The sequence below is a fragment of the Scyliorhinus canicula genome, chromosome 10 (assembly GCF_902713615.1).
Source record: "Scyliorhinus canicula chromosome 10, sScyCan1.1, whole genome shotgun sequence".
Lineage (NCBI taxonomy): Eukaryota > Metazoa > Chordata > Chondrichthyes > Carcharhiniformes > Scyliorhinidae > Scyliorhinus > Scyliorhinus canicula.
This window is the reverse complement of record NC_052155.1, coordinates 185,601,887-185,673,975: the sequence shown is the minus strand read 5'-3', so window position 1 is coordinate 185,673,975 and position 72,089 is coordinate 185,601,887.

Here is a 72,089-nt window from a genome sequence, read left to right as displayed (position 1 = left end):
GGATATGGCGTATGCCGTTCATCTTCATGAACCTCGCAAACTCCTCACTTGTGAACGGAGTGCCGTTGTCCGTGACCAGCACCTCAGGGAGGCCGTGCGTACTGAAAGAAAAACGCATCTTCTCCATTGTTGCGCAGGTCGTTGTGCCTCCCAACGCACCTCTAGCCATTTAGACAGGGGGTCGATTAACAGAAGGAACATGGATCCTCGAAAAGAGCCGGCGAAATCCGCATGCAAGCACGCCCAAGGCCGCCCTGGCCATTCCCAGTGATGTAGGGGCGCGGCCGGCGGAAGCTTCTGATGCTCCTGGCAAATGGAGCAGTTTTGGGCCACCTTCTCAATGTCGGTGTCGAGGCCTGGCCACCAGACATAACTCCGGGCCAACATTTTCATTTTGGGGCGGCACGGTGGCACAGTGATTAGCATTGCTGCCTACGGCGCTGAGGACCCGGGTTCGATTCCCGGCCCTGGGTCACTGTCTGTGAGGAGTTTGCACATTCTCCCCGTGTCTGCGTGGGTTTCACCCCCACAACCCAAAGATGTGCAGGGTAGGTGGATTGGCCACGTTAAATTGCCCCTTAATTGGAAAAAATGAATTGGATATTCTAAATTTAAAAAAAAAAAAACATTTTCATTTTGGTCACACCTGGATGCCCATTGTGCAAGTCTCTCAGTAACAGCTCCTGTCCTTTTTCCGGGACAATCACTCGCGTCCCCCACAAAAGGATGCCGTCTTCCACGCTGAATTCCGACAACTTGGAGGAAAATGCCCGCAACTCCCCTGGGAGCTGTCTATGCTGCCCACCATACAGGACTATGTGCCGAACCTTTGACAGGACTGGCCCCGTCTGGGTCCACTCACGGATCTGTGATGCCGTGACAGGCAAGGTGTCCATAAAGTTTAGGGTTACAACCACCGCACCGGTCGTGGGGGTCGACATGGGGCCGGTCGATAAGGCAATCGGCTCAGTGCGTCAGCATTCCCTATCTGGGTTCCTGGTTTGTGCCCCAGAGAACTCGTATGCAGCGAGAAACAAAGCCCAGCGCTGGATCCGTGCGGAAGCAGTGGGCGGTATTGGCTTATCCTCTCGGAAAAGTCCCAGCAGAGGCTGATGATCAGTCACGATAGTGAAGTGGCGGCCATACACATACTGGTGGAACCGTTTCACCGCAAAGACCACTGCCAGGCCCTCCTCGATCTGCGCGTACTTCCTTTCCGCTGCAGTCAATGTGCGGGAGGCGAAAGCTATCGGCCACTCGGCCCCGTTCTCCATCTTGTGGGACAGGACGGCCCCAATACCATACGGGGATGCATCACATGTGACGAGCAAAGGCTTTCCAGGATCATAGTGGGTTAGTAACCCAGACAACGACAATTGTTGTTTTACCCGCCGGAAAGCGGTTTCTTGCGGCTGACCCCAAACCCAGGTGTGATTCTTCTTTAGCAGAAGGTGCAACGGGGCCAGCGTAGTTGGCAGATTGGGGAGGAACGTTCCACAATAGTTTACGAGGCCGAGAAACGAACGAAGATGCGAAGTGTCAGTCGGGGCGGGGACCTGTTGAATCGCGCGCACCTTCTCTGCGACGGGGTGCAAACCATCGCGGTCCACCCGATAACCCAGGTAGACTACTTCCTTCGCCTGAAAGACGCACTTTGTGCGACGTAAACGGACTCCAGCCTCCGAAAAGCGTCTAAGGACAGCCTCCAAATTTTCCAAATGTTCCTGCTCCGACGTTCCTGTGATCAAAACGTCATCTAAGTAGACAGCAACACGCGGTAAACCTCTCAAAATGCCCTCCATAACGCGTTGAAAAATAGCGCAGGCAGAGGATACTCCAAAGGGCAAACGTGTATATTCATACAGGCCCCGGTGTGTATTAATCGTTACATATGGCCGGGAGGCAGGGTCCAGCTCCAACTATAGGTAGGCTTGACTCATATCTAATTTTGTGAACGAGAGTCCGCCTGCAAGCTTCGCGTAGAGATCCTCTATGCGAGGCATTGGGTATCGGTCGAGTCGGGAAGCCATATTCACTGTAAGTTTATAGTTACCGCACAAGCGCACTGTGGCATCTGGCTTCATTACAGGTACAATTGGTGCTGCCCAGTCAGTGAAACGGACGGGCCTGATGATACCCAAAGTCTCCAAATGAGTGAGTACCCCTTCTACCTTCTCGAGCAAGGCGTAAGGCACCGGGCGTGCCCGGAAATAGCACGGCGTGGCTCCTGGTTCAACTTGGATACGGGCTACAGCCCCTTTTATTTTCCCCAAACCGGGCTGGAATACATCTGGGTATCGTCCTAGCACCTCAGTCAACCCTCCAGAAACTGTTTGGAGGATGTGCTGCCACTGCAGCCGCAAATAACGCAACCAGTCCCAACCCAACAGGCTGGGCCCATGGCCAGCACCACAATAAGTGGGAAACGCCCCTCCTGGCGTCCATAAACAACAGGGGTCATCATAGTTCCTGCAATGTCCAATGGTTCCCCCTGTGGCCTGTGTGTCGGTTAATGTAAGGGTCTGTATGCCCTGCTTGATGCGGTCGAATGTCCTCTGGGCGATCACGGAGACGCTGCGCCTGTGTCCAACTCCATCTCAAGCGGGTGACCATTGACCCGTACTGTCACCTTAATGGGGGCCACATGGGGAGCTGCCACACAATGCAGCTGCAGGCAGTCATCCTCCGTCTCCACGTCCTCAGGAGTAGTCGCCGCAGGTTCATCCAAATGGAAGGTATGGCCTCTCGGCTGGCCCCAGTTTCTGTCGGAACGACGGCACCTCTGGCGCCCCCAGGACCGGCGTCCCCGACGGGGTCGGCGCCTACAAGTCTGACACGGACATGGCTCCTCACCCATTGGTTCTGGAGAAGGTTCCCTTTGGGGAGGAATGTCCAACGGCCACTGGCATCGATCTGGATGGCGCCTCGCCCAAGTTACCGCAGGGGTGCAGGGGGGACGCTTTCGGACGGAAGGGGTTGCGCCCCAAGGCATGCACCTCCATTCCCTGTAGCTCCTGCACTCCCCGTTCTGCGCTCTCTCGGGACAATACTATCTGAATGGCCTGTTGGAAAGTCAATGTTGGCTCGGCTAACAACTTTCTCTGGGTGGCCGCATTGTTAATACCGCAAACCAAACGGTCGCGTAACATTTCTGACAAGGTCTCACCATAGTCACAGTACTCCGCAATCCTGCGTAGCCTGGATAGATAGTCGGCAAGGGATTCTCCTGGGGTCCTCTCAGCGGTATTAAACTGGTAACGTTGGACTATCGTGGGTGGGGTTGGGTTAAAATGTTGTCCCACTAAGTTCACAAGTTCATCAAACGTTTTGGTGTCTGGCGCAGCTGGGTATGTAAGGCTCCTAATCATCCCAAACGTATGCGGGCCGCAGGCGGTGAGCAATATGACCACCTGGTGCTCGTTTTCGGTGATATTGTTTGCCCGGAAATAGTAACGCATCCGTTGTGCGTACTGGTTCCAGCTTTCCAGCGCAGCATCAAAAACATCCAAACGTCCATACAGAGGCATGGTGTAATAGAAAACAACTTCCAACCTGTGTCCAACAAAAATCCAGGGAGGTCGCTTCAGCAGCGTAGACAGCTATTCACTTTAACCCTCGTCGCCAGTTTTGTGAGGGCCACGAAGAATCCAGCACGAGATTTCAGGATACAAAGAAATAACATTTATTTACAATAACATATATATACAACAGCAGCAGCAACTTCCCTTGCTGCTCTCTCCTCTCTCCCCCTGGTTCCAAACTGGCCAGCTCTATTTATGCAGGGAGTCTGCTAATGATTTCTCCGCCCCCCTCATTGGGGAAGCTCATACTCCCAAAGGATTGTGGGATTGCCATTAGTCCCCAGCCAATGGTTAGCAGGCAGGTTATAAGAGTAATCCATGTTCATTCAGACTTTATCGCATTGTTGTATAGGATGTTTCCTGTCTGTAGAACCTCAAACTGAAACAGCTAAACTGTTCCACGTTAGCTTCATGTTAATTGCACCGCTATGTAGCCGTATTTAGCAACAAACTGAAAGATGTTAAGTGGCAAGATTGTTAAGCTGCACCAGGTACAAACATCATCTACATGCCGTACAGGATCCGTGTGCCACATGTATAGCCTGGTCATCCAGTTTTTATTGAATTCAAATTTCACCATCTGCCCTGGTGGGGTTTGAACCCAGGCCACCAGAGTATTACCCTGGGTCTCTGGATTACTAGTCCAGTAACAATATCACTAAACCACTACCTTCCCTAACCACATAAATTACCATTATCGTTTCTAAATTTAGAGTACACAGTTCATTATTTCCAATTAAGGGGCAATTTTAGCGTGGCCAATCCACCTCTCCTGCACATCTTTTGGGTTGTGGGGGTGAAACCCACGCAGACACGGGGAGAATGTGCAAACTCCACACGGACAGTGACCTAGAGCCGGGATTCGAACCTGAGACCTCGGTGCCGTGAGACAGCAGGGCTAACCCACTGTGCCACCATGCTGCCCCAACCACATATATAATCTAACAAATGTACCAAGCCATAGAACCATAGAATTCTTACAGTGGGGGGCAGCACGGTGGCCTAGTGGTTAGCATAACCGCCTCACGGCGCTGAGGTCCCAGGTTCGATCCCGGCTCTGGGTCACTGTCCGTGTGGAGTTTGCACGTTCTCCCCGTGTCTGCGTGGGTTTCGCCCCCACAACCCAAAAATGTGCAGAGTAGGTGGATTGGCCGCGCTAAATTGCCCCTTAATTGGAAAAAATAATTGGCTAATCTAAATTTAAAAAAAAAAAGAATTCTTACAGTGCAGAAGGAGGCCATTCAGCCCATCAGCACCGACCCCCTGATAGAGCACCTACCTAGGCCTACTACCCTGCCCTATCCCCGGAACCTGACCTTTGGCGACAATTTATCATGACCAATCCACCTCACCTGCACATTTTTGGACTGTGGGAGGAAACAGGAGCACCTGGAGGAAACCCACACAGACACGGAGAGAACGTGCAAACGCCACACAGTCGCTCAAGGCCGGAATCGAACCTGGGTCCCTGGCGCTGTGAGGCAGCAGTGCTAACCACTGTGCCACCGCAATGTGCAACTTTTCCTTCTCAAGACACTTGAGTATCGAATCCAGGCCGACACTCCAGTTTTACATTCTGAGAGCACTCTGCACTGTTGGAACTGACATTTGTAGCCACCTGGGGTGGCCACGTCCTGATTTCAAAATGGACATTTGCAGAGAATAAAGGGAAAATTGGCAATGCTAAGAAAACAAGCAGGTGCGAGGTTTGCCTGTGGATTGGAGTTTGCAGCTCCCAGACAAAACCGATGCTACAAGTCATTAGCATCGTAATGAGCTATCTCCAGGGACAAAAGGGAAACATTTAAGCAATCGGTACCAGGCAGACTCCCCGGCGCCAGTGGAGACTAAAACAAAGGCAGACCAACGGTCACCTAGGGCCCGCCCAGTGATCAAGCAACCACCCCTTTATTGGAGAAAATCAATACAGATGATTAGGATATTGTCCAATTAATTGGGGCCAAGTTCAAGGCCCACCCAAAAGGGCGCGAAGCCCCTTTGGGGTATAAAGAGGAGCCCCCAAGACAGATCGCTCTCTTCTTCTTCACCTTCATCTTGGCATTTGGCTCGATGCCAGCAGCCTCAGAACCGGACAACGGCCATTGTTCCTCTGACTGAGTGGGCGCCCGAAGCTAAGTATAGGCTTTTAGTAGTAGTTGTAGTTTAGTGAGTAGAGTTTGTGCATGAGTCTCATTGACTGTGTGTGTAAATAAATGTGCATTGATTTCGAACTTACTAACTGGTGTATCGAGTCATTGATCAGTATTCGGTTTTGAACCTTGTGGTGGTATCAGAAAGATACCTGGCGACTCTTGAGCAAAGGTAATTAAAACAGAGCAAATTACGGAGAGCATAACGAGCAACACATTAAACCAAGATCACTGAATTTGTCTCCTCCCGAGACTCTGGAGTGTGTTATGGATAGATTTCCGGCTGGGTGTTCCAGTTGCTCCAACGCTGGGTAGCACAATTAAAGGCCACACACACTGACCCACAGCATCACCACTCACTCGATTCAATCCCCAGGGTCATTCTCAACCCAAGCCGTTTCGGAAACCTCACTGACTACCAGAGTTCCTCCTGCGTGTGTTAATCACAAAAATGTGCTAAACTATCGATTTAATGCTTGTCAATATCTGGTAATCAAGAAATAGTTGCAATTACAACCCCCAGCCAGCATTCTTATTGCCCACCCCTAATTGCCCTTGAGAAGGTGGTGAGTGAACCGTCTTCTTGCACTGTAGCAGCCATGTGGTGTAGGTCCACCCACCGTGCTGTTAGGGAGGGAGTTTCAGGATTTTGACCGAACGACAGAGAAGGAACGGCCGATATGTTTCCCAGCCAGGATGATGTGTGGCTTGGATGGGAACTTGGAGATGTTGTGGTTCCCATGCATTTGCTGCCCTCGTCCTGGTAGAGGCTGTGGGTTTGGAAGGTGGTGTCTAACGAACCTTGGAGAGTTGCTGCAGTGCATCTTGTAGATGGTGCACACGACTGCCACTGTGCATCGGTGGTGGAGGAAGTGGACATTGAAGGTGGTGGAGAGGGTTCCAGTCGGGCGGAGCTGCTTTGTGGATGGTGTCGAGCTTCTTGAGTGTTGTTGGAGCTGCACTCATCCAGGCAAGTGGAGAATATTCCATCACACTCCCGAATTGGGAGGCTTTGCGAGTGAAGAGATGAGTTCCCTGCTCAATATTAGCCAATGTTGCATGGGCTGACAGGACACCATGGGATGGATGTTGACCTTGTGTGATATTGTAAACCAGGCGGACAGTCACCCAAGGCCGGAATTGAACCTGGGGCTCTGGCGCTGTGAAGCAGCAGTGCTAACCACTGTACCACCGCACCGTCCCCTTTACCATCTAAAACCTCGCTAGGTGATTCATGTATTTTTCAGAATATTCAGGGGAATATCTTCCAGAGTTGAATGAAATGGAATGTACATGATATATTTCTTTGTGTTTTTTTTTTACATAGAATTTACAATGCAGAAGGAGGCCATTCAGCCCATCGAGTCCGCACCGGCTCTTGGAAAGAGCACCCTACCCAAGGTCAACACCTCCACCCTATCCCCATAACCCAGTAACCCCACCCAACACTAAGGGCAATTTTGGACACTAAGGGCAATTTATCATAGCCAATCCACCTAACCTGCACATCTTTGGACTGTGGGAGGAAACCGGAGCACCCGGAGAAAACCCACGCAGACACGGGGAGGATGTGCAGACTCCTCACCGACAGTGACCCAAGCCGGAATCGAAACTGGGACCCTGGAGCTGTGAAGCGATTGTGCTATCCACAATGCTACCATGCTGCCTATTTTGTTTTGATATGGGCGTCACCAGATCTCCTTCACTGTAGGAGCTGTGATTCCACAAAACTAATAAGGATGTCACAGCCATGTATAGATTTGTTCTCACTGACTACCCAGCGGCACATTTTGTGTGGTATAAAAGTGGTGTCAGGCGATAATTGGAATTATACTACAAATAACCATTTTCACACACTACTTTACCACATCATGTTTAATCAAAACACAATTAGACATTTAATCTCATTCTGCTTCCTGACAAAATCAGCAAAGGGATCAGCAAGAAAAGGACTCTGAATTATTTGAAAGACAGAACGAGGAAGAACAGAGTAAGTGGCATTTTCTTGTCTGTATGAGTCTGCGTGTGCGTCTGCGTGTGTGTCTGCGTGTGCGTCTGAGTGTGTGCCTGCGTGTGTGTCTGCATGTGTGTCTGCGTGAGAGTGTGTGTGTCTGCGTGTGTGTCTGCGTGTGTGTCTGCGTGTGCGTCTGCGTGTGTGTCTGTGTGTGTCTGCGTGAGAGTGTGTGTGTCAGCGTGTGTGTCTGCAAGAAAGAGAGTGTGTGAGCGTGTGTGTCAGCGTAAGTGTGTTGAGTGTGTGTGTCTGTGTGAGTGTGTGTCTGCGTGAGTGTGTGAGTGTGTGTCGGCGTGAGTGTGTGTGTCTGTGTGAGTGTGTGTCAGCGTAAGTGTGTGAGTGTGTGTCAGCGTAAGTGTGTGAGCGTGTGTGTCAGCGTAAGTGTGTGAGTGTGTGTCTGCGTGAGTGTGTGTCTGCGTGAGAGGGACTCTGTGTGCGTGTGTGTGAGTGTGTGTGTGTATACATGTGTGTATGTGTGAAAGAGTGTGAGTGTGTGTTTGTGCATGTGTGTGTGTTTGAGAGTACGAAAGTATGAGCGTGTGTGTGCACGTGTATGTGAGCGAGAGTGTGACTAGGTGCGCGTGTGTGTGAGAGTGAGTGTGTGACTGTAGGGTAGTGTGTGTGTTTGTCAGTGTGTACATGTGTGTGTGTGAGAGTGCTTTTGTGTAACAGTGTGTGTAACAGTGTGTGTGTGTGTTCAAACATTTCATCACAAAACTGTTTCAAGCACAGTAATCAGAGAGATATATAAGCAGGAAATAAGAATTTAAGGTTGACAGTGAAAAATTACAGGGCGGCGAATTAACTGGTCAATCAACACAAACAAAATGAAGCATCAGTTGCTGCATTTACATAGCAACTTTCAGTCCATCAGCAGCCCCGCAGCATCCAGTCAGGGAAAACCCCTTTGAGGCTGCTAAGCTGAAACTCTAAAGCTATCGCCCTGTTAATGAGAAAAATGGCAATGTTTCCGGAATGCAGTTGGAAGCATCCACGCTTAACCAGGTTGACGCTCCAGCGCATTACTGAGGGAGTGCTGCACTGTCAGAGGGTCAGTACTGAGGGAGTGCCGCACTGTCAGAGGGTCAGTACTGAGGGAGTGCTGCACTGTCAGAGGGTCAGTACTGAGGGAGTGCTGCACTGTCAGAGGGTCAGTACTGAGGGAGTGCTGCACTGTCAGAGGGTCAGTACTGAGAGAGTGCTGCACTGTCAGAGGGTCAGTACTGAGGGAGTGCCGCACTGTCAGAGGGTCAGTACTGAGGGAGTGCCGCACTGTCAGAGGGTCAGTACTGAGGGAGTGCCGCACTGTCAGAGGGTCAGTACTGAGGGAGTGCCGCACTGTCAGAGGGCCAGTACTGAGGGAGCGCTGCACTGTCAGAGGGTCAGTACTGAGGGAGTGCTGCACTGTCAGAGGGTCAGTACTGAGGGAGTGCTGCACTGTCAGAGGGTCAGTACTGAGGGAGTGCCGCACTGTCAGAGGGTCAGTACTGAGGGAGTGCCGCACTGTCAGAGGGTCAGTACTGAGGGAGTGCTGCACTGTCAGAGGGTCAGTACTGAGGGAGTGCTGCACTGTCAGAGGGTCAGTACTGAGGGAGCGCCGCACTGTCAGAGGGTCAGTACTGAGGGAGTGCTGCACTGTCAGAGGGTCAGTACTGAGGGAGCGCTGCACTGTCAGAGGGTCAGTACTGAGGGAGTGCTGCACTGTCAGAGGGTCAGTACTGAGGGAGCGCCGCACTGTCAGAGGGTCAGTACTGAGGGAGTGCTGCACTGTCAGAGGGTCAGTACTGAGGGAGTGCTGCACTGTCAGAGGGTCAGTACTGAGAGAGTGCTGCACTGTCAGAGAGTCAGTACTGAGGGAGTGCTGCACTGTCAGAGGGTCAGTACTGAGGGAGTGCTGCACTGTCAGAGGGTCAGTACTGAGGGAGTGCTGCACTGTCAGAGGGTCAGTACTGAGGGAGTGCTGCACTGTCAGAGGGTCAGTACTGAGGGAGTGCTGCACTGTCAGAGGGTCAGTACTGAGGGAGTGCTGCACTGTCAGAGGGTCAGTACTGAGGGAGTGCTGCACTGTCTGAGCGTCAATACTGATGGAGTGCTGCACTGTCAGAGGGTCAGTACTGAGGGAGTGCTGCACTGTCAGAGGGTCAGTACTGAGGGAGTGCCGCACTGTCAGAGGGTCAGTACTGAGGGAGTGCCGCACTGTCAGAGGGTCAGTACTGAGGGAGTGCTGCACTGTCAGAGGGTCAGTACTGAGGGAGTGCTGCACTGTCAGAGGGTCAGTACTGAGGGAGTGCTGCACTGTCAGAGGGTCAGTACTGAGGGAGCGCTGCACTGTCAGAGGGTCAGTACTGAGGGAATGCCGCACTGTCAGAGGGTCAGTACTGAGGGAGCGCTGCACTGTCAGAGGTTCAGTACTGAGGGAATGCTGCACTGTCAGAGGTTCAGTACTGAGGGAGTGCCGCACAGTCAGAGGGTCAGTACTGAGGGAGTGCTGCACAGTCAGAGGGTCAGTACTGAGGGAGTGCTGCACTGTCGGAGGGTCAGGACTGAGGGATTGACGCACTGTCAGAGGGTCAGGACTGAGGGAGTGCTGCACTGTCAGAGGGTCAGTACTGAGGGAGCGCCGCACTGTCAGAGGGTCAGTACTGAGGGAGCGCTGCATTGTCAGAGCGTCAGTACTGATGGAGTGCTGCACTGTCAGAGGGTCAGTACAGAGGGAGTGCCGCACTGTCAGAGGGTCAGTACTGAGGGAGCGCCGCACTGTCAGAGGGTCAGTACTGAGGGAGTGCCGCACTGTCAGAGGGTCAGTACTGAGGGAGTGCTGCACTGTCAGAGGGTCAGTACTGAGGGAGTGCCGCACTGTCAGAGGGTCAGTACTGAGGGAGCGCCGCACTGTCAGAGGGTCAGTACTGAGGGAGTGCCGCACTGTCAGAGGGTCAGTACTGAGGGAACGCCGCACTGTCAGAGGGTCAGTACTGAGGGAGTGCCGCACTGTCAGAGGGTCAGTACTGAGGGAGTGCTGCACTGTCGGAGGCAACATTTTTAGGATGAGACATAAGCCCAGGTCCCACCTCCCCCCGCCCCCCCCCCCCCCCCAGTCCCATCTACCTCCCCACCCCGTCATGTCAGGTGAATGTAAAACGACTGTTCCATGACACGACTGCACAGGTGAACAGCAATGTTTTCCCTGATATCCTGCTCAATGTTTATCCCTCCAGCAACTAAAATCAGGTGGTCTGGCCATGGTTGCTGCCTTTGGGATCTTGCTGTGCGTGAATAGTATACCTTCAGAATTTACCCTTTAAAATTCCCTTTTCCGACCATCACCATTCCCAACTTTGGCTTTTCTTGGCTGCCACCAGCTTGGGATCTTTTTCTACCTTTCGCATGTTGAACCTCAGACTCGATGGGCTGAATGGCCTCCTTCTGCACTGTCGGGATTCTATGATAGCTCTGAACCGCTCACAACTCTTTGCCCGGGCGAAATTTCAATTTGCGGCATTCCAAAGATCGGAAACCCAAATTTCCGACACTCGCTCTCTCATCCAGACATGATTGAAGCTTCATCGGAACCCTGGAGCTCGATGCCACCCTGTCGGCATGTTTATTTTCCAAGCTCTTCGCTCCTCAGGGTCACTTTCAGCCGACTGCTTATTTATACAGCTGGGCTCACACCTCCTCCCAACATGACTCTCAGCAGTTCCGAGATTCATTCCCAGGTTGTGATGATCAATATGTGGAGGAAGATGCCTCAGCGAAGAGTTTGAATTTGTCTGTAAGCAACGGTTAATCATTTTACCAAAGTGGCCGATGGATTGACAGGTACATCGAGTCCACAGTGGAACTTTGTTTAATGGGTTCGTTATTCCTCTGTTCCGTTTGGGTCTTTGAAATTCCTTTCCTTATGGGTTCCGCACAGCAGATTTTTACATTTTGCGTGATTAAATTTGTGTTTTCACTTTTCTTTCTCCCACAGTGTCAGATCGAAGCACTCCCGCAGCATCCGAAATAATCAGAAAGGTAACATCGCCATGGTCCCAGGTGACCCTGGGCTTTCTTTCCCCTTTGAAGGGGAGAGCTGGCTGGTGGCGATTTAACCTCGAACGAGGGGGGCAAGGCTGGGAAGGCGGGGCCTTCCTGAATAACCTCAGCCGGTTTGGGAATAATTGCATATTCCTTAACTCTATCCTGAGGTTTTTCGGATGGTGGGATCTCCGCTGCCCGCCATCCCCACAGACCCCCGAGTGAGCTCTGGGTGTTTCTTGCTGGAATATGTCAGGGCACTGGAGACCAGATTCAAGGGGATCCAGGGCAAGGAGGGCAGCAAAGGCCTGGGGTGGGGGATTCTGGCCTCTGAACCTGCTCTGTTCCTGTTTCTCAATCATCACACATGGATCATGATGAAGTTATTGAAAACCTGCAACAAGCCCATTGCTAGCCCTCTTTGGCTAAGGTAGTTTACTGCCGCCCTGCTTTGTGAACACATTCAGAATAGGTCATAGTGTCAATGTAATAACCAGAGAATTCCTGCAGTGCAGAAGGAGGTCATTTGGCCCATCGAGTCTGCACTGACCCTCCGAAGGAGCACCTACCTAGAGGCCCACTCCCCCACCCTATCCCAGTAAACCCACATCTTTGGACTCCTTCACCGTTATCACCTTTCTCAACCTTATGATGATGCTTTAGGTCCAACAACCTGCATTTCGATGGCTCACATAATGTTCCAACACATCCGAAGGAGTTTCGGAGGAGTGTTCGCAAACAAACCTCTTTGCCAGTTTTTAGTCAAAGAGGTAGGTTTCAAAGAGCAACTTAAAGGGCGACTGAGAGGGGCTCATGAAGGTAATTCCAGAGCACGGGGTCCAGGCAGCTGAAGGCACGGCCGCCAATGGTGGAGCGATTGAACCTGGGATGTGGAAGTGAATTCCAGAATTAGAGCAGAGCTTATAACTCAGACTGTGGGGCTGGAGTTGATTACAGAGGTAGGGAGAGGGTCGGGAATAAAGGGGAGGATTTGAAAACCAGGATGAGAGCTTTAATATTGAAGCAACGCTGGGCCAAGATAGATCAGTGCGACGTCTGGTGACGGGGATGGGCTAAGAGGACGCACAAAATGTGGCTCTCCTCCTAAGAACCCGAAATTAGGCTTTTTTGTCCAAAATAGCCAGATAAAAAAACACACCCTCACCCTGTCCAACAGCATCACAAGGAACGATGCCCAACAACAGCAGTTCCAGAGGCTGTAAAGAGACAAGAAGCGGCAAAAGCTAAGGGAGGCGAGTGAATGAGACGGCGAACACAAAAAGCAAAAAAATGCCAGCCACAACAGAACGAGAGGCACCAACAAACCGCACACGGGGCTCCCCCTCGCCGGAGGGTGGATGGAGGAAGTTCCTCATCAGGGAGCTAAGGGAGCTAAGGGAAGAGATAAAGGCCGATATCCAAGCTGGAGTCAGGATGTCGGTCACGGAGGCCCTGGCCCTGGACAAGGCAGAGAAACAACTGGAGGCCCAGGGGAACACCATCAAGGAATCGGGAAGGGCCTCAGCAGACCGGAGCGACCGGATTGTTGCCCAGGAGACGGAGATGGAGAGGTTGGTGGTGACACAGGGAAGTCTGAAGGAGAAAATAGAGGATCCAGAGAACTGGTCATGGCACCAAAACCTCAGGAGTGGGCCTGGGGGTGGCACGGTGGCGCAGTGGCTAGCACTGCTGTCTCACGGCGCTGAGGTCCCAGGTTCGATCCCGGCTCTGGGCCACGGTGTGGAGTTTGCACATTCTCCCCATGTTTGCGTGGGTCTCACTCCCACAACCCAAAGATGTGCAGGGTAGGTGGATTGGCCACGCTAAATTGCCCCTTAGTGGAAAAAATCAATTGGGTACTTTTAATTTTTTATTAAAAAGAAGGATAGTGGGCCTGCCGGAGGGAACTGAAAGCAGAGACCGCATGGACCATGTAGCCCAGATACTGGGAAACCTGGTGGGAAGGGACAGCTTTTCCAGCCCGCGGCAGCACGGTGGCCTAGTGGTTAGCACAACTGCCTCACAGCGCTGAGGTCCCAGGTTCGATCCCGGCTCTGGGTCACTGTCCGTGTGGAGTTTGCACATTCTCCCCGTGTCTGCGTGGGTTTCGCCCCCACAACCCAAAAATGTGCAGAGTAGGTGGATTGGCCACGCTAAATTGCCCCTTAATTGGAAAAAATAATTGGGTAATCTAAATTTATAAAACAAAAAAAAAAGCTTTTCCAGCCCGCCAGAGATGGACAGAGTTCACAGGTCGTTACGGCCGGAACCCAGGGTCAGAGAGCAGGCGAGGCGATAATCGCCAACATGCACCGATACCAGGACCAGGAATGAATCCTGCGCTGGGCCAGTCGGACAATGACCTGAAACTGGGAAGGACACCAGATCAGGATTTACCAGGACATTGGGGCAGACCGGGCCAAGCGCCGGGGGCGGGGGGAGTTCCACAGAGGGAAGGCGGCTCTGTACAGAAGCGGGGTGAAGTTTGAGATTCTGTACCTGGCCAAACTCTGGGTCACATCCCAGGGCAGGGAGCTTATCTTCACAGCCCCTGCGGACACGGACAAATCCATCCAGGGGAGTGTCTGGGAAGGCAGCAACAAAGGCAACAGTGAGAAGGTCACCCGCAGGGACTCAAATAACTTCAGAGACACTTTGCCTGGGACGGTACCGCCTCGCTCTGAACCTGGGAACCAAAATACAGGAAGGAAGGGGCGAGGACATCGCAGGAGGGCAGGAGAGGGTGAGGAGGAAGAAGAGGGGGAAGCTATGCAGCGGGTGAAAGGTCGGCTTAAAACCGACCCCAGGAGGTGGGGGCCATCAGACTAACTGGAAAGCTAGCGGCAGGGGGTAGGAATGGGGTGGGTGCAGCACATCTCCCACCGGGGAGAGAGTGTCTTGCGCCAGTGGGGGGCGTTACACACCATCAGCAGGGGGAAAGCTAGGGGGGTAAAAAGGGGAGGGGGAGTGGGTGGGATAACAATAGGAAGGTGGGGGAGAGAGACAGGGAAACAGAATCAGAAGGGGGGAGGGCTCCAGGTTGGCTACAACAGACCAATCACGGCGACGTGGAACAAGATGGCACTGCAGGCAGCCACTTTGGGGGGTCCCCACAATGAAGGGAGACCCCAGAGGGCAGGGGCTCACCCACATGGCGTACACATAGTTAGCGGCCATGTTGGGTGGCCCCTGGACAAAGGGAATCCCCGGAGCGCAGGGGCCTGGCCTCATGGTGAGAGCGGCGACCGTGGCTATTTTGGACGGCTCCCTAACAAAGGGAAACCCCAGAGTGCAGGGGCACGTCCACCAGGTCAGAATGGGCGATCCCACAGGAAGGGGCAGGACAAAATCCCCCTTCCAGGATAGACATCTGGAACGTCAGGGACTTAACGGCCCAGTGGAAAGACCCAGAGTCTTGGCCCACCTGAAAAGTATGAAAACCGACATAGTCTTCATCCAAGAGACACACCTTTTTAAAAATAAATTTAGAGGGCCTAATTCATTTTCTTCAACTAAGGGGCAATTTAGCGTGGCCAATCCACCTACCCTGCACATCCTTTGGGTTGTGGGGGTGAGACCCACACAGACACGGGGAGAATGGGCAAACTCCACACGGACAGTGACCCAGAGCCGGGATTAATCCCGGCGGCGTGAGGCAGCTGTGCTAACCACTGTGCCACCGTGCTGCCTTTCCAAGAGGCGCAGCTGAGAGAGATGACCGACTGTGGGTAAGGAAGTGCTGGGGGGGACAGACCTACCATTCATGTTGTGGGACGAGAGCCAGGTGGGTAGTACTGCTAAGTAAGAGGGTGATGCTCACAGCGACAAGGACAGTTATGGACCCAGCGGGTCATGGTCAGTGGTGTCCTGGAAGGGGCGCCAGTCATCATGGTCAACGTGAATGCTCACAACTGGGATGGCACGGAGTTTATAAAGAAGGCATGACGGACATCTCAGACATAGATACCCACAGACTAATCATGGGGGTGGGGAGGTACTTTAACTGTGTACAGGACCCATGGACAGATACATCAAACCAAAAATTGGCGAAGACCTCAAACATGACAAAATAACTGAATGCATTAATAGAGCAGATGTGGGCTGTGGACCCATGGAGGTTCACACACCCAGGGGGAGGAGTCACTTCACAGCGCCAGGATCCCAGGTTCGATTCCCGGCTTGGGTCACTGTCTGTGCGGAGTCTGCACGTGCTCCCTGTGTCTGCGTGGGTTTCCTCCGGGTGCTCCGGTTTCCTCCCACAAGTCCCGAAAGCCGTGCTGTTAGGTGAATTGGACATTCTGAATTCTCCCCCTGTGTACCCGAACAGGCGCCGGAATGTGGCGACTAGGGGCTTTTCACAGCAACGTCATTGCAGTGTTAATGTAAGCCTACTTGCGACACTAATAAAGATTTTTTTTTCACACAGGGGAGCGAAAGGCAAATGGGATTCGGTACAAGTTAGGATAGCAGAGCTTTGGATGAGCGTGTGGTTATGGAGGGTGCGAAGCTGACCCGGACAGCTTTGGAATAGCTGAGTCAAGCGGAATCAGACATGAATCACGGTTTCAGCAGCATAACAATAGATCCTTGTGGTTGATGCTGGAGAAATGTATCGGAGGAACTGACTGATTTGCTTAACGGTGTGTTTTGACAGCGCCTTCCAAATTGAACATTGCCGGGTGAAGTCTGTCCTCTGCCGAGCAACCATTGCAAATCGATGTGGGAAAAGCAGAACGATTTCACTGTCTTCTATTAGACTATTAGAAACAGATATGAAATTGAAACCTGAAAACATGTTTCTGAGGGTCTTTTGTTGAAGAAATGAACTGCTCTATTTTAACTTGCGGACGTCCCGTCCCCCCCCCCCCCCCCCACAACCCCCCACCCTCACAGCTGCTTAATGACAGCCATTCTTCACCCACTTACTGAAGCATTCTGCTTCTGAAATTATTAATTCGTTTTTGATTTGGAACCTTATTGTGTTTCTAATAACCGCAGATTCATATTCCATAACAATTGATCCAGTTAATGTAAAAACGCCAACTTGCAGAAGGCAGGAATCCCCCTCTTGTGTACCTTTCCAGAAGGTTCCCCTCTGATGTGAGCATCTGTTCGTAATTAATCTTAAAAACTGAAATTCGAGAGCCGCCAGCAGAGTAACAAAGTATTAGCTGCTGAAAAGGTGGGGTTAATGCCCATGTTTATTTTAGTAAGTTCTGTCCAACTTTTCAATTGTCATCACAGTAAATGTGTGGGTTAGGAGCAAACCATCAGCCATCATGGGAAGGCCAGAGGCCTTGGGAAGCAGAGGGTATTGAATGTCCAGGACTAAATTTCTGATGCCTCAGGCTGACTCAGGCCTGGTTAAATTAGGTGCCACCATGTCTAAAGTTCGCCGTCAAGCAAACATTTTGACACATGCCAGTCATTAATTAAGTCACTTAGGGAGCCCGATAATTACTTTCACTTGAGAATAGCAGATGTTTCATGAGATTGGTACACAAAGTGTAATTAAATCTATAAAGAATGGCTTGTTGCCTCATTTGTTATGACCCGTGTGCGGAATTTCTACTTTCTGTTTATTCACGGGATGTGGGCGTCGCTGGCTGGGCCAGCATTTATTGCCCATCATTAATTTCCCCTTGAGAAGGTGATGGTGAGCTGCCTTCTTCAACCGCTGCAGTCCATGTGGTGTAAGTACACCCACAGTGCAGTTAGGGAAGGAGTTCCAGGATTTTTTTTTTTCCCCACTTAAGGGGCAATTTAGCCTGGCCAATCCACCCAGCCTGCACATCTTTGGGTTGTGGGGGTGCAACCCACGCAGACACGGGGAGAATGTGCAAAGTCCACACGGACAGTGACCCAGAGCCGGGATCGAACCCGGAACCTGGGCGCCGCGAGGCAGAGTTCCAGGATTTTGACCCAGCGACAGTGAATGAACGGCCGATATATTTCCAAGTCAGGATGGTGTGTGGCTTGGAGGGGAACCTCCAGGTGGCGGGGTTCCCTGGTATCTGCTGCTCTTGTTCTTCCAGGCGTTAGAGGTCACGGGTTTGCAAGGTGCTGTCGAAGAAGCCTTAGTGAGTTGCTGCAGTGCATCTTGTAGATGGTGCACATGGCTGCTACTGGGCTTCGCAAAAACCTTACCAATACTTGTCTATTGAATCCCTACAAAACAGGAGGCCATATGGCCCATTGAGTCTGCATCGACCCTCTGAAAGAGCTCCCTACCTGGGCCCATACCCGTCTATCCCCGTAACCCCAGGCATTGCTCAAGGCCAATCCCCCTAACAAGGACGTATTAGGACTGTGGGAGGAAACCCACGCAGACAGAGGGAGAAGGTGCAAACTGCACAAAGACTGTCACCCAAGGCTGGAATCTAGTCCCTGGCGCTGTCAGGCAGCGGTGCTAACCACTGTGCCACCCTGCCGCCCCTGGTTCTGATTCTATTCTTGATTGAAAGAAAAAGATTCCTGCACGGTTGGGTCACTGTCTGTGCGGAGTCTGCACGTCCTCCCCGTGTGTGCGTGGGTTTCCTCCGGGTGCTCCGGTTTCCTCCCACGGTCCAAAGATGTGCGGGTTAGGTGGATTGGCCATGCTAAATTGCCCGTAGTGTCCTAAAAAAAAAGTAAGGTTGGGGGGGGGGGGGGGGGGGGGGGGGGGGGGGGGGTTGTTGGGTTACGGGTATAGGGTGGATACGTGGGTTTGAGTAGGGTGATCATTGCTCGGCACAACATCGAGGGCCGAAGGGCCTGTTCTGTGCTGTACTGTTCTATGTTCTATCTCGACGGCATCTTTCACAATCTCAGGCTATCCCGAATCACACCTGCAGTGAAGGCTTTTTGCTCATCCCAGCACTGGGACTGGGGCGCGGAAGACCCGGGTCACTGTCCGTGTGGAGTTTGCACATTCTCCCCGTGTCTGCGTGGGTTTCGCCCCCACAACCCAAAGATGTGCAGGGTAGGTGGATTGGCCGCGCTAAATTGCCCCTTAATTGGAAAAAAAATAATTGGGTACTCTAAATTTTAAAATAATGAATACAAGCTGGTGTTGTTGCCCAACTGGAAAAAACTTGACAAGTCCAGCTGGAAGCAATGGAAAGGTACTGTGTGTTATATCATTGGAATGGTGAAATTACACTGACACTTCACCTAAATGATAATGAGTTTATAATTTTAACAGTGCACCATAAAAATGGAAGATCTGAACTGCAGCATGAACAATGAAATGAGATCTGAGTGCAAGATCCCAAAATAAAATATTGTATTTAGTAATGTGCCCGAGAATGCTTTACAGGAGCAAAATGTTTGACTGTGGGCCACGTAAGGAGATATTAGGACAAGTGATCAAAAGCTTGGCCAGAGAGGTAGGTTTTAAGAAGTGACTTGAAGAATGAGAGGGACATAGAGAGGGAAGGATTTGGGCGCGAATTGTGGAGGGAATTGTAGGCAGCTAAAGACATGGTCAATAATGGGGGAATGATTAAAAACAGGGATGTTGAAGTGGTCAGGATTGGAAAAGCGCAGGAATCTGGGACAGTTGTTTACTTGCTTGGAGCGGTTAATGGAATCATCAATCTCCCGTTGGAGTTGTATAGAATTTGGTGAGGCCACAGCTGGAGTACTGGGTGCAATTCTGGTCACCACATTATAGGAAGGATGAGATTGCACTGGAGGGGGTGCAGAGGAGATTCACCAGGATGTTGCCTGGGATGGAACATTTAAGTTATGAAGAGAGGTTGGATAGGCTGGGGTTGTTTTCTCTGGAGCAGAGAAGACTTTACGGGCGACCTGATTGAGGTGTAGAAGATTATGAGGGGCATGGGCAGGGTGGATAGGGAGCAGCTGTTCCCCTTAGTTGAAGGATCAGTCACGAGGGGGACACAAGTTCAAGGTGAGGAACAGGAGATGTAGGGGGGATTTGAGGAAACACATTTTTACGCAGAGGGTGGTGATGGTCTGGAATGCACTGCCTGGGAGGGGGGTAGAGGCGGGTGATGGTCTGGAATGCACTGCCTGGGAGGGGGGTAGAGGTGGGTGATGGTCTGGAATGCACTGCCTGGGAGGGGGGTAGAGGCGGGTTGCCTCACATCCTTTAAAAGGTACTTGGTTGAGCTTTTGGCACGCCATAACATCCAAGGCTATGGACTAGGTGCTGGCAAGTGGGATTGGATAGGCAGGTCAGGTGTTTTTTATGTGTCGCATAAGGGCCTCTTCTAAGAACAAAGAACAAAGAAAAGTACAGCACAGGGACAGACCCTTCGGCCCTCCAAGCCTGTGCCGACCATGCTGCCCGACTAAACTACAATCTTCTGCACTTCCGGGGTCCGTATCCCTCTATTCCCATCCTATTCATGTACTTGTCAAGATGCCCCTTAAATGTCACTATCGTGCCTGCTTCCACCACCTCCTCCGGCAGCGAGTTCCAGGCACCCACTACCCTCTGCGTAAAAAACTTGCCTCGTACATCTCCTCTAAACCTTGCCCCTCACACCTTAAACCTATGCCCCCTAGTAATTGGCCTCTCTACCCTGGGAAAAAGTCTCTGACTATCCACTCTGTGCCCCTCATAATTTTGTAGACCTCAATCAGGTCGCCCCTCAACCTCTGTCGTTCCAGTGAGAACAAACTGAGTTTATTCAAGCGCTCCTCATAGCTAATGCCCTCCATACCAGGCAACATCCTGGTAAATCTCTTCTGCACTCTCTCTAAAGCCTCCACATCCTTCTGGTAGTGTGGTGACCTGCACTGTATTATTCTGTGATTCTGTGAAGATCCAAAATCTGGTACTGAGGTTGCCTGTTTAGGGACGCAGTACCTGTTGTGCACGTCCATTACATAAACCCGTGCCTGTGCGGTAACTACGCAGTTCCATAGCTAAGGAAGAATATATTTGCATTGGAGGCAATACTGCGGGTGTTCACGCGATTGTTCCTGGGATGCGAGAGTTGTCCTATGATGAGTGACTGAGTAAATTAGATTTATATTCTCTGGAGTTTAGAAGTGTGGGAAGCGAAGCCATTGAGACAAACCAGATGCTGAAGCAGTTGGACAGGGTGGGTGTTGAGAGGATTTTTCGCCTGGAAAAGGGAATCTAAAATAGGACACATCAGGCTCAGGGGCCCGATCGTTCGGGACTGAGATGAGGAGAAATTTCTTCACTCAAAGGGTGTTGAATCTGTGGAATTCTCTACCTCAGAGAGTTGTGGATGCTCCATCGTTGAATCTATTTAAGGCCGAGATGGACAGATTGTTGATCTCCTCAGGGAATCAATTGGGGAGTGGGGAGGAAAGTGGAGTTGCAGTTCAAGATCAGCCAGGATCAGGTATTGAGTAGTGAGCAGGGCTGGAGTGACGCTGTGGTCTTCGCTGGTTTCTTCACAGTTGAAAAACTTAAACAACAAATAATAAAGAGTATTTCTTGACCAGAGATTATTGAAAGAGCTGTTCTCTTAGCCACATTTATAGGGGTTTTTTTTGTCACGTGTGTGTCATAATATATACCAATATATCATAGTGCAGACACACACAGGGACCAATCAACATGTACAAACACCGCAGCCAATCACCAGTTAGAATACACACACTAAGGGGCGTCACGGTGGCACAGTGGTTAGCATTGCTGCCTCCGGCACTGAGGACCCGGGTTCGAATCCCGGCTCTGGGTCACTGTCCGTGTGGAGTTTGCACATTCTCCCCGTGTCTGCGAGGGTTTCGCCCCCACAACCCAAAGATGTGCAGGTAGGTGGATTGGCCGTGTAAAATTGCCCCTTAATTGGAAAGAATGAATTGGATATTCTAAATTTTTTTTTTTAAAGAATACACACACTATAAAGGCAGAGGGCACCACGGTTCCCGCTCATTCTGGGTGCTGCCTCTGAGCGTAACAGGAACTTAATCAGCCCAGCACGGACTCACAACACGTGCTGAGAGAATCAACTGGTTCGGACAAGGCTCTAGTTCAAGTTAGCATCATTTAGACCCACAGTCATCGTGTGTTATTTAGTTAGAAGTAGTTAATAAAATTGAGTTGAACCTTCATCTGTGTTGGAAGTGTCTGTTCATCTCTCAAGCCTACACAAGACAACACAACAGCGTGGAGGCCTCAGTAGCTAACTTCTGAAATGACTGACTATCAGGGGTTCTAATTCTGCTTGTAGTAAGGGAGATGGTTGTCCTTGTCTATTCCAATCTTGATGACCGAGGACTGAAAGGGACGGTTTCGGTCTGCATATAGTCACCATTGGCAGGAGGTTGTGCAAGGTTCCCGCGCTCATGTAGTCTTGCACGGGTCCATGGAATCCGAGCAGGCATCACAGTGAGATCATCATGTTAGAATCATGTTCTGAAAATACCCAGCATACATCTTTCCCTCCGGTCTGCCCTCTCCGTCATTTCAACTGCATTTAGCATTCAACTGGTCAAAATTCACCAGACATGTCCATTTCGCCAAATTATTACAGCTGCTATCAGTTTGTACTTCAGACACACACGAGCATTCTCAGATAGGTGGGCTCATTGTCATAGCGAATTTGCAAAGACCTGGCTAATGGCTTTCAGGCGCACGATATCTAGTTCTTAGATTGTCAAATTGACTATGAATACAAGTTCTTAAAGATTTCCTTGATAGATTTCACAGGAACACACATCCAGTTCACAGATAGGGGAGGCACATTGCTAGCAATGACGCCATAAAGATATCACTAATGAGCCAAATGAATTTCAGACACACTGGTGCATGGGGGATGTAGAAGCTCGCTGTAATGGGTACCCCATTAAAGAGTTCACTGATGGATTTAAGGCACATTTAGGCGCACAGATGGACAAGTTAATTATAGAGGTCAGTCCATTAAAAAGCTCTAATGGGTTTTTAGATCTTATATACTAGAGAGTTCTAATTGTGCGGTTCAATGATAAAGAATATCTATAACTATGTTTAAACCTCATAGCAATTTCATTAAACTGTTTAGAGAGTGTGAGTTTAAATCAAAGCTGGAACTGATATTTGAACTTGGTTCCTGAGTGACACTGCCTGTTTCTTTCCCTGGCTCATTCAGCTAGCCAATCAGCATCCACTCATGGGAGCCTCCTGTAGAGTGAGTGACGGTGTAGCGCCGAGACCCAGGGCCAAGTCCATGGGATTGTGCAGCTGGGTGTAGCAGTGTTGTGTCCTGGGATTTCACCTGGCACAGAATCAGCGATCGATATGCCAAGTGAAACCAACCTGGCTAACTGGCGCTTGTGGCACATTGTGGAGAACATTGTGGCACATTAAGGGCCTCATGGTAGCATGGTGGTTAGCATCAATGCTTCACAGCTCCAGGGTCCCAGGTTCGATTCCCGGCTGGGTCACTGTCTGTGTGGAGTCTGCACGTCCTCCCCGTGTGTGCGTGGGTTTCCTCCGGGTGCTCCGGTTTCCTCCCACAGTCCAAAGATGTGCGGGTTAGGTGGATTGGCCATGCTAAATTGCCCGTAGTGTAAGGTTAATGGGGGGGATTGTTGGGTTATACGGGTTACGTGGGTTTAAGTAGGGTGATCATTGCTCGGCACAACATCAAGGACCGAAGGGCCTGTTCTGTGCTGTACTGTTCTAAGTCTAAGTCTAACTCGGTAGGGCTGGTGACCTGGGGCCCTTGGTACTCTTTCAATTTCTATACGTGTTTCTGCTTTGATGGTCTGGATTCTCCGAAGTGCTGACTCCGGTGTGGGAACACTGGCGTTTCACGCCCGAAAAAACGGGGCCAAAGCTTCACCAATCCTCTGCCCGGTGGAGGGGTAGCAGGCACGCAGCGTAGAGCCTCCAGCTTTACCCGCAGATACGGGTGGAGAATTGCCGGGTCCAAGGACCCAGAATGTGCACAGCGGCGACCTGCAGCGGCCACGCCGTGTAACAGGGCGCCGTCCGAGAGCGGGCCCAGCCTGCCAAAAACTGCCCCCCCCCCTTTGTGACCAGACCCACCACCCCCGGACCACCCCCTACCAGTGCCTCAGCCCCGCCAAAGCCCCTCCTGCCCACTGAACGGCTGCCACCCGACTGTGACGGCTCTGGACTCAGTCCGCAGCCGCCACGCTGAGCTCACAAAAATAAAAAGGACAAGTGATCCACGCTGTGGGGAACTCGGCCCATCGGGGGGCGGGGAATCGGGGCGGGGCCGTTCGTGACGCCCTGAGGCCGACCCAACAGCGTGTGGCCTGCTCACATTGATGCCATTTTGGAGGGGGCGGAGCATCCGAAAACAGGGGCCGCCCCCCCGATTTCAGCGTCAAAAGGGATTCTCTGCCCGATCACCAAATACGGTTTTGGCGTCGGCAGTCGGGGAATCCCGCCTGATTTACCTTATCCTTCCCCTTCGGAGCTTGCAAATATATCCTGGCATAAAATAAGATGTGGGCACTTGGCCACAATAAGTCAGGGTGAAGATCAACATGCATACACCCTTTAGGGAGTAAATCCCACCCTGTGTCCTGTTTCGGTCTCCTCACCCGGTGGGTAATATCGAGGCTTTGGAACGGGTGCAAACCGGACCAGTTTCCAGTTCCCAGTTTGAAGCATCTTTAGGTCTCAGAGTGATTCAGAGAGCTGCGACTCATTTCAGAGAGGTGTAGTCTTGGCGTCTTTCGACCAAATGGTTTTAAGACGACGAAGGACCCTGTTTGAGTTGACAGCTTGTTCCAATTAAATAGACGAGGGAGGGCCAGGAGAACGAGCCATTAATCATTCACAGGGTGTGGGCATCGGTATCGCTCATTCCTAATTGTCCTTGAGGAGGTGGTGGAAGGCCTGAAGAATGGTTTGGTATCACTGAGTGATTGGCTCGGCCGGTTAGAGAGCAGTGTGATCAATGTTGCTGGAGTCACATCGACCAAAGCAGAGGATTCCCTTCCCGACAGGACATTCCCGACAGGACATTCCCGACAGGACATTCCCGACAGGACATTCCCGACAGGACATTAGTGAACAAGACAGATTTTTGCAACAATCATAGAATCATAGAATTTACAGTGCAGAAGGAGGCCATTCAGCCCATCTTGTCTGCATCGACCCTTGGAAAGAGCACCCTACCTAAGCCCACCCCTCCACCCTATCCCTATAACCCAGTAACCCCACCCAACCTTTTTGGACACTAAGGGCAATTTATCATGGCCAATCCCACCTAACCTGCACATCTTTGGACTGTGGGAGGAAACCGGAGCACCCGGAGGAAACCCACACAGACACGGGGAAACCGTGCAGACTCCGCACAGACAGTGACCCAAGTCGGGAATCGAACCCGGGACCCTGGCGCTGTGCAGCAACAGTGCTAACCACTGTGCTAACCACTGTGCTAACCACTGTGCTACCGTGACGCCTCGTGTAATTTTATGGTCACCATTACTGACCCTAATTTTTTAAAACTCCAGATTTATTTATTTAATTAATTATTTAATGAGATTAAACTCTCCGACAGCCATGGTTTGAAAGCACGTCCCCAGATCATTGGCCCAGACCTGTAGATTATCAGGTGAGTAAGGTGAGCACTACATCGACACACCTGTTCCATACAATTCAGGTCACTCGCTTTGTTATTCAATGTTACATTTCTTTTTTTTTTAATTTTAAATTTAGAGTACCCAATTCACTTTTTTCCAATTAAGGCACAATTTAGCGTGGCCAATCCACCTACCCTGCACATCTTTGGGGAGAAACCCACGCAGACACGGGGAAAATGTACAAACTCCACACGGACAGTGACCCAGAGCCGGGATCGAACCTGGGACCTCGGCGCCGTGAGGCAACAGTGCTCCAGTGACACAATTAATAACCCACACATCAAGTAATCACCTTTATGCTGCTTTGCTCCCGTTTTCAGCTTCTTCTTCATGGGTTGATCACCAGAGGCCCCGGAGTTCACACCAGCACTGCTGGCAGCTGTGAAATGGAGGAATCGCTGTCACGCGCCCAGATCATGTGACCTCAGCGTACGGGGCGCATGAACTGCTCTCTGCCACCGCTCCAGGCAGGACGACTCCAGCTGGTCTCCGGGCCTGCGCACTGCTGAGGGGCTACGCATGTGCGGAATGGCCAGTATTCTGAAAGTCAGTCCTGGGTGGCATTTCTAAAATCCGGTCGTGCCCTTTGGCACTTCGTCCCATGTTCAGGAACGCCGCAACGCATGGCCCCGGGATCTGGAGCACTATGATGCATGGTTCCGGGATCGGGAATGCCGTGATGCTAGGCCCCGGGTTTGGGAACGCTGAGATGCATGGCCCTGGGATTGGGAACGCTGTGATCCATGCCCCCGAGATTGGGAACACAGTGATCCATGCCCCCGGGATTGGGAACACTGTGATGCATGTCCCTCGGATTGGGAAGAGCGTGATGCAATGCCCCAGAATTGGGAACACTGTGATGCATGGCCCCAGGATTGGGAACACTATGATGCATGGTTCTGGGATTGGGAACGCTGTGATGCATGGCCTCGGGATTGGGAACACCATGATGCATAGTTCCGGGATTGGGAACGCTGTGATCCATGCCCCCGGGATTGGGAACACCGTGATGCATGGTCCTGGGATTGGGAATGCTGTGATGCATGGCCCCAGGATTGGGAACGCCGTGATGCATGACCCCGGGATTGGGAACAGCGAGATTCATGCCCCAGGGATTGGGAACGCAGTGATGCATAGCCCCGGGATTTGGAACAGCGTGATGCATTGACCCGGAATTAGGAATGCCTTGATGCATGACCCCGGGATTGGGAATAATGTGATGCATGCCCCACGGGATTGGGAACACCGTGATGCATGGCACCGGGATTGGGAACACTATGATGCATGGTCCCGGGATTGGGAACGCTGTGATGCATGGCCCCGGGATTGGGAACATCGTGATGCATGGCCTCGGGACTGGGAACGCTGTGGTCCATGCCCCCGGGATTGGGAACACCGTGATGCATGGCCGGGATTGGGAATGCTGTGATGCATGGCTCCAGGATTGGGAAAGCTGTGATGCATGACCTGGGGATAGGGAACAGCATGATGCATGGCTCCAGGATTGGGAACTCTATGATACATGGTTCTGGGGTTGGGAACGCTGTGATGCGTGGCTCCCGGAATTGGGAACACCGTGATGCATGCCCCAGGGATTGGGAATGCCATGACGCATGGCCCCGGGATTGGGAACACTATGATACATGGTTCTGGGATTGGGAACGCTGTGATACGTGGCCCCCGGAATTGGGAACACCGTGACGCATGGCCCCGGGATTGGGAACACTATGATGCATGGTTCCGGGATTGGGAACGCTGTGATTCATGGCCCCGGGATTGGGAACATGTGATGCATGCCCCAGGGATTGGGAATGCCATGATGCATGGCCCCGGGATTGGGAACACTATGATACATGGTTCTGGGATTGGGAACACTATGATGCATGGTTCCGGGATTGGGAACGCTGTGATTCATGGCCCCGGGATTGGGAACATGTGATGCATGGCCTCGGGACTGGGAACACCGTGATGTATGGCCCCGGGATTGGGAACACCGTGATGCATGGCCCCGGGATTGGAAATGCTGTAATGCATGGACCCGGGATTGGGAACGCTGTGATGCATAGCCCCGGGATTGGGAACACTATGATGCATGGTTCCGGGACTGGGAACGCCGTGATGCATAGCCCCGGGATTGGGAACACCGTGATGCATGGCCCCGGGATTGGGAATGCTATGATGTATGGCCCTGGGATCGGGAACGTCGTGATGCATGGCCCCGGGATCTGGAGCACTATGATGCATGGTTCCGGGATCGAGAATGCCGTGATGCTAGGCCCCGGAATTGGGAACGCTGAGATGCATGGCCCTGGGATTGGGAACGCTGTGATCCATGCCCCCGAGATTGGGAACACTGTGATCCATGCCCCCGGGATTGGGAACACCGTGATGCATGGTCCTGGGATTGGGAATGCTGTGATGCATGGCCCCAGGATTGGAAACGCCGTGATGCATGACCCCGGGATTGGGAACAGCGTGATTCATGCCCCAGGGATTGGGAACGCAGTGATGCTTAGCCCCGGGATTGGGAACAGCGTGATGCATTGACCCGGAATTAGGAATGCCGTGATGCATGACCCCGGGATTGGGAATAGTGTGATGCATGCCCCACGGGATTGGGAACACCGTGATGCATGGCACCGGGATTGGGAACACTATGATGCATGGTCCCGGGATTGGGAACGCTGTGATGCATGGCCCCGGGATTGGGAACATCGTGATGCATGGCCTCGGGACTGGGAACGCTGTGATCCATTCCCCGGGGATTGGGAACACCGTGATGCATGGCCGGGATTGGGAATGCTGTGATGCATGGCTCCAGGATTGGGAACGCTGTGATGCATGACCCGGGGATAGGGAACAGCGTGATGCATGGCTCCAGGATTGGGAACTCTATGATACATGGTTCTGGGGTTGGGAATGCTGTGATGCGTGGCTCCCGGAATTGGGAATACCGTGATGCATGCCCCAGGGATTGGGAATGCCATGATGCATGGCCCCGGGATTGGGAACACTATGATACATGGTTCTGGGATTGGGAACGCTGTGATGCGTGGCCCCCGGAATTGGGAACACCGTGATGCATGGCCCCGGGATTGGGAACACTATGATGCATGGTTCCGGGATTGGGAACGCTGTGATTCATGGCCCCGGGATTGGGAACATGTGATGCAAGGCCCCGGGATTGGGAACACCGTGATGCATGGCCCCGGGATTGGAAATGCTGTGATGCATGGACCCGGGATTGGGAACGCCGTGATGCATAGCCCCGGGATTGGGAACATTATGATGCATGGTTCCGGGACTGGGAACGCCGTGATGCATAGCCCTGGGATTGGGAATGCTATGATGTATGGCCCTGGGATCGGGAACGTTGTGATGCATGGCCCCGGGATTGGGATCACCGTGATGCATGCCCCCGCGATTGGGAATGCTGTGATTCATGGCCCCAGGATTGCGAACACCGAGATGCATGGCCCCTGGATCCGGAACACTATGATGCATGGTTCCGGGATTGGGAACGTGTGATGGATGCCCTTGGGATTGGGAACACCGTGATGGATGATACCGGGAGGGCAGCACGGTGGCCTAGTGGTTAGCACAACCGCCTCACGGCGCTGAGGTCCCAGGTTCGATCCCGGCTCTGGGTCACTGTCCGTGTGGAGTTTGCACATTCTCCCCGTGTCTGCGTGGGTTTCGCCCTCACAACCCAAAAATGTGCAGAGTAGGTGGATTGGCCACGCTAAATTACCCCTTAATTGGAAAAAATAATTGGGTAATCTAAATTTATAAAAAAAAAATGGATGGTCCCGGGATTGCAATTGATCTGTTTGAAACATTTTGGAGATGGCTGAAAAGATTGTTGGGTCGAGGTTGGGCCATTTGGAGAGAGGTGGTCATGTGATTAAACTTCCAGGAATATCTCGCCTGAGTTGGAAACCTTACGGACAATTCACACTTGAAAAATCAACACCAACCTGTACATATACATATGTCACTTTGACATGGTAAATATATACCCCACATTGCTCCTCATGGGTTTTAAGAAGCAAAATACTTGGCCGTGAGCCACAGAAGGGGGTTTTGGGTCAGATGACCAAAAGCTCCTTCACAGAGTGAGATACAGAGAGGGATAGAGAGCTATATACGCAGGAAATTCCAGGACAGAGAACCCAGACTGTGAACAGCGCGGCCACCAACAGTGAGGTGATGGAAATGGGGGATTCTCAAGAGGCCAGAATCGGACGAGCGCACAGAAATCTCAGCTGGTTGTGGGGTTGGTGGAGATTACAGAGATTGAGAAGGGCGAGGCAATTGGAAGGATTTGAAAGCAAGGATGAGAATTTAAATATTGACGCGGTCCTTAACCAGGAGTCAATGTATGTTCAGCGAGTGCGGAGGGTGACGTGCGAATGGGACAATGTACGAATTGGGACGCAGAAGACAGAGTCATGGACAACCTCAGATTTATGGAGGGTAGAATGTGGGAGGTCAACAGGAGCGCGTTGGACTGGTCGTGTGCGGAGGTAACAAAGGCACGAAAGAGGGTTTCAGCAGCCGATGCGCTGATTCAGGGGTGGGGTCGGAAGTTATGGAGGTGGAAATCAGTGGTGTTAGTGATGACAGATGTGTGATCGGAAGCTCATCTCAGGATCCATATGACATCGAGGTGGCACAGAGTCCATACCAGCTTCACACAGCTGCCAAGTAGAGGGATTGGGAGTTAGTGTCTCGGGAGTTCAGTTTGTGTTGAGTTCCAAGGACAATGGAGCCAGTCTTCCCAATATTTACTTGGAAGACATTTGTGCTCATCGGGACCAGGTCTGGATGTCAGGCAAAGCAGGCTGATCATTTCACGAGAGGGGCAGGGTCGAGAGGGGCGGTGCTGAGATGGATCTGGGTAGGAGAGAGAAAGAGAGAGAGAGAGAGGGCACCTCCATTTTGAGGCACCCTCTCTCCTCGGCAACGAGGCTAGGGGGGGGACAGGGTGGCCTGTGGCTGTAGGCTGGGGTCAGCCAGGTGATACCAGCCTTAAGACGTGCCAGGATTGCTGGTTTCTCGCTCCACCAGCAGGGAGGTCACCTCCAGGCAGTTACATATTCACTGAGGCCCCGTGGCAATTGGCATTTACTTCTTTTTTTTTAAATTTAGTGTACCCAATTCATTTTGTCCAATTAAGGGACAATTTAACGTGGCCAATCCACCAAACCTGCACATGTTTGGGTTGTGGGGGCGAAACCCACGCAAACACGGGGAGAATGTGCAAACTCCACACAGACAGTGACCCAGAGTTGGGATCGAACCTGGGACCTTGGCGCCGTGATGCAGCAGTGCTAACCACTGCGCCACCGTGCTGTCCTGGCATTTACTTCTTTTCATTTGCCACCCACCATTTGCAGGTAGGTGTCTGGGCTGCAGATCCTGCACCCCCCCCCCCCCCCCCCCCCCCCACCCCGGGATGGGGGATGATGCTGGTAAATTGAATGTGCTGTACATAACCTCACCACATTTGGGGCGGCACGCCCCCACAACCCAAACATGTGCAGGTTTGGTGGATTGGCCACGTTAAATTGTCCCTTAATTGGACAAAATGAATTGGGTACACTAAATTAAAAAAAAAGAAGTAAATGCCAATTGCACTGTGCACTGCTGCCAGGGACCTGGGTTCAATTCCGACCTTGGGTGACTGTGTGGAGTCTGCACGCTCTCCCCGTGTCTGCGTGGGTTTCCTCCGGGTGCTCCGGTTTCCTCCCACAAGTCCAAAGATGTGCAGATTAGGTGGATTGGCCGTGCTAAATTGCCCTTTAGTGTGCAAAGATGTGCAGTTTTGGTAACGGGTACAGTGTTGAGTGGATCGGTGCAGACTCAATGGGCCCAATGGCCTCCTTCTACACTGCCTGTATTCTATGATTCAATCTGCATTCCAGAGAAGGATAATACAAAATATATCTAATCCAGGTCACCTTAATGATGCAATCAATTTTGGAACTGCAATCGTTTTGCAAAGTAATGCAATCTCCGTCCGATACCGCCTGCTGAGAAGCACATGGATGTGTACCATCTATAAAAATAATGCAAGCGTCATTGTTTAATTTTTGAGTTGGCTGCTGAGAGTGATTTTCAATCTACTGCGTTTCTTCATCACGTCAGTCAGTAACACTCAATCTGTCAGTTTCTGGCACGGCGACGCTCTTGTAACTGTCACACTCTACTGCGTTAAACAAGATTTCTTAATAAAAGAGCCACGCTATATTTCAAACCCAAGCCAATCCGACCTTTTACGAAGCTCACTTACAGCCTTCTTCAGGAAAGAGAATGTTGCCTCCAGCCAGCCGCGTGACGGCCGAGGACAATGGCAGCATTTAAATAAACCTCTGGGCGTTTGGCACCCAGCGTTCTCCAAAGGGGACCATTAAGGGGCTGTGACTGAAGCAAGCTCCCACACTCACTTTCACAGACTATTTTTCTCTCAAATCTTTCAAACAAATCAGAGCCAGCTTATCAACAAAAACCAAATTAGACCCCGATTACTAAAGGACAAGTACACTTTTTTGCTGGTAATTTAATTCTAAATTTACTGTAACCAACTTTTACAGATGCACTATAGAAAGCATCCTATCGGGCTGCATCACAGCCCGGCATGGCAACTGCTCGGCCCAGGACCGCAAGGAACTTCAGAGAGTCATGAATACCGCCCAGTCCATCACACGAACCTGCCTCCCATCCATTGATTCCATCTACACCTCCCGCTGCCTGGGGAAAGCGGGCAGCATAATCAAGGATCCCTCCCACCCGGCTTACTCACTTTTCCAACTTCTTCCATCGGGCAGGAGATTCAGAAGTCTGAGAACATGCACGAACAGACTCAAAAACAGCTTCTTCCCCACTGTCACCAGACTCCTAAATTACCCTCTTATGGACTGACCTCATTAACACTACACCCATGTATGCTTCATCCGATGCCAATGCTTATGTAGTTACATTGTATATATTGTATTGCTCTATTATGTATTCTCATGTATTTTCTTGAATTCTGTTCAATTCCCTTTTCTTCCCATGTACTGAATGATCTGTTGAGCTGCTTGCAGAAAAATACTTTTCACTGTACCTCGGTACACGTGGCAATAAACAAATCCAATCCAATCCAATCCAATCCTAATGGACAGTGAAAAACACTGGGTGGGCATTTGAGCCCGTGATTCCCTCGCCTCAGCTGACTGACATCGGCTGCAACGACATCAGTAACAACTTTGGAGGCACCTGAAACTTTTCCAGAGGTGTCTGCTTGTGACCGGGGCCACTGGAGCCTCTCTGCGAGCAGGCTCATCTCTGTGTCTTCTCAAACTGCCTCCGAGACACCCAAACTGGGTCAATTACAGAGTAACGTAGAGGAGACGATCCATCCCAGGGCTGAGCTCAGAATGTGTGTTGTTGCTGTATTGAACCTGTGCCAGTAGAGGATGTTTTGTGAGTGCCAGTCCCGTCAGCCACTGGCACTGTTGAATGTCCCTGGCCCGATGGGCGACCGATGTTTATTTTCCAGCGGCCGCACCTTTCCACCACCTGGTCATTTCTTGCGTCCTCTTTTTATTCACGGCCTTCCTGACTGCCTGCCTCGGGTCAGCAGCGAGGATTTCCCATTTGGTGACACCGATTTTCGCTTGCAGACATCCTTCTGTCACAGGCGTGTACAACCTGTTGGCTTCGCGTCTACACCAATCACGTGTTAGAGCATAGGCGTGATTCAGCGGACAAGTTGACTTCAGACCCACAGCAATCTGGTTGACTCTTAAATACCCTCAGGGATGGGCAATAAATGCTGGTCCAGGCAGCGAGGCATGGACGAATCCCGTGGATGAATAAAAAAAAAACACCTTCCTTGAGGGCGGCGCGGAGGCACAGTGGTTAGCACTGCTGCCTCACGGTGTTGAGGATCCGGGTTTGATCCCGACCCCGGGTCACTGTCCGTGTGGAGTTTGCACATTCTCCCAATGTTTGCGTGGGTTTCACCCCCACAACCCAAAGATGTGCAGGCTAGGAGGATTGGCCACACTAAGTGGCTTATTTGGAAAAATATAATTGGATACTCTAAATCCTAAAATAAAAAGATTTAGCGGACAAATGTCCGCTTTTAGGGTCATTTGTCAGGGTGTCTCTCAGTGTTTGCAGCACCAGGAATCACCCCGATATTCAACCGCACTGAGCCGTATTTCTAGCCTTGGGGAGTCTCTCCAGGCCGAGGTCGCTCCAGTTGATATCCTCGCTGGTGAGCTGACCTCCATCTTTCAGATGAACCATCAAATAAAGGCCACCTGCCCTCTCCGATCGCCATTATCAATCCCAAGACAATTGGCAAAGGGACCATAACGCCAATGAGGAGAATTGATTTTTAATGCGATGATCAGGAATCTGAATTGGCAGGGGAAGCAGATTCAGGATTAGCCTTCAAAGGGGAATTAGATAAATCCTTGGAAAAGGAAGAATAATGACAGGGCCATGGGGAGCGAGCAGGAGGATTGGGGCTCACTGGAAACACGGACGGACAAATAACCTCCATCTGTGTCGAATGCTTCATGATAAATCTGCTTAAACTCCCATTTCATAAGGAGGGGGGTTAATGATTCATAATACTTAAAAAGAGGCATAGCAGGAACCTATTTATAGATGTTGTCCTTGAGGTACATTTTCATGCAGTCTAACAGTGGGAGGGGTTGTCCTGTTTAACACTGAAGGACATTTCCCTGTGGAAGAATCGTCAGAGACACCTGGCATGAGATAGCAGCCAGATTTATTGCCACAAAGGTGGGAAATGTCGAGCCTGAGGAAAGGTGCCAGGGTAATGGCACCGGCAGATACCCACCGCTCATATAGTTCCTTCTCAGAACAACTTACACTTTTGTGGTCATCACATCGTGCCAACCTTCATACAATCGTAGTCTTTAAGCATCCAAATCTGCGTGGCCATACAACAGCACACACACACACAGACACAATGACCCACACATACAACACACAAAGACCCACACACACACAAAGACCCACACACATACGCAAAGAGCCACACACACAGACTCAAAGATTCAGACACATACACTAACACACACACAGACAAACACAAAGACCCACACACACACACACGGATGGGTGATTCGCTATCAAGCATTCTTCAGCTACCAACAAAATTCGACTTTGCCCCACCCCCTCAACCTCTATTCTCCCTTTAATAAATACTCTCTTACCCTGTGACCCTCACACACACACACACACACATCAACACACATAAAGACGCAGACATACAAACACAAAAATGCACACACAGAGAGGGGCATGCATACAAGCACACAAAACACACAGACACACATAAACTCACACACAGACACACACACACACGGACATGCACACCTCACTGACCCCAAATGCATTATTCTGTCTTTGTATCTGAGCCTAGCAAAGATTGAAAAGCTTTTATAATTCTTCGCTGGGTCCTGATTTCACAGGGTAATAGAGTATTTATTAAAGGGAGAATGGAGGTTGAGGGGGTGGGGCAAAGTCGAATTTTGTTGGTGGCTGAAGGATGTTTGATAGAGAATCACCCAGCAGTTCTACAGATTGTCTGATAACTTCAACAATACCTCCTGGGTAGCACGCTGGCGCAGTGGTTAGCACTGCTGTCTCACGGCGCCGAGGACCTCGGTTCTGGGTCACTGTCCGTGTGGAGGTTGCACATTCTCCCCACAACCCAAAGATGTGCAGGGTAGGTCAATTGGCCACGCTAAATTGCCCCTTAATTGGAAAAGATTTATTGGGTACGCTAAATTAAAAAAAGACAATACCTCCTGTTCGTGACCATATCCCATCCCCTCTCAACAGACATATAGAGCTATATAGAATTTATCTCACAGAATCAGGCCATTCAGCCCAACATGAACCTCCTCCCACCCCTCTTCATCTAACTCCATCATCATATCCTTCCATTTCTTTCTCCCTCATATACCTATCTACATATAGCTATCTACATTCCATTTATGTATATCTCTGATAGTCAACTCAACCGCTTGCTGTGGGCGCGGGTCCCACCCTCTGGGAAAAGACGTTCCCCCTGAATTTCATATTCGTCTACACCAGTGACTTGGATGAGGGGACTGAATGTATGGTCGCTAAATTCGTAGATTGCACAAAGGTAGGGAAGTGTGTTTTCACGTAAAGAGTCAAGAAGGACTGGATAGGTTAAATGAGTGGGCAAAAAGTTGGCAGATGGAGTATAATGTGGGAAAAGGTGAGCTTGCTGACTCTGGCTGCAAGAACGAGATGAGCAGCTGAATGGAGAGAGGCGACAGAACTCTGAGAGACAGAGGGATCTGGGTGTCCCTGTGCATGAGTCACCAAGCGTCAGTAGGTGCAGCAAGTGATCAGGAAGGCAGATGGAATGCTGGTGTTTATTGCAAGGGGAATGGAATATGAAAGGAGGCAGGTGTTGCTCCAGCTGTACGGAAGCTTAGTGAGACCGCATATAGAATTCAGTGTTCACTTTTCATCTCGTTACTGAAGAAAGATTATAATTGCAATAGAAGTGATGCACGATCAATTACACAAAGACGAGAGTAGGATGTAATCGAGGCTTTAATACACTAAGATGTGTGGCCTCCTACAGCAGCTGGCGAAATGGCTGCTGTACGGGGAGCACACATATTTATACTCCACCTACTGGGCGGAGCCAGCAGGCACGGAACTATCCCCGTACTGTAGTACAGGGGCCTTACCACAAATCACCTAATACATACATCAGTGGTGACTACCACAAGAAGCAGGAAAGAGAAGGTTTACTCGACTGATTACTGGGGGTACCTTATGACAATGGTTGAGCAGGTTAGGTGGGAAGGCGGAGATAGTCTCTTTGAGGCAGCAGGTGTGTAGGAATAAAGGGGGAAAAAAGTTCTATCTTGGGGGGGGGGGGGTTGAGGGACAGGCCACCGATCTGCAGAGGGCGGCCCCTGAAGATAAAACATCCCCTTCCTTCCCGACCTGCGGAGAATTTGTTTTTTTTTTTTAATTTCGAGTGCCCAATTAATTTTTTTCAATTAAGGGGCCATTTAGCGTGACCAATCCACCTACCCTGCACATCTTTTGGGTTGTGGGGGCTAAACCCACGGGGAGAATGTGCGAACTCCACACGGACAGTGATCCAGAGCCGGGATCGAACCTGGGGCCTCAGTGCCGAGAGACAGCAGTGCTATCCATTGTGTTGCCCTCTGCGGAGAATTTGTTGAATAGGGGGAGGGGGGAGGGGGGGGGGGGAAGAAACATGCCAGCCATGATCGAATGGCGGAGCGGACTCGATGGGCTGAATGGACCAATACTGCTCCTATATCTTACGGTCACATCCAACCACATTCTCAGCGGGATTCAGACAGCGGCATTACCACTGCGCCAAAATCTCAATCGAGTGGGGCTGTGGGGGTAGGGAAGGAGCTCTCCACACACGGTGTATCTTGGGATGGTACAATAAATGCCGGCCTGCCAACAATACTGACATTCCAAAAGGTGAATAAAAGAAACTATCACTGAACGAATGAATACGCTCTCTGACCCAGGGCAGCTGAGTGTGAAATGATGCCAGGAGCTATTTTCACATTACACTTACGTCCCCTAAGTGGGGGGTGGGGGGGAGGAATCTGCACACATATCTAAGATAACAGTTACTGGGGTCACATCAATGTTTATGAATCGTTTTAAAGCCACAATGTGGGAGAAAGCAAACAGCAGTTCTTGCATTCTGACCCAAATGAAACAGCTCTGACAGCCCCAGAGCGACCCAGGAACACTGGGGAATGTGCGTCTGAACCCAGTGTGGCCTTCTCTGCGAAGGCCAGCAAGATAGAGTCACAAAGGCCGACAACAAACCACATATCAGCAATTAAAACCGAAGATTGTACACTCAGCCATAAGGGCAGAATTTTACCCTCACTCCAAGGTGGCATCTTGAGGAGGGGGGCGGGGGGTGGGTGGGGGGGGGGGGGGGGGGGGGGGGGGAGTGTCAAATTGAATGGACTGCATTTCCCCTGGGAGCCCTCCCGCCCAAACCCAGAGGCAATTTCACAGTTGCGTGGGCAGGGCCCCGGGCAGGAAACTTGCCCATTGACCTGTTAAGGACTCAGGGATCCTATCCAGCCCAGCCTGGCAAGAGTGGGTGCGGATAGGGTGGGAAATGGGGAAAAACAAATTCTCCATCTTCGGAGGGAAATGGTGGAGTTGGGAGGGGGTGGCGGGAACTAGGAACACCCCTTCATATTTGGGGTGCCCTCCCCTCCAGGACTTTGAGCTCCAGCCCGCCCTCCCTCCCCCCTTCCCCCGCCAGCCTCGCCCTAGATGCCACAATCGGCCCCCTTCCGACCCCACCGAGCGTTCCCTACCCTCCAGTCCTGGGGACCCCCCAGGATTTACCTTGGAAACACTCCCAGGACATTGGTCACGATTCAGCTAATTGGGAACAATGTCCCATAGAGAGCGCATTTAGCCGCGTGCTTCCTGGTGCTCGCAGCGTTGAGAAACACATGGGGATACAACACGACTCAGGGTGTATAAGGGGCCTCAGCGAGGAACGGGCAGCCCCGTTTTGTACACCGAGGAGCTCCGCTCGCCGGAACTCCCCCAATGTCACGAGAGATATCTCCAAGCCCCCCCGATGTGAACCGCGGCCTGCCCAGCCCGAAAACATAATGGGAGGGTCCCCAGAGCCTCCTCACCTCCCCAACACCCACGCAACACACTCCTGGCCTGATCGCACTCTCACAGAAAATGCCAGCTTGGCACCTTGGCAATGCTAGGCTGGCACCCAGGTGGCACTGCCAGGATACTCAGGTGGCACCAGCAGTGTCTGGGCACCACCCTGCCCTTGGGGCATGCAGCTAGAGGCATCCAATCCCCTGGGAGACCCCCCCACGAGTGCTGTTGCGCCTGGTCCCTGTTTGTGGACACCAGCACTGAACGGCGCTTGCCCGAGGTCTCCAAAGCAAAGGGAAGCGACCCTAATGCCTTGAGTATCTCTGGAATCTGCACATTAAAGTGAGACTGGCTGGCTCGCCTTAATATCCAGATTTGACAAAAAGTGATCCTGCCCACAATGGGTGGGATTTACATTGCAATGTCTCGCAAGGTCGCGTTAGAGCCGGGTAGATCCGAGAGCCGGGTCCCCCAGCTTCTATCCATCACACTGCACCACGGCAAGCTGCTTGTCGGGCACAGTGTGGCCCTTGGTGCCATGCAGGGCACTGCAGTACCTCTGCTGGCCACTGGAGCGCTGTGCCTGGACAGGTTGGAGATCTGGCTACAATCTGATTGGTTGGCAGCTCTCACGAGCAGGACAGCCCTCCAAGGGTGGGTGGAGGCCCTGCCCACTGTCAATCAACACTCAATGAACGTTAAATGGCAGTGGGTTTGTAGAATCATCGAGGCATCGAGATCTCTAGCACAAAAAAGACCCTTGGCCCATCGCTTCTGCGCCAGTCAAAAACAACCACCGAACCATTCTCATCCCATTAACCAGCACTTGGCCCATAGCCGTGTCTGCCCTGGCATCGCAAGCGCACATCTAAAAATACTTAAATGTTCTGAGGGTCTCTGCCTCCACCACCCTTTCAGGCAGCGAGTTCCAGACTCCCACCACCCTCTGGGTGGAAAGGTTTTCCCTGACATCCCCTCTGAACCCCCTGCCCCTCAACTTAAATCTCTGCCCACCCCGGTCATTGATACCTCTTCCTGTCTACTCTATCAGTGCCCCTCATAATTTTATACATCTCAATCATGTCTCCCCTCAGTCTCCTCTGCTCCAAGGAAAACAACCTCCGTGTATCCAATCTCTCTTCATAACTAACGCTCTCCAGCCCCGGCAACATCCGGGTAAATCACCTCTGCTCCCTTTCCAAGTGTTAACACATCCCTCCAACAAAGTGGATTCCAGAACTGCACACAATTCTCTAGCTGTGGCCTAACCAACATTTCATACAGTTCCAGCATAACCTCCCTGCCCCCTATGCCTTGGCTAATAAAGATGATTCACCTGAGGAAGGAGCCGCGCTCCGAAAGCTCGTGTTTGAAACAAACCTGTTGGACTTTAACCTGGTGTTGTAAGACTTCTTACTTGGCTAATAAAGGCAAGTATCTGCCTTCTTAACACCGTATCCACCTGCTCTGCTACCTTAAGGGACCGGTGTACACGCACACCAAGGACCCTCTGACCCTCGGTGCTTCCCAGGGTCCTGCCGTTTATCCTGTATTCCCCTTACCTTGTGTGTCCTGCCCAAGTGCATCGCCTCACACGTATCCGGATTGAATTCCATTTGCCACTGAATAGCCCATTTGACCAGCCCATCTATATCCGCCTTGAATCAAAGGCTATCCTCTGCACGTTATGGGTCGACTCTCAGGATAGTGAGTGTCTCGCGTTTACGGCCCTTGAAATTCTACCCCAAATCTCTGAGTCAGGAGATCATGCGTTTCGGCCCCACGGCGGAGACTTGAACTCAAACGTCCAGGCTGGTGCTCCCAGCACAGTACTGGGGGAGTGCCGCACTGTTGGAGGTGCCTTCTTTCAGGCACAATGTTCAACCAATCCTCTGTCTGTCCTCTCAAGTGGAGGTAATACTATTTCCAACAAGATCCAGAGAGTTCTCCCCAGGTGTCCTGGAGAATGCACATTCTCCCTGTGTCTGCGTGGGTTTCACCCCCACAACCCAAAGATGTGCAGGTTAGGTGGATTGGCCACGTTAAATTGCCCCTTAATTGGAAAAAAATGAATTGGATATTCTAAATTTTAAAAAAAAGGTGTCCTGGAGAACACTGACCCCTCCGTGAACTTTCCCAAGACAGATTATCGAGTCACAGCCGCATTGTTGCTTTGTGGGATCTTGCTGTGTATAAATTGGCTGCCATTTTTCCGACATTAATACGGTGACAACACTTCAAAAAGTACTTCAATGGCTGTAAAATGCTTTGGAACATCCAGAGGTCGTGAAAGTTGCTATATAAATGCAAATTCATTCTTTAAATGCAAGAAACACAATTGGCAAAAAGGGTTAATTTCACTGGCTTCAATCAATACCCAGTAAAACTGCAGTGGGGGTTTTCCTCCTGGTCAATCTCTTCCAGATGTCGGTCATGCTGGGTAGCAAGCTGTGCTTTTATTTGTCAGCTTTATGAGATTATTACTAAATATTGCATCCTGGTGTACAACATATCGAATAAAATCGCAAATTGTTAGATCAAAGAAAAAAGTGACAAATTGAGCAGATTTTTAAATATCAATAATTTATTCATCCAATTAGCCTGTTCATGTGACCGAACAATATCATACTGAGATATTGGCAGCCCTCTGGTACCTTGTGATTACGAATTCGCGGGTGGATAGATAATGCAGCACTTCCGATTAGTGTCTTGGTGGGAAGTGTTCTATTGCCTCTAAGTTAGACGGGCGTGGATTCACATCTCACTCCAGGGACATGAGTACAAAGTTCAGGCTCAATAACTGGGTTGGGGGCAGCACGATGGCGCAGTGGTTAGCCCTGTTGCCTCACGGCGCCGAGGTCCCAGGTTCGATCCCGGCTCTGGGTCACTGTCCGTGTGGAGTTTCCACATTCTCCCCGTGTCTGCGTGGGTTTCACCCCCACAACCCAAAGATGTGCAGGCTAGGTGGATTGGCCGCACTAAATTGCCCCTTAATTGGAAAAACTTAATTGGGTAATCTAAATTTATAGAGAAAAAAAGAAACACTGAGGGAATGTCGAGGAATCAAGTCCACTGTCTTTCAGGTGAGACGTCAAAACCGAGGCCAGAATTGAAGGAGCGAAGAGGATCACTCCTCCCCATCTCTGCCAACACCTTCATCCCCACAACTCTTCGAGACATTTGCACTCCTTGAATGCCTCTTGAACATCCCCAATTTTAGTCATAGAATGATAGAATCATAGAAGTTACAATGCAGAAGGAGCCCATCCGGCCCATCGAGTCTTCACCGGCTTTTGGAAAGAGAACCGTACTTAAGCCCGCACCTCCACCCTATCCCCGTAACTCAGTAACCCCATCCAACCTTTTTGGACACTAAGGGGCAATTTATCTCAGCCAATCCACCTAACCTGCACATCTTTGGACCATGGGAGGAAACCGGAGCACCCAGAGGAAACCCACGCACACACGGGGAGAACGTGCAGACTCCGCACAGACAGTGACCCAAGCCGGGATTCGAACCTGGGACCCTGGAGCTGTGAAGCAACTGTGCTACCCATTGTGCTGCCCACAATCATTCCACCATTGATGGCCTCGGCTCCAAGCCCTGAAATTCGCTCCCTGAGCCACTCCCTCCCTCTCTCGCTTCCTCGCTTTCCTACTTTAAGACATTCCTCAAAACCTACCTCTTTGGCCAGGTTTTCAGGCCAAATACATAGCTCGCTGTTACACTTTCTTTTACCATGCCCCCTGAAGCACTTTGGGGTTTTCCATTACATGAAAGGTGCTATATAAATATAGACTGTTTTTGTAATTGGCTGTTGAGGGTTGAGGACTGGAAGAGGTTACAGATAGGGATGGGTGAGGCCATTAAGGGATTTGAAGACACGGATGAGAACTTTAAAATCAAGGTATTGCCAATGCAGCACAGGAGGTTGATGGGTAAATGGGACTAAAAGGACTCTCTGTCCTATCCGGCCTTTCCCACAGAACCGTGAGACCCTGTGTATCACACATTGACATTCCCCAGCCCAGCCAAAAACCAACTGGTCTCCGGGGAGAGGAGATAAACCTAACACAAACCTTAGCTAATTATGAAAACTTAACACCTGCCTCCCCCAGGAGATCGAGAGTAGTTCTGGATATCACCCCAGCCCTGATCACTCTAGAAAGCACCTTCCTCTTGTACAAGGTGCCCTTGTCAATGCCAGAAACAGCTCCCAGCTCTCACTTGAAGGTCTTCAGTGAGTGGAGTTTGCACATTCTCCCCGTGTCTGCGTGGGTCTCACCCCCACAACCCAAAGATGGGCAGGGTAGGTGGATTGGCCACACTAAATTGCCCCTTAATTGGAAAAAAAAATAATTGGGTACGCTAAATTGATTTTTAGAAAAAGGGACTCGGTGAGTCGGTATCTATTATTGGAAACAGCCGTCCATTCCAGAGCTTCACTCTCCTCCGGGAATGGATCCATCTCCTGACACCGACCCTAGACCTTCTCATGCAAAATAAAACTGTGGTCTCCCAATCTATTTAATTGAACAAACTGTCAACTCAAAACACTACAGAGGGCAGCATGGTGGCGCAGTGGGTTAGCCCTGATGCCTCACGGCGGCGAGGTCCCAGGTTCGATCCCGGCCCTGGGTCACTGTCCGTGTGGAGTTTGCACATTCTCCCCGTCTTTGCGTGGGTTTCACCCCAAAACCCAAAGATGTGCAGGGTAGGTGGATTGGCCACGCTAAATTGCCCCTTAACTAAATAAAAATTAATTGGATACTCTGAACTTATAAGCAAAACTTAGCATGACCAATCCAGCTAACCTGCACATCGTTGGACTGTGGGAGGAAACCGGAGCACCCGGAGGAAACCCACGCACACACGGGGAGGACGTGCAGGCTCCGCACAGACAGTGACCGGAATTGAACCCGGGACCCTGGCGCTGGGAGGCAGCAGTGCTAACCACTGTGCCACTGTGCCGCCTTCAAAAGTACGGCCCTGACTGCTACTCACTTTGGCGCACCTTGAGGTCATGGCAGACGTGAGAGAAATGCCGGCTCGTTCTTTTCTCCCACTTTCCTGACCCCCACCAGACTCGCGAGTTGTCCTTTGTTTCCCAAAAGTCCCAGTGGGCAAAGGGAGTTAAGATATCCCGTAGGATTCTCCGGCCCCGCCAGTCACCAGCATCATCTGGTCCCACCAATAGTCAATGTACCTTTGTCAGGGCATGCGCATTGCCTGCGCCAGAACCCGCCGTGGGGCAGCGGGAAAATGCCAGCCATGGATTAACCATGGTCTAATTGAATGGCACAGCTGCCGATTGAGGGGCTGAATTGTCTCCTCCTCTTCCCATCTACCTATTGCATTGTATCTCATCCAGGTGATCATTCTTCAGTTCAGATAGCTAGTGTTGACAGTTCACTCAGTAAAATCTTGGTCCTTTCCTCCAACACATATTTTCCATTATGTGAAACATAGAAGTGTTAAAGGACTTGGCCAAGGGCGGTATCATGACCAGTACAGCCTTGGGGGGGCCGAAGGGCCTGTTCCTGTGCTGTATTGTTCTTTGTTCTTTGATTGTGTGTCATTCTCAGATCGGTGAAAGTGTTTTAACCAATTTCGCTCCTTCTCAAAAGAGTTTGCTTCATGTTTTGGTTTGGGTAAGTATTTATTTTTGATGCTCGAGAGTTGGGGGGGGGGGGGGGGGGCAGAGAGCAACGTCACAAATCAAATAAACCGTTAGCTCTGTGGACAGAGATCCGGATTGCTGAGAAATCCCACCAATCAACAGTGTTCGCAGCACTGTGAAGCTTCGGCTGAAAGTTGCTGAATAAGAACTGAATATGATCGATCGGAGCGTCTGAGAAATCATTTGTGGTTATCAAAAAATACTGAAGATGGAAGGTGACTCGGAATACTCCCCGCCCCACCATACGCATGAAGTTCTGCCACTTCTTTTCTGAGAATGAGTGGACGGTGATGGAGGCCATTCAGTCCTTCGTGTCGGTGCAATCTCTCCAATTAGTCCCCCTCTACTGCTCACTCCCCAGAGCAAATTCTTCATTTCCTCTTGCTTGTGTAAGCCCCTTTTGAAAGTTGAATTAGCTTCCAGCCAGCTTGTCAGGCAGTGCCTTGCCTATTGAAGAGGATAAAAGCTGAAACCAGTGGAGGAGGAGTGGGCACAGCTGCTTCAAGTTCATTTGTTGGTCCAATTTTCATGAAATTTTATACCTGCTACTCCTTAGCTTGCGTGCAGTAATGGCACGGTAGCACAGTGGTTAGCACCGTTGCCTCACAGTGCCAGGGTCCTGGGTTCGATTCCGGCTTGGGTCACTGTCTGTGCGGAGTCTGCACGTTCTCCCCGTGTCTGCGTGGGTTTCCTCCGGGTGCTCCGGTTTCCCCCCACAAGTCCTGAAAGATGTGTTTGTTCGGTGAATTGAAAAATGAAAATGGCTTATTGTCACGAGTAGGCTTCAAATGAAGTTACTGTGAAAAGCCCCTAGTCGCCACATTCCAGCGCCTGTTCGGGGAGGCTGGTACGGGAACTGAACCGTGCTGCTGGCCTGCCTTAGTCTGCTTTAAAAGCCAGCGATTTAGCCCAGTCTGCTAAACCAGCCCCTGAGAATTGGACATTGGACATTCTGAATTCTCCCTCCGTGTACCTGAACAGGTGCCGGAGTGTGGCAACCAGGGGATTTTCACAGTAACTTCATTGCAGTGTTAATGTAAGCCTAATTGTGACACTAATAAATATTATTATTATTATTATCGCAGAGAAGGGTAGCACGGTGGCCTAGTGGTTAGCACAACCGCCTCACGGCGCTGAGGTCCCAGGTTCGATCCCGGCTCTGGGTCACTGTCCGTGTGGAGTTTGCACATTCTGCCCGTGTCTGCGTGGGTACACTGAATTTATATTTGAAAAAAAAATAATCGCAGAAAAAGTTTCCCTCCACACCAACAGGGCTCCAACGATTTATTTTGCATTGATTAAGACACTGGTGTATTTTTTCTGTGATTGGGCTGGGGTTACCTCAAGCAGCAGTGATGAAGGCGGATCTATTTTTACCTAATCTGTCTGATAATGAGCTTCCTGTTTGTGTCTGACAGTCTATCAGGCAGGGCCATATTGACTGGCAGTCAAGCACAGCGAGCAGCCTCATTTCACAGCCCACTTTATTACACTCAGTCTTGAGTTTCACTATTATCGACGCTTGCGTTTCTTTGAAACCATTTGTTTCCCCCATGCCTCAGATTTAAAAATGCTGTCTCTGAAATCTTCCCCAGACCCACAACATGTCCTCCAATTCCGGCCTCTCGCGCACCCCCCCCCCCCCCCCCCCCCCCCCCCCCCCCCGTTTTCATTGCTGGCGGCCGTGCCTGTGGCTGCCTGGACTGTAAACTCTGGAATGCCCTCCCATCAACCACTCCTTGAAGGCTGCCTTTTGACCAAGATTTTGGCCATTTGCCCTGTCATCTCCCTGCTGAGCCTGGTGCCAAACGTCTGTTTAACACCCCTGTGAAGCACCTTGGGGTGTTACCTCACATTATGGGCATCCTGCGAACTCAAGTGATTGGCGTCTCAGTCCCACCCATGGGGAGAGAAGAAAAGTAGGGAAAACGGTGTGGGAGAGCAAGGAAAACTCAAAATGAAACCAACACAACCAAAGCGTTGGCCGTTCTCAATACAGAGCAGCTCGGTTAGAATGGCCGTGTCATTGGCAAAAGAGAGGAAGGACATGTTGATGGGGTGAGTGGGTGGGAGGTGGTGCGGAGCCTAAACAGCAACCAGGACAAATTGGCCAAAGCTGCTTCTGTACTGGAAATTCAACGATTCTACCTCAAAAACAATTTCTGTTTGTGATTGCGGAGAGTTAGGCTGGAGATATCACAGTTTTTAAAAATAAATTTAGAGTACCCAATTTTTCAAAATCCCAATTAAGGGGCAATTTAGAGTGGCCAATCCACCTACCCTGCACATAGATTCATAGAATTTACAGTGCAGAAGGAGGCCATTCGGCCCATTGAGTCTGCACCGGCTCTAGGAAAGAGCACCCTACTCAAGCCCACCTATCTACCCTACCCCCGTAACCCAGTAACCCCCACTTAACCATTTTTTAGCCAATCCACCTAACCTGGACAACTTTGGACTGTGAGAGGAAACCGGAGCACCCGGAGGAAACCCACGCAACCCAATCGCACCTGGGACCCTGGCGCTGTGAAGCAATTGTGCTAACCATTATGCTACCGTGCCGCCCCACATCTTTGGGTTGTGGGGGCGAAACCCACGCAGACACGGGGAGAAAGTGCAAACTCCACACGGACAGTGACCCAGGGCCGGGATTTGAACCCGGATCCTCAGCGGCGCAGTCCCAGTGCTAACCACTGCGCTACCGTGCTGCCCTTCAGATGTCACAGTTGAGGGACTAACCAGCTTACGGGTGTTCCAATGTTCCCATGGAAACAACAGCTGCATATAGAACTTTAAAAATGGATGCAGAGCAAACTACACACCGGCTGGGCAAAGAGAATTTTATGGATGACGTAGAAAATGCCATTCAGGTCAATTGAAATGAAATTCAGGGAGAATGCAGAGGGGAGAATATATGTGGCCGATTTCTTGATGGATGATGTCCGCTATATACTGTTCTGTGGGTGCCGTGAGCACATTGTCACGCTGCCAACCAGGTTCCTCCAAGTTCAAGCCTGGTTTTAGTTTACTTGATGTCCCTGTGCCAACTTCTAGTTATCCAATCTATCGTTGTTAACCCATTCCTTCCAACGTTCGCAGGATGGGTGGTGGGCCACCTTCTCCTTTGTGTGGGGGGGCAGACAGAAAACGCACAATTTAGGCAGTCGGACAGGGAATGGGTAGCTGGTGGTTTTCGTGGCCGGGGCACCCGGTCATGGCGGCCGTATGGGTGCTGGCAGGTGGTGCAGGGTGGGGGTTTGGTCGCCCTCCGGGTGAGGGTGGGGAATGCGGGGTTACGAGTGTGTTTGACGGAGGTTGGCACCAGGGGCACAGCGCTGCCTACTCACCCTGGCCGCCCTGAGGAGGTGGTGCAGTTTTTTCCTGTACTGTTGGCCCATCCTGACGGTGTTGCTCACGGCCTCTGCCGCCTGCGCCCAGGCCAGGTGAACGGTGCCGGGTGGCAGCCTCCTCCCCCACCTCCCCCCCCCCCCCCCCCCCCAGTACAGGCTGACCCGCCTCTCCTCCACGACGTCCAATAGGGTCTCACGTTCACGTCTGTGAATCATGGGGCCGCTCTCCGTAAAATACCCTTTGCCCAACACGGCATGCAGATTGGTATTGGCTGGGAGGAGTGTGTGTGGGGAGCGGGGTGCTGATGTGCGGCTGCAACTTGTCAACCTCTTGAGGGTCAATCCTGACCCCGGTGAATTGGACACTGTTTTTCCACGTGGTGTCGGTGCTAGCCCATTAACGGTGGTGGAATTGGTTCAGGGGGCAGTGCCAATTTTGCAAATTAAAAAAAAAGATTTAATAATGGGACAGATAACACCCACACGGAAGTCACTTATTCATGATTTTAAAAAAGGTTTTGTTCAAAAAGGTGCCCTCATTCTAAGATGCCACTTGGCCAAGGAGAATTGGCAACAATTGGAGAGCATAGAATTCACCATCATTGAGATGTACAAATAGGGCTCAGCTTCATCCGGGTGTGCACATAGCTCATCATCATTAATGTGTACACATAGAGCTCACCATCATTAATGTGTACACATAGAGCTCACCATCATTAATGTGTACACATAGAGCTCACCATCATTAATGTGTACACATAGAGCTCACCATCATTAATGTGTACACATAGAGCTCACCATCATTAATGTGTACACATAGAGCTCACCATCATTAATGTGTACACATAGAGCTCACCATCATTAATGTGTACACATAGAGCTCACCATCATTAATGTGTACACATAGAGCTCACCATCATTAATGTGTACACATAGAGCTCACCATCATTAATGTGTACACATAGAGCTCACCATCATTAATGTGTACACATAGAGCTCATCATCATTAATTTTTTTTTTTTTTTTTAATAAATTTAGATTAGCCAATTATTTTTTCCAATTAAGGGGCAATTTAGTGTGGCCAATCCACCTACTCTGCACATCTTTGGGTTGTGGGGGCGAAACCCACGCAGACACGGGGAGAACGTGCAAACTCCACACGGACAGTGACCCAGAGCCGGGATCGAACCTGGGACCTCAGCGCCGTGTCTCATCATCATTAATGTGTACACATTGAATTCATCATCATTAATGTGTACACATAGATCTCACCATCATTAATGTGTACACATAGATCTCACCATCATTAATGTGTACACATAGATCTCACCATCATTAATGTGTACACATAGATCTCATCATCATTAATGTGTACACATAGAGCTCATCATCATTAATGTGCTCTGTCTGGACAAGCTAGTGTTTGAAACAAACCTGTTGGACTTTAGCCTGGTGCTGTAAGACTTCTTACTGTGCCCACCCCAGTCCAACGCCGGCATCTCCACATCATCATTAATGTGTACACATAGAATTCACCATCGTTAAAGTGTACACATTGAACTCATCATCATTAATGTGTACACATAGAATTCACCATCGTTAAAGTTTTTTTTTATAAATTTAGATTACCCAATTATTTTTTCCAATTAAGGGGCAATTTAGCGTGGCCAATCCACCTACTCTGCACATTTTTGGGTTGTGGGGGCGAAACCCACGCAGACACGGGGAGAATATGCAAACTCCACACGGACAGTGACCCAGAGCCGGGATCGAACCTGGGACCTCAGCGCCGTGAGGCGGTTGTGCTAACCACTAGGCCACCGTGCTGCCCTCACCATCGTTAAAGTGTACACATAGATCTCACCATCATTAATGTGTACACATAGAGCTCACCATAATTAATGTGTACACATAGAACACACCTCATTAAGGTGCATAACGCAGAACTCATCATCATTAAGTTGCACACATTCAGCATCTGATAAGAAATACTAGAAAGTCACACAGATCACTTGCTGAAACACTATCAACAAATAATAGGATCCAGAAAGTGAATATTTGGCCCTTTGAGCTTCTCCTGGCTCTTGGAAAGCTGTCCGATTAGCTCCACTCGCTCCGCTCTGCCCCTGAAAACTTTCTCCTTATGTTTATCCAATCCCCCTTTGAAAGTTCCTGTTGAATCTGCTCCCAAAGGCCTTTCAGGCACCTTCCCGATCACAACGACTCGCTGGGTGACAGATAAATTCTCCTCCCTTTGGTATTTAGGCTTTGATCATCCAACCACGTCACTCTGGTTATTGACGCTGCTGCCAGCTTCTCCTCATTTACTCTATCAAAACCCTCCTTGATTTTGAAGGCCTCTGAAATATTAGCCTGAATTAACTCTCCCCTGAAGGAGAACAATCCCAGCCTCTCCACACAGCTGATCTTGATTGTAAACCAGCAGAATGGAATATTTACAGGATAGATATTTGTTACATCGCAGCAAGAGTCCATCAGCCCAGCTGGTCCCTGCTGGTATTTATGCTCCACATCAGATTTCCCCACTCCCTTTACATCTCACTCCTTTATTCTGTCCCTTTCTCTCTCATGTGTTCATCTACTTTCCCCTTGAATCAACCATTCACCCCAACTACCTCACCTGGTAACAGATTTCACCTTTCAAACTCCCCCTGGCTTCACCTTGATGTGTTATCTGTGTTGATCTAACATCGACTGCAACTGGATGCAGTAAAACGAGAAACAGGCTTCTGACACAGGAGATGGCCCAACACTGTTTTATTGAACCTGTTAATTGCTGTACATAATCTGCTGTGGGTTGACACTCTATTAACCTAACTGATAACCTCCTAGTGGCTTAACCAGACTAGCTCTCTATCACATGGTGATGATGTTCATTGGCTTGTGCACTGCGACCATCTCCCTGGCCGTGTCCTGTGAGAGAGGGAGAGCCTTAATGCCCTGTGGGCTTTATAGTGGTGGTGTCCTGTCTGATGATTGGTTGTTCTGTGTCGCGTGTGTTCATTGGTTATCCTGTCTGTCAATCACTGCCTGTCTGCATCTCATGATATACATGAGTGGATATTATGACACGCCTGAAATTGGCAGACGATGTATAGTTCGATAAATTTATGGGAAGACGAGTAACATCTTATAATGAAATGTAGATAATGAATCATGTGATGTTTAGCATACAATGGGGTTAGTATGAGACCATAAGCAGCTCCAGACAACTTTAAGCCATTGGGCAACCTTTTCCCAACCTGGAAACACCCTTGAACAAAATCTAGGGCGTGTCAGTCAGTCCAATGTGTTGACGGCCTTCACCATTACCATATTTTCCCTCTCTCGTTCCTCGTCAACTTCCTGAACAGATTGACTCAGGCTGGGATATGCTCATTCCTCCTGGGCGAGACAAATCTGCGTCCAGAACATTCCCTCATGGAGGTTGCGATGATGTGTCACCGCCTGGTCCCACACCCATCATTTCCCAGGAGAGATCAGTGGATGAGGAGAAGGAACAGAAACTCCCGGCTGATTCCCCCCCCCCCCCCCCCCCCCCCCCCCCCCCCCCCCCCCCTCGCCTAGCACCAGAGCCAAATCCCCGCCATGCCCCCCTCAAAGCCGAGAAAGACAGGCCGATGATCACACCCACACCCTCTGTCCTAATTTGAGTCCAGGTAATCCACTGAGATTTCAGGATTGACCCTGCGACCTTCCAGGTCTGAGCCAATCAAGTGTGGCTTTACCGGTTGTACTAAGCAGCCACGTGATTGGAGGAGCCAATCTTATTGTTTTGACTGTGATTTTATAATTCCAACCTCAATGGAGAGCAAAGTCTACCAACGATTTGATGTTCTTTCACAACAATGTTGTCAGATTAAATAAAGCTTTTTTGTATAAAATAAATGCTTAGGCCATAGCGCACTTTCACACAGCGCTACCCAAACCTTTCCCTCGACTTCTTACTGCCCTAGTCCTTAACATTCATCTCTGTCTAATTTCCTTCTCCACCCTGCCCTCTCTCCTAACTCAACTCTTCCATGAGACCCCCCTCCTAGCCCCCCCCCCAAACCCATTCCCCATTAACCTCCCTCCTTGGCTCCTCTGCTGGTGAGCATTGCAAATACACTCCTCAAAAACCCCGCCTCTAAAATTGCTATCAACCCCTCCGCTTAGGAACCCCTGTCCATGATAGCAGAAACCCACCCCTCAAACCTCCCTTTCCGCAACATAATGTGCTGTTATCTATAAAATCTGTGCCCACCTTTCCCGCAACTCAAGGTTTGTCACCCTGGAATCAGGTTTCTGCCGCTGAATTGGAACAAGTCAAATCAGTCTCAAGTCCCAACTGTTCGTCTGCAGCCTCCGCATGGCCACGAACACCATTCGTCCCCCAGTGCTGCTACTACCCCATCAACGCCAGTGGAATGGCCCTCCCTTTGTGTCTCCATCTTTTACCTTATCACTGATAGCAAGAGCCCCTGAGGATTTCTGTTGCCTCTCCTTAGAACAATTGAAAAGACAAAAGTCCAAGGAAATGCCATCATTGTAAACAGGGCAATGATTTCCAGGTTCCAACACCAGCGAGCTCAGAATTCCCATCACTTCAGTGAGGACGCGGCTCCTCCCCACCTTCAGGTCAAAAACCCAACTCCACATGGCCATGATCTCTCAGGACCTCCATCATACAAAGGGACGAGTGTGCCAGGTGGATGGGAACATTGCCAGCTGCAAGCTCCCCTTCAAACCGTTCACCACCCTGACTTGGAAATATATCGGCCGCTCCTTCACTGTCGCTGGGTCAAAATCCTGGAACTCCCTCCCTAACAGCACAGTGGGTGTACCTACACCACTTGGGCTGCAGCGGGTTCAAGAAGGCAGCCCACCCACCACCTTCCCAAGGGGCAATTAGGGATGGGGAATAAATGGCGGCCCAGCCAGCGATGCCCACATCATGTGAATCATTTAATTTGTGGTCAGAAACGGGGGGGGGGGGGGGGGGGTTCAGTATCGCAGTTCACACACTCATTTCACTTGCGTTTTTAAACTCAATGGTGGAGGGGAGAGGATTTCCATCCAATGGTGAGGGCCCAGGGCCTAAGTCCTTTTTCCTATGTTTCGTATGGTTGCAGGAAGATCTTTTTTCCTTTTTTTTTATAAATTTAGAGTACCCAATTATTTGTTTTTCCAATTCAGGGGCAATTTAGCGTGGCCGATCCATCGACGCTGCACATCTTTGGGATGTGGGTGTGAGACCCACACAGACAAGGGGAGAATGTGCAAACTCCACACGGACAGTGACCCGGGGCCAGGATTGAATCTGGGACCTCGGCGCTGTGAGGCAGCAGCGCTAACCCACTGCGCCACCGGCTGCCCCTGCTTGCAGGACCTTAACAAAACTCTTCTGGCCTGGTGGAGATGAAACTTCTTGCTGAATACCCAAATATGGGTGTCAAGGGTCCACACCGCTGATACGTGGTCAACAACGGTCGCTCAAATGATTCTTTCTTGAGTGCGGTCTATTGCCCTGTGTGATGCATTCAAGACCACTGTTCTGCTGCACATGCATGCATCCTGTGTTGGGAGCCTGCCTGTTGTACTAGCGCAGTAGGTTCCAGAATGTTCCACAGCCCCACATCAACACAACTTCGAGGCAACTCTGATGGTAGAAAAAAAAAAGTTTTCTTTACACTGAAATTGATACACAATGTTAGCACTGTTGCTTCACAGCTCCAGGGTCCCAGGTTCAATTCCCTGTAGGGTCGCTGTCTGTGTGGAGCCTGCACGTTCTCCCGTGTTTGTGGGGGTTTCCTCCGGGTGCTCCGGAGTTTCCTCCCACAGTCCAAAGATGTGCAGGTTAGGTGGATTGGGCATGGTGAATTTCACGTTGGTGTCCAAAAGGTTAAGTGTGGTTACTGGGTTACGGGGATAGGGTGGAGGCGTGGGCTTAAGTAGGGTGCTCTCCACCCAAAAAACACTCCAGCAGCCCAGTGGTGACAGCCACCCTCCAATCCTGGAACCAACTGCGGCAGCAATTTGGCCTGACCAAAATGTCGAACAGGGCTCCCATCTGCAACAACCATAGGTTCACACCAGCACTGACTGACGCCACCTTCAAAAGGTGGAGACAGGACGGGGGGACACTGACAGTCAGGGACCTATACACGGACGACAGGATCGCAACACTGGACGAACTGACAGAGAAATTCCAGCTAGCTGGGGGGAACGAGCTACGGTACCTCCAGCTGAAAAACTTCCTACGAAAGGAGACAAGGACGTACCCACAACCGCCACGACAGACACTATTGGAAGACCTACTGGACGCAAGTATCCTAGAGAAAGGGAACTGTAGCGACATGTATGACCGACTGGTAGAAAGGGACGACACCGTACTGGACGCAACAAGAAGGAAATGGGAGGACGACCTGGGGACTGAGGTAGGGTGGGGACTCTGGAGCGAAGCACTGCATAGGGTCAACTCCACCTCCACGTGCGCAAGGCTCAGCCTGACGCAACTAAAAGTGGTACATAGAGCCCACTTAACAAGAAACCGTATGAGCAGGTTCTTCCCGGAGGTGCAGGACAGATGTGAACGGTGCCAAAGAGGCCCGGCCAACCACGCCCACATGTTCTGGTCTTGCCCCAGACTTGTGGAGTACTGGACAGCCTTCTTCGAGGCTATGTCCAAAGTGGTGGGGGTGAGGGTGGAGCCATGCCCGATAGTGGCGGTCTTCGGGGTTTCAGACCAGCCAGATCTATTCCTGGGGAGGAGGGCGGACGCCCTTGCCTTTGCCTCCCTGATCGCCCGCCGTAGAATCCTGTTTGGCAGGCGGTCAGCAGCACCGCCCAGAGCTGCAGACTGGCTGTCTGACCTCTCGGAATCTCTCCAAATGGAGAAAATCAAATTCGCCATTACCTGTAAATATATATGTTAATTTTTGCGTGTTTATTTTCCCTCTCTAATAATTTGTAATTTGTTCAATATAAAACATGAAAACTCAATAAAAAACATTTATTTAAAAAAAAGTAGGGTTCTCTTTCCAAGGGCCAGTGCAGGCTCAATGGGCCGAATGGCCTCCTTCTGCACTGTAAATTCTATGATTGCATTCTAAAAAATATTCCAATTTAGGCAAAGTTTCCCTTGAGCAGTCTCGCATCTACATTGTTCACTGTGCTGTTTTCTCTTCAGCCGCCCTCACTCAGCGACCGATTTGAAGCAAGATTTCAGGCTTAACCGGGAGAGGTACTGTGAATATATTTCAGGATCACACCCTGGGAAATTGGCTGCTTCCATTGCAGGTCCAGACCATTTATAGCCAGTTATATATAAGTCAAAGTCTTGCGTCTCCCAGTGCGTTACTCATAACTCCTCACAGGAAAGCAAACATTGGGTTCACGAACAAAACTCCGGCATTCATTCTCCCGAGATTGCTTTGCGGAATTCTGACACCTCCTCCACTTAGCTCATGTCTTGCTGCGCTTTTTGCCAATTTCCAATCCACGCACTAAAGGCTTGTCTGCTACCACACTTTGAAAATTGGCCTGATCCCCGGAATATTGCTGGAACGTTTACCTGCACAGGACTATCAATTTCAAGTAAATACGATTCAGAGGCAGATTGGAAAACCATTTTAGGAAATGGAGCTGTGTTTACTTTCAAGGGTAACATTCGCCAGAGAGATTAGCTTTTCAAGTGTGATTGAAGGACCGAAAGGCGTGGGGCCGACTTATTGCCTTGGGTCAGGCAGCTCGGAGAAATCTTCAATAAAAATGAACTTAAATTATGTGCATGCACCGTGAAGGGCTTGTATTTATCTGGCACATTGCACAGCCTCTGGATGTCCTGAAAGTACTTTACACCCAATGAAGTGGTTTTGTAATGCAGCAATGTAAGAAACACAGCTGTCAATTTGTGCACAGAAAGCTCCCACCAATAGCCCCAGTCCACAAGGGCCACAGGCTCCTCTCACTCCATTGGAGAGAGACAATTAGTTAGATATAGATCGAGGAGGACTCTGCAGTTGTGGGGCAAGTTGCAGAGACAAGCCTTGACAGACAATATAGCGACTCATCCCACGCTATAGTCATCATTCTGGACCATGCTCCGGACATCAAAGCTAACCGACCCCCCAGAATCTGTGCTGTGATGTTGGTTGAGTGATCAATACTGATCAGGTAAGGGCAGCACAGTGGCGCAGTGGTTAGCCCTGCGGCCTCACGGCGCCGAGGTCCCAGGTTCGATCCTGGCTCTGGGTCACTGTCCGTGTGGAGTTTGTACATTCTCCCCGTGTTTGCGTGGGTTTCGTCCCCACAACCCAAAGATGTGCAGGTTAGGTGGATTGGCCACGTTAAAATTGCCCCTAAATTGGAAAATAATTAATTGAGTATTTTAAAATACTGACCAGGGCAGCACGGTGGCGCAGTGGGTAGCCCTGCAGCCTCACGGCGCCGAGGTCCCAGGTTCAATCCTGGCTCCGGGTCACTGTCCGTGTGGAGTTTGCACATTCTCCTCGACTTTGTGTGGGTCTCACCCCCCACAACCCAAAGATGTGCAGGGTCGGTGCATTGGCCACGCTAAATTGCCGCTTAATTGGAAACAAGGAATTGGGTACTCTAAATTTATATTTAAAAAAATACTGACCAGGGCATGAGGGATTAATGCCGCTTCAGAATAGTACTGTGGGATCTTTTACATCCAGGTGAGACAGCATCTACATTCGATGTCACACCTAAAAGACACCGCCTCTAACAATGCACCACTGGCGGGGCAGCATGGTGGCACAGTGGTTAGCACTGCTGCCTCACAGCTCCAGGGTCCCGGGTTTAATTCCAGCCTTGGGTCACTGTCTGTGTGGAGTCTGCACGTTCTCCCCGTGTCTGCGTGGGTTTCCTCCGGGTGCTCCGGTTTCCTCGACGGCAGATTTCCTTCCATGGGCGGAAGTGGTTAGCACTGTTGCTTCACAGCGCCAGGGTCCCAGGTTTGATTCCCCGCTGGGTCACTGTCTGTGCGGAGTCGCAACGTCCTCCCCGTGCCTGCGTGGGTTTCCTCCGGGTGCTCCGGTTTCCTCCCACAAGTCGGTTAGGTGAATTGCTGTTTAGGTGAATCGGACATTCTGAATTCTCCCTCCGTGTACCTGAACAGGTGCCGGAATGTGGCGACTAGGGGCTTCTCACAGTAACGTCATGGCAGTGTTAATGTAAGCCTACTCGTGACACTAATAAAGATTATTATTATTATGAAGGGCATTAGTGAACCAGATGGGCTTGTACGGTAATGGTCATCATTCGGCTTTTAATTCCAGGTTTATATTGAATTCAAATTTCACCAACTGCAGTGGTGGGATTTGAACCCAGGACCCCAGAGCGTTACTCTGGGTCTCTGGATTACTAGTCCAGTGACAATACGCTTCCTCCCCGGGTAGATTGGCAAAACTGTCGCTTAGCTGAGGAGATCGGGTGTGGCTACGGGTATGGAGCAGGGATGTAGGCCTGGGCAGGATGCCCTTTCAGACTGTCAGTACAGACTCGATGGGCCAAATGGCCTCCTTCTGCCCTGTCGGGATTCTACGGGTTCTATGGAATGTCAGCTTTGATTTCTGTGCTCGGGTCCTGAACTGTGACTTGAACTCCTTGCCTGGGCTACAAACCGTCGAACCCAATGGGCTGTCTGCCTGAAATGGAATGTATATTGTGAGTGTGATATTGTAGCAACCCGGAGCGGAACCAGCTGTCTGGGGAATACTGAACTTGAAATGATTTGGAATCCGCTTTTGCAAATGTTATGAATGAAGAATATTATTGGAACAATACACAGAGATGTGAAAGCCATCAACTGAACCGGGACTGACACTATATGCAGCCAGGGAAGCAAGATTATCACTGGCTCATAAATCACACAGTCAAACATTAGCACTTATTGTGTCTCACACCCCATTGACAGCAGGGGGGCAGATTGAATGGAAGTCTCTTCACTGATACTGAATTTTAGATCTTTGTAAACTATTTAAAGGTCTCCTACAACATTTACACCCTTTACCACAGGCCCGTGCACGTCCCAGACAGGATCAAATGACTTGCCCGATGTAGATGTTAGCATGTCTGGCAGGACAAAGGAACGTTACCAGGGCAATCAGACTATTGTAATGCTTCATTTGAAATGGACCTGAACAGGCATTTAAGTAATGCAATTACAATGCACATTTACTGCACAGATAACAATGGTGTCACATTTAACAGCAGTTTGACAACATTGTTGACCTTCCTGTTGCTCCCAAGGCAGGTTTTTTAATCACACTGATAACATGGCGGGGGCCATTTAGTGACATTACAAGAAAGTGTGGCTCCACTGCGACCTGAAAGGCTATTAAATCGTTGTCACGTCCTTGTTAATGTGGCTTTACAGCAGAGGGTTAAGGCAGTCGGATTGGAACTAGTTTCTCAGTTAGTCAAGGAGCCTATGGACTGCGGAGAGCAGCCAATCAGTATCTATTGCTCGGAATACTCAGCTGGCACATGAGGCAGTTACCTGGCACTAAGCTTTTATTGACCTTGACAGTGATACACAATCAGCTCATCCACAGTTTCTTTCCAGCCGCAATGTTTGAAAGCTCATTGAATTATCAGGAGGGAGTAGAGACGGAAAACAAAGTCGGCAACTCAGGGAATTTAAGTCCAGGGCTAGTGATTCCCTCAAACTGGGTTCAGAGGAAGCCACCACCTGTTCAGCATCTTTATTGAGCTGGAAACATTCTCCATATTCATTTCCACCCTTCTAAAGTAGTCAGGCATCCCAGAATCAAACATTGGAAAAAGCTCCCCCCTTGCTGGGTCATTTTCTTTGTTTCATTCAGACAGATTGGAGAAGTTTAATGTTCTAATAATAATCACTTATTGTCACGAGTAGGCTTCAAATGAAGTTACTGTGAAAAGCCCCTAGTCGCCACATTCCAGTGCCTGTTTGGGGAGGCTGGTACAGGAATTGAACCCACACTGCTGCCTTGTTCTGCATTACAGGCCAGCTATTTAGCCCAGTGTGCTAAACCAGCCCCACCTTCTTCTACATTTGGGTTACCGATAGGAAGCACAAGGTTGCATCGTTCACGACCTCAAGGTGGCACAGTGGCACAGTGGTTAGCACTGCTGCCTCACACCGCCAGGGTGCCGGGTTCGATTCCGACTTTGGGTGACTGTGTGGGGTTAGGGCTTTCTCCCCACGTCTGCGTGGGTTTCCTCCCGTAGTCACAAAGATGTGCAGGTGAGGTGGATGTGTGCTAAATTGCCCCTCAGGCTCGGGTCACAGGGATAGGGTGTGGGCTTGGACCTAGATAGGGGGCGGGATTCTCCCAGCCCGGGGGCCGGGCCGGAGAATCCCCGCAATCGGGCCATCTCTGTGGAGCGGAGAATCAGCGCCATTGGCGTCGGCGTCAGTCACGGGGCGTTGTTCGCGGCCAGGCCACCGATTCCCAGCCCGAATGGGCCGAGCGGCCACTCTAGAAAGGCAGAGTTCCGCCGCCGCCATCCACACCTGGTTGCAGCCGGCGGGAACTCTGCGCGCAGGGTCGGGATGTTGCTCGTTTTACTGGAGTGTGATTAACACGCCTCCGTTTAAAGGCTGTGTGCTTAACACTCCTATGGCTCGGAGTCGCCAGGTGCCGTATTTAGACACCGTCACAAGTATATCAAGGTCAGGTTCAAAGTAATAAATCTGTACACCGATTAGTAAGGCCAAACGATTGGTGTTTATTATAACAAATATAATAAATACACATCCATACGCTAAAGAGACTAACTTACTTCTAATACTAAACAACTAAAATACTTATCTGGACAGGAACAGGCAAGGTCAGGGGACAAGGCCTTCGTCCCGTTCTTGGTCTGCAACTCTCTGATTCTTAAAGTTGTCAGGATCTAGCAAGGTCTGGATCACGTAGCGATCGTTGTATTGGCACTTACAGTTCGATGGCTGATGGCTCAACGGCTGGTGATGGAACTGGAGTCAGGATGCGATGTAGCAGCAAAGCAGAGCAGAGCCGGAGCAACAAAACAGCAGTCAGCCGGAGCAACAACAGACCGAACCATGTGCGGGGTCTATTCTTATAGGTCCTAGACGTCCGTGCCCCCTTGGGGCGGTTCTTTTACCTGCCAGGTATCGATTGGGCCTTTCCCAATCGATATCTTCCAAACCCCCCAATCTGAGGGTCGTTCCTCGATGGGTGGGACGGTCCCTACGGTTCTTTGTGTTGGTTACTGTGGCGCCATTCTGTCTGGGCGTCTACGCAAAAGTATCCATTGATACTTAAACGTTTCTATTGTGCGGAGTGTGGCTCTGGATCACCTCATTACTATGCAGATCTGTTTCCATTTGCACCTTTGGCTGAAAATCTGCACCTGGCCAGAAACTGGTTTCTGTACGTGCAGAATGTAAATTAGTCTTCTGCAAACTGCTTGTCCTCACTAAGACTGTTTTTCCCTGCAGCCTTAGCAGTTCTCCATTTTGTAGCCCAGTGTCCATCTTAGATGGCTACAGGGCGGGGCGGCCTGTGGGAGGGGGAGGGGTCTCCGATCCCGGGGGGAGCCTCCGATGGGGCCTGGCTCGCGATCGGGGCCCACCAATCGGCAGGCCGGCCTCTCGCTCCCCGGGCCTATTTTCTTACGCGCCGGCCCCTGAACTCCCGCGTCATGTTGCGTCGAGGCCGGCGCGTTGAGAGAGGCCACTGCGCACCCGTGGTTTGGCGCCGGTGCCACTGCGCATGAGTGGATCCCGTGGCGCACAGTTCACGCCGGGATGGAGCAGCGTGAACCACTCCAGCGCCATGCTGGCCCTCTGTAGGGGCTAGAATCGGTACTCCCAGCGGCCTGTTCACGCCATTGTGTTTCACGGCGGCGTTTCCGACGGCGTGGGCACTCTGCCGCCGAATGGGAGAATCCTGCCCAGGGTCCTCTGTTGCCGGGTCAGTACAGACTCGATGGGCCGAATGGCCGCTTTCTGCACTGTTGGGATTCTATGATTCAATCCTATGTTCCCAAAGCGCAGTGATGTACTTCCAAAGTATAATCACTTCAATTCAGGAAAAGATTGCAAGCAATTTGCTCCCAGCAAGATACCACACGGAGAAACTAAATAAACAACGGGATAGTAGGGGCTAAATGTGATAGCCCCCGGAACACGGGAGCGAGATCCTCATGCCTGGTGACCCCGTGCCCGTTGATTCCGGCCCAGACAAAATGGCAAGCTTCATTCCCAATGAATTATTAGATGGTGCTTTAAGCTGAGAGTGCTCACTTTCCAAATGCCAACCAGTTGGGCGGGGGAGATGGGTTGGGGGCTGTAGTTTGTGACCCCTTGATATATAAACCGGAAACAAACGCACAGGCACATCAAAGACTTACGGCCTTTTCTATCAGCTTTATTTCTGAACTTGTGAATAACAGGAAAACAAATAGTGCGTCAGAGTGATGGATTGAGAGGAATCACAGTTCACTTATAGGTGACACATCTTGTAATTGCCCCTCACATCTAGCAGGCTGACATGTCCTAATCTCTTATCAAGATCCCAAAGAGCTATTGTATTGTCTGCAGTAAAGGATCTCTCAGGCTATTTCCTTTGCTCTATAGAGCTGCAGGTTATAGCCCAGTGAACAGGACATGGCTGATCTTTTCAAGGAGCTGGTCACAATGGACAGTTTTAATTAACGTTTCACCCCACCACAGAGCTAAAGCTCTGCCTATAAATTAAAGGGGAAGTCTGACTTTACTGAATGGGAGCCTAATCGGCCCCAATAAAAGAAGAAACTGCTGGAAAGCATCCTATCGGGCTGCATCACAGCCTGGGTATGGCAACTGCTCGGCCCAGGACCGCAAGGAACTTCAGAGAGTCGTCAACACCGCCCAGTCCATCACACGAACCTGCTTCCCATCCATTGACTCCATCTACACCTCCCGCTGCCGGGGGAAAGCGGGCATCATAATCAAAGACCCCTCCCACCCGGCTTACTCACTCTTCCAACTTCTTCCATCGGGCAGGAGTTACAGAAGCCTGAGAACACGCACGAACAGACTCAAAAATAGCTTCTTCCCCACTGTCACCAGACTCCTAAACGACCCTCTTATGGACTGACCTCATTAACACTACACCCTGTATGCTTCATCCGATGCCGGTGTTTATGTAGTCACATTGTGTATGTTGTGTTGCCCTATTATGTATTTTCTTTTATTCCCTTTTCTTCCCATGTACTTAATGATCTGTTGAGCTGCTCACAGAAAAATACGTTTCACTGTACCCCGGTACACGTGACAATAAACAAATCCAATCCAGCTCCCCCCACACTGGCAAGCAGGGTTGGTGACTGAACGCATTTGCTGCAGACATCGTTGGTTATCATTGATCGTTGGCAGCCCAGCCACTGTGTGGGCGATGGATGTGCAGCCAATCATATCAACTGGGGGCTGGGCAGTTTTCTCCTCTCTTTCTCTGTGTGCTGAACGGCATGGTATGGTTTTAGGAGGAGCAGACTTCCGTGTGCCTGTACCCTCCTCCCACCCTCTTCCCATGACCTTTGAGGCTGTCATCCAGAGGAAAGATGAAAGCCTCTATGTCCGGCCCAGTCGCTTGCAGGAGATGCCGGAAGGTGCTGTTTTGAATCAAACGGCAAGTCTTTAATGGGGCTCTGCTCGAGATGAATTTAATTCTAATTTACTCCCTTATAACGTCTCTTTACTCCATTAACCATGCTGATGTATATGAGGCGGCACGGTAGCACAGTGGTTTGAACTGTTGCTTCACAGCGCCAGGATCCCAGGTTCGATTCCCGGCTTGGGTCACTGTCTGTGCGGAGTTTGCATGTTCTCCCCGTGTCTGCGCGGGTTTCCTTCGGGTGCTCCGGTTTCCTCCCACAAGTCCCAAAAGACGTGCTGTTAGGTGAATTGAACATTCTGAATTCTCCCTCCGTGTACCCGAACAGGCGCCGGAATGTGGCGACTAGGGGCTTTTCACAGTAACTTCATTGCAGAGTTAATGTAAGCCAACTTGTGACAATAAAGATTATTTGTTTATTTTATAAGAAAACCTTGATGTTGTTGCTAATATTGAACCGCAATATTTAAGGATGCCCAGAGTATGTTTGCATGAGTACAGGAAAAAAAGAAAAATTCTTGGATGTATTTTGAGCTCTGTTACAATGCCCCTCATTATTTGTCACATTTGTAGATTTCCCTGGATTTCTGACAAACAAACAAGGAGGAAGCATTGGCCACTCGGCCCATCGAGCCTGCTCTGCTATTCAACAGTCACCGTTGGAACAATCTGCTGCAATGTACCTTATTCCCACCCCAGAGCAGTCATCTCAAACACACTGGCCTCTAATTCACCACTTGCAATGTCGTCGTTCTTTATAACATCTCTTTATGCCACCTCACTATCTGTAGGTACAAAGTTATCGGCATTTAGTGCTGGCATTGTGTTTACAGCACAGAGACAGACCATTCAGTCCAACAGGTTCAATTTGGTGCTTGTGATCCACATCAGAATTAAACCTGATTGCGTCTCTGCTAATGTGTGACAGTTTTCCATCTCGTAAGAAAATGGTTTGCTTTGTGGTTAGGGTTAGGGTCCGGGTGTGTTAAGCATCGCCCGGTGTAGTTCCGGAGCCTCGCTCCGCCATGGCCGTCTCTGCTGCATTTGCTCCTGCGCAAGGCAGTGGGCTCAGAAGGTGCCCGATTCGCTGCCCTCTGTTTCCTCAGCACCTTCCTCCCGACCAGCTGACCTTTACATTTCTGCCCATCCTGCCAAACAGTCAGCCTCCAGAGGTCACAGCCGTCAGCGACCGTCTCCCTGTCGTCAGGGTCAATGCCCGCCATCTTCATGTCTCTCTGGAAGGATGGACACCAAGGAGATTGTGACCCATTGGCCATTTCACTTTAGAGAATGTCTTTGGGTATACAGCATCACCTATTCGATGAACAGTGCAGATATCATTGGCTTAGCAATGAGAATATGTTGATGGAATTAGCAGGCTTCAAAACGCCTGAGTTGGTGACCTTGTCCTGCAAAGAGATTCCAAGGATACATCTGAGACAGCGAAGATGAAAGCTGTTCAACCTTTTTATAGAATAGAACAGTACAGCACAGAACAGGCCCTTCGGCCCTCGATGTTGTGCCGAGCAATGATCACCCTACTCAAACCCACGTATCCACCCTATACCCGTAACCCAACAACCCCCCCCCCCCCCTTACTTTTATTAGGACACTACGGGCAATTTAGCATGGCCAATCCACCTAACCCGCACATCTTTGGACTGTGGGAGAAAACCGGAGCACCCGGAGGAAACCCACGCACACACGGGGAGGACGTGCAGACTCCACACAGACAGTGACCCAGCCGGGAATCGAACCTGGGACCCTGGAGCTGTGAAGCATTTATGCTAACCACCATGCTACCGTGCTGCCTAGCATACTTTCAGGTCTCATCAATGTAGTGAAGTGCCTGAGGACACAGGTTTGATAGACTCCCAGTTTGGTCTTCACAGTTTGACCCATCACCACGATCTGTAGAGGGGAGCAAAGTCAGCATCCTTGGGTCGTTGGGTCAATTCCAGCCCAAAGGATCCTGTGACCAATGTGACGGTGGGACAGCGGTGAGTATAGCTGCCTTCCAAAGGTTTGATTCTTGGCCTTTGCAATGATCCCGTGGTAAGTACAGAGTGCAGGTTCGATATTTACTTTAATTGTTTGCTGTCACACCCCGATTCCGTTCACTCCCCTTCTTTAGTTACCTTTGGTGACAAGGCCTCACTTACTCATCCCCTGAACATCACAATTGAACAATGCCGAGAAAAGCCCCCACTTTGACAATGTAGAACAGGTCAGTGTCCCTCTTTACAACTATCCTTGACTCAGGTTGTTATGGCAAGACCCTTGTCACAACTGGAGTTAGTTATGGTTCCCCTGTTGGTGCAGAGGCCTTGTAATAAATCGGCGTTATGGAACTGCCGAATCTCTCTGAAAGGTGCGTCGCTCGTGAGAATTTGAAACAATTGACAGCTGTGGCAGTTGGTGCTTTCGCACAAGACCAGAGATGTTTCCAAGTTTTTGAGTTGCATTCGGAAAATTCTTAAACTGACGCAGAATATCGAGAAGTTAAGGGCAGACCGATGGCACAGTGGGTTAGCACTGCTGCCTCACGGCGCCGAGGTCCCAGGTTCGATCCCGGCTCTGGGTCACTGTCCGTGTGGAGTTTGCACATTCTCCCCGTGTCTGCGTGGGTTTCGCCCCCACCATCCCAAAGATGTGCAGGGTAGGTGGATTGGCCACGCTAAATTGCCCCTTAATTGGAAAAAAGGAATTGGGTACTCTAAATTTCTTTAAAAAAAAGAATATCGAGAAGTTCAGGGAGTCTTCTCCAGATGCCCCAAGTCATCTGTGATATAAATTACTTCAAGAGGTTACCCCCCCCCCCCCCCCCCCCCCCCCAATTTAAAAATATTCTGCTTTGCTAAAGAGGTTTGAAACTCTATGGAAAGTCGGGCAGAATCACTCACAGCGCTGTTCAAGATTGAAAACAGATACAGCCGTCAGGGGGTGTCACTGGTGACAGTGTTTATTCAGTAAAATGCCATCTGTGACAAGCTACCTCGCTCCACCCACAGCATGATTTGAACTCCAGAGAGGCCGTGTACAAACAGGCTGATTTACAGTCGCTGCCGAAAAATCGTTTACTTTACAGCCAGTCCCAGGGAATTTACAGCGTAGAGGAGGCAGGTTGTTTGATTCACCCGTTCCACGCTGCACACAAACCCCCCTCCCACCACCCTTCACCTGACTGTGGCAGCAAGTCAACAACAACAGTTTGCATTTGTCTAGCACCTTTCGTGTGATAAATACCCCCCCCCCCCAAGGCACTTCACAGGTGCACAGTGAAGCAAAACCTGACCCTGCGTAAGAAGATGTTAGGGCAGGTCACCGAGGTAAATTTTAAGGAACGTCTTAAATGAGCCGAGGGAGGCGGAGGTGGTTAAGAGGGGGAATTCCAGAGTTTAGGGCCCAGGCTGAAGGCCTGGCCATCGGTGAGGGAGAGATGATTAAAATCAGGGGATCCCGAGAGGTCAGGTTTGGATGAGCACTGATATCTCAGGGGGGCCTGTGGAGTTGGAGGAGATTTGAGACATAGGAAGGGCTGAGGACAAGCAGGGATTGGAAAACGTGGATGGGAATTTTAAAACTGAGCTATTACTTGACTTGACCCACAGACAATGTAGGTGTGAAAGCTTAGCAGCGGGCGGGGTGGGGGTGGGGGGTGGGGGGCTTGGTGCAAATGAGGGTTTGGTGCAAATGAGGACATAGGCATCGGAGTTTGAATGACTTTAAATTTACCACGGAGAGAGTGTAAGAGGCTCCTGGAGAACATTGGAATAGTGAAGTCTAGAGGTAACAAAGGCCTGGCTATCTTTCTTTTCCTTTCTCCCTCATAAAATCCCAACCATGCAGAAGGAGGCCATTCAGCCCATCGAGTCTACACCGACCCTGCAAAAGAGCACCCTACCTAAGCCTACACTCCCGCCCTATCCCCATAGGGGCTGGTTTAGCTCACTGGGCTAAATCGCTGGCTTTTAAAGCAGACCCAGCAGGCCAGCAGCACGGTTCGATTCCCGTACCAGCCTCGCCGGAATGTGGCGACTAGGGGCTTTTCACAGTAACTTAATTGAAGCCTACTCGTGACAATAAGCGATTTTCATATCATTTCATAACCCACAACCCCACCTAACCTTTGTACACTAAGGGGCAATTTATTATGGCCAATCCACCTAACCTGCATATCTTTGGATAGTGGGAGGAAACCTGAGCACCCGTAGGAAACCCACGTCGATGCGGGGAGAACGTGCAGACTCCACACAGTCACCCAAAGTTGGAAATTAAGCCAGGTCCCTGGCACTGCGTGCGGTAGCAGTGTTAACTACCGTGCCATCCTTTAAGTTACATATACCATTGAAATGTATCAACAGCCATTGACTCACACATTTAAAAAAAAAATTTAGATTACCCAATTATTTTTTCCAATTAAGGGGCAATTTAGCATGGCTAATCCACCTACTCTGCACATTTTTGGGTTGTGGGGGCGAAACCCACGCAGACATGGGGAGAATGTGCAAACTCCGCACGGACAGTGACCCAGAGCCGGGATCGAACCTGGGACCTCAGCGCCGTGAGGCGGTTGTGCTAACCACTAGGCCACCGTGCTGCCCTCATTGACTCACACATTGGGGTAAATGTCAAGTCAGTGTGGAGTTTCTGGCAAGACGTATTTCCAGTTTGTTTGCTTCACACCCACCAGAGGCAATAGGAGGCCAGAGTCACTGTAACCATCCATTGTAACCATCCTGCTTCATTTAAACACCAGTAGTTCAGATTCCGTCTGGAATTGAATAGTGTGAACAAGAGAAGCCTGGCAGGCCCTTTGTTACTGAACAACCATTTCACAGGAGCTAAAATGACTAGAAGCAGATGGTATTCTGGAGAAAATTGATTGATCACTATGGGTATTGCATCCAGACATTGCATTGTGCAAAAGTGGCAGAATTCGTCTATTCATTGACCTTAAGATGGTCAAGGTTTAATTCCGAACAATCTTCCTGGTCATGTGATCCAAGAACCACCAACATCATTTGATGACTCTCCAATCTTCACAAAGCTCGACATGTGACAGAGCTAACTGAACTAACGGAGCAAGGCAAAGTTCATCGCCAAGCGCATTCCAGAAGATCAGAGATACGGGGAGTACCCAACTTACTTGACAATGTCATCGTCCCTGGGAGTTACAAAGCAGTATATGATCAGCGGTTTATCAGCAGTGTTCCCCTGACTTACACAACACAGCTTGATGCTCAGTAAGAACAAATGCACATTCACAGTTCCCGAGATTGATTTTCTAGTGTGACAACAGCTGGTGTAAAACCTAGACACGGCAAGGTCAAATCCTCTTGCCCAAATCCAATCCAGTCGAACATGAAAGATTTGGCATCATTCTTCAATATTGTAGATAGCTCTGTGGAAGGGACTATGTGCCAGCTCTATAGGGTTATTCCAGGACAGCTTTGATATAATACTTTGATCCGATATCTTGCCGTATTCCTCCCTGTTGGCTTTTCACAGGTGTCCCGGTTTCTTCTTTGGGCTCGTGACGATCTGCAAGTTTTTACCACCTTCTCCAGTCTGTGTGATGACTATTACAGTCTGCAGTATAAACAGCTGGTTGTAGTAGGATTGAGAGGACCTTCTGTTCCCAGTTAATGATGGAAAACTTGTCCAATTCCAATTCCAATTCTCTTCCTGCATCTCGTGGTGCACAAAGGCAGATTGTCGTCTGTTTCCATGGCGAGCAATTCCCGGAACAGGTCGCTGGACGGGACTTGTAGATGTTTTCTACCCGGAAGCCACCAACCTTGACGATGTTGGATTACCCTCTCGAGAACACAATGGCTGAATAGGCAGCGGTCGCTCAGGCAAATGTGGCACAATCACGCTTAGGGTGTGGAATATGTATATGCAGTATGTACCTCCTGGCTTCATCTGATGGCTGATGTCCTCTTGAATGCAGATCACGTTGATGGCATGTTGTTGGGCGGGGTGTTGACTAGGTGTCTCCTGGCTGCAGATTGATGCAAAGTGTGGCTTTGCTACTGAGGGAGCCAAAGGATTTGGCAGTTTTAGGATCCTTGATCCCAGGATTCTTCAAGTGCAGGCTCGTTGAATTGGTTTGCCAAGAGGATCATTGGCTTCCTCGATGTAGGCCATGTGCTGACAGGTGACATGACCAAAACACTGAACCATTGTTTTGATCTCACACAACGACAGTGTGGGCCCTTTTGAAGCGCTTCCTAACTGAACAGGGGCTCTGTGCAGACACCCAACATCAATGCAGTGGCCAGGACCACCAAGGCTGCAGCTGTGCTGTAATCCAAACAATGATTCATATTGTCCAAGCAAGCCAGCTGACTAAACCATGAAGACCAGCTGAAAGATTTCTATCCAGCCACTGACAAGCCTACTGACCGGCTCTGTGACTATGCACATGCTATATAAATACATAGACAACTGCCAACATTTGTTCCCAAGTACACAGTGATCTCAGAGCCTTTTCGGAAGTTACTGCGCAAAGATGCACAATGGGAATGGAGAACCACACATCAAACAACATTTGACACGTTAAAGGCAAAATTAGCATCTCCGCCAGTCCCCACACATTTCAACCCACGGGAGTAAGTGTACATCACGACAGAAAATGTCAGCAGGTGCGGCTGGAGCTGGATTCACACAGGACACTGAAGGGAACGAGCGGCCAGCCACTTATGTGACAGGCCCATTGGAAGCTGAATGTAAATCCTCTTCTTGAGAGTGGGAAGCTGTAGCCTGATTCCTCGCTCGTAAACATTTATGCACATATTTCCGTGGTAGCGATTTACTCTCTGCACCTATCACCAGGCAGTGACTACATTGTTAGCTACATCGAGATCTGGTCAATGACCTCGACACACAGATGGTCAACTTCTATTCAAGTGTCCTGCAGGTTCGTGCGATAGCTGACTGCTTATATAACCAGACTACTGTCACAGACAGCATCACTGATAGTGAAGCAACTTGACACATTGAAGACTATTGCTGTGGCTTAGAGAAAACACACCCGTCTCCTTCAACAACCCATTTCAAAATCGCCACCTCCATCCCCCGAGAAGGACAAGAGCAGCAGACGCAGGGGAACATTGGCACCTACAAGTTCCCACTCACCATCCTGACTTGGAAATACATCGGCCGTTCCTTCACTGCCGCTGGGAAAAATCCTGGAACTCCCTCCCTAACAGCACAGTGGGTGTACCTACACCAGGTGGACTGCAGCGGCTCAAGAAGGTGGCTCACCCACCACCTTCTCGAGGGCAATGAGGGGTGGCCAATTAATGCCGGCCTAGCCAGCGACGGCCCACATCCTACGAATGAATAAATTAAAAATGAGGACAAGGTGAACTCTGAGAAATGTTTGTTGTTTCGGTTGGTTTAACTGAAAATAAGGTCTTTAATTTTACAAGAGGGAAAGATTAAGACCGAACTTTCCGTCCTCACTTGCGGCTGGGATTTTCCGGAGCAGCTGTAAGGGAATGGAGTTTGGGCTGGAACGCAAAATCCTACCTTCCCACTCGCAACGGGTCCCACCACGGACAAGACCAGAGAATCCCCCCGGAGTGTTCAAATGATCAGTGGGTCTGGGTTTGATTATGTCAGTCTATTTGACAATTGATGCTTACTCTGCTTGATTTGTTATGTCTGGGTGTGGACCCAGAGAAAAGGTAAACAAAGGCGGAAGCCAGCTGGCGGAAGCTTCTAGAACTATGAGCGAGCAGCTATTTTAAAGCACTGCAAATAAATTCCTGTTACACCCATACATAGGCAGGTGTGTCATCTCTACGTAGCTCCGAGTTATAGGATATATAACACCTGTATCTTGTAGTCTCATTTGCACAGTTTGAGTAAAGAAATGTTGACTTCAGTGGGAGTAATAATAGGGAGAGATGGAAAATAATCTGCTAACCTACTGTCACCCTGGTCATGGTGACAACCAAAGTCAATGATGTAAGTTATTGTTTTCTCCGTATATCAGATAGAATTATCATAAAATTTACAGTGCAGAAGAAGGCCATTGGGCCCATCGAGTCTGCACCAGCCCTTGGAAAGAGCACCCTACTTTTTTAATTTAAATTTCGAACACCCAATTTATTTTTTACAATTAAGGGGCAATTTAGCATGGCCAATACACCTACCCTCCTCATCTTTGGGTTGTGGGGGTGAGACCCATGTAAACACGGGAAGAATGTGCAAACTCCTCACGGACAGCGACCCAGAGCCGGGATCGAACCTGGGACCTCGGCAGTGCTAACCACTGCACCACTGTGTTGCCCGAAGAGCACTCTACATAAACCCACACCTCCACACTTTCCCCATAACCCAGTAACCCCATAAAACCTTTTTGGACACTAAGGGCAATTTAGCATGGCTAATCCACCTAACCTGCACATCTTTGGGCAATGGGAGGAAACCGGAGCACTCGGAGGAAACCCACGCACACACGGGGAGGACGTGCAGACTCCGCACAGATAGTCACCGAGGCCAGAATCGAACCCGGCGCCCAGGGGCTGTGAGGCAGCAGTGCTAACCACTGTGCCACTGTGCCACCCATAAAATGGTTACAGTACAGTCGAGGATGGTGAAGCTTGTCATGCCCACACTAACACTGGAAGAGCAACTCAGCTCCACCCACCTTCTCACATTTTCCTGTAGCGCTGTAGAATGTTTTCTCTTTGTGTGCTTCTCCGATTCCATTCTGAAAGCCAGGAGTGAATCTGCTACCACCAGACTCTCAGGAAATACACTCCAGATCCTAAACTTCCTCCATGATCATCCTCAACACCGGTGCCCCACAAGGCTGTGTCCTCTGCCCCTACTATACTCCTTATATACCGATGACTGTGTGGCCAAATTCTCCTCCAACTCTATTTTCAAATTTGCTGATGACACCACCATAGTGGGTCGGATTTCAAACAATGGCGAGACAGAGTACAGGAATGAGATAGAGAATCTGGTGAACTGGTGCGACAATAATAATCTCTCCCTCAATGTCAACAAAACAAAGGAGAGTGTCATCGACTTCAGGAAGCGTAGTGGAGAACATGCCCCTGTCTACATCAAAGAGAACGAAATAGAAAGGGTCGAGAGCTTCAAGTTTTTAGGTGTACAGATCACCAACAGCCTGCCCTGGTTCCCCCATGCCGACACTATAGTTAAGAAAGCCCACCAACGACTCGACTTTCTCAGAAGACTAAGGAAATTTGGCATGTCTGCTACGACCCTCCCCAACCTCTACAGATACTCCATAGAAAGCATTCTTTCTGGTTGTATCACAGCTTGGTATGGTGTCTGCTCTGCCCAAGACTGCAGGAAACTACAAAAGGTCATAAATGTAACCCAGTCCATCACACAAACCAGCCTCCCATCCATTGACTCTATAATTCCCGCTGCCTCAGAAAGGCAGCCAGCATAATTAAGGACCCCACGCACCCCGGACATACTCTCTTCCACCTTCTCCCGTCAGGAAAAAGATACCAAAGTTTGAGGTCACGTACCAACCGACTGAGGAACAGCTTCTTCCCTACTGCCATCAGACTTTTGAACGGACCTACCTCGTATTAAGTTGATCTTTTCTCTACACCTTGCTATAACTGTAACATTATATTCTGCAGTCTATCCTTCCTTCCCTATGTACGGTATGCATTATTTGTACAGCATGCAAGAAACAATACTTTTCACTGTATACTAATACATGTGACAATAATAAATCAAATCAAATCAAAAACACTCGCTGCGTAAAAGCCTCGATCACCTTGGATCAACGGCCTCAGGTTCTCAACCTTTCCACCAACAGTTTCTCTCCATCGTGGGCAAACAATGCTGTTCAATCAAAAATTCATTTATGAATTTCCTCGATGAAGACCCTCATTGATTTTTTTTCATTCTAAAAAGATTAAAGGTACATTCCAATGAATTGGGACCACAGTCAAAGGTGACTGTACATTTGCTTCACCCTACCTTCCAAATTTAAAAATCACTGAAATGGAGACAACCTATTTGGAAAGCCAAAGCGGGGGGGGGGGGGGGGGTGCATTTCCTATCCCATCAGCAAAGCATCACACAATTACATGAATATTCAACTGAGTGGACACAAGCTATTAGATATAAGCACTTGAATAATGAGTCCCGGCTGAGAAAGGTGTTCCTCACCATGGTCTAAGCCAAGTCACTGGAATACACTAGCCAAGGCCATATCGGTGTCACTGGGCAGTTGGTGAGAGATTATGTGATAAGCCAATTCTAGTGTGTTTTAAGCTCCTGTTTTCTCTGCCGAACTGGACAAGTAACTGAGACGCTGAAGAGATGCTGAAGGAACATGACCCTGAGTGCGGTTTTCCCTCTACCTGGCTCTCTCTTTCTCTCACTCTCTCAGGCCGA